The sequence below is a fragment of the Bemisia tabaci genome, chromosome 3 (genome assembly GCF_918797505.1).
Source record: "Bemisia tabaci chromosome 3, PGI_BMITA_v3".
Lineage (NCBI taxonomy): Eukaryota > Metazoa > Arthropoda > Insecta > Hemiptera > Aleyrodidae > Bemisia > Bemisia tabaci.
Window position 1 is genome coordinate 24,350,985 of NC_092795.1, and position 54,918 is coordinate 24,405,902.

At 39.6% G+C, this 54,918-nt stretch overlaps 3 protein-coding genes across 6 annotated transcripts; all 3 read left to right on the forward strand.

The window, feature by feature from the left end:
• Positions 1-4,239: 4,239 nt before the first annotated feature.
• Positions 4,240-28,159, forward strand: LOC109031102 (uncharacterized). Of its 4 annotated transcripts, none has more exons than XR_002008760.2 (7): positions 4,240-4,362; positions 16,503-16,699; positions 18,002-18,231; positions 19,236-19,678; positions 23,122-23,340; positions 25,129-25,238; positions 26,227-26,462. XR_002008760.2 is itself a non-coding variant. In XM_019042436.2 (6 exons), the coding sequence occupies exons 1-6, from the start codon at positions 4,348-4,350 to the stop codon at positions 26,481-26,483; spliced, it is 1,335 nt and encodes a 444-aa protein (XP_018897981.2). In that variant the 5' UTR covers positions 4,240-4,347; the 3' UTR covers positions 26,484-28,159. The 4 variants fall into 4 exon arrangements, 2 of the variants coding, with proteins under 2 accessions (XP_018897981.2, XP_018897982.2); XR_002008761.2 differs by having other exon boundaries at positions 23,122-23,314; XM_019042436.2 differs by lacking the exon at positions 25,129-25,238 and having other exon boundaries at positions 23,122-23,314; positions 26,227-28,159.
• A 2,380-nt stretch (positions 28,160-30,539) lies between these two features.
• On the forward strand, positions 30,540-42,528 carry LOC109031103 (uncharacterized). The gene is made up of 3 exons (XM_019042438.2): positions 30,540-30,803; positions 36,012-36,190; positions 39,685-42,528. The coding sequence occupies exons 1-3, from the start codon at positions 30,774-30,776 to the stop codon at positions 40,868-40,870; spliced, it is 1,395 nt and encodes a 464-aa protein (XP_018897983.2). The 5' UTR covers positions 30,540-30,773; the 3' UTR covers positions 40,871-42,528.
• Positions 42,529-47,270: 4,742 nt separating this feature from the next.
• On the forward strand, positions 47,271-49,308 carry LOC140224226 (uncharacterized). The gene has a single exon (XM_072298049.1). It carries the CDS (start codon positions 47,865-47,867, stop codon positions 48,990-48,992), a length of 1,128 nt encoding a protein of 375 aa, XP_072154150.1. The 5' UTR covers positions 47,271-47,864; the 3' UTR covers positions 48,993-49,308.
• The last annotated feature ends 5,610 nt before the right edge of the window (positions 49,309-54,918 follow it).

Consider the following 54,918-nt stretch of genomic DNA (forward strand, 5'->3'; position numbering starts at 1 on the left):
AAGAAGGTCTGTTATCTCACAGACTATCTCCGGACAAAGAGTTCAAATAATTTCAGCCGGTTCGCGCGTCCGATTTTATTGCAGATCTCCGGGTGGCTGACATTCATTTAAAGTATTCGAACCATCCTCTTGATGCCAATCGGTTGAGTGTAATTTTGTTGGTATTCAAGAGTCAGTTATTCACACCTGGTGTGAGATTTTGAAGTCGTACAGCGCATGTCTCCAGCATGTAAGCGTTGTCGTCTCAAGCTTCAAATATTTTAAGCCTGCTTCACACGGTCAAAATGAGGTCTTCGAAATAGGTAATCAGTGCAACTGTCCATGATCTAAGCACTGAGGCCAGTCAGAGCCTAAATCCCCTCGTCTCAACCATTTAGGTTCACCTGGATTCGAGATCGTCACCTGCCGGTGGCCGGAGGGTCGCGAGATTCTGCTTCGTAGTTGTTTGAATAAAACTATGACCAAGAATGAAAATATGGAGCGAGTCTACAGTACCGAGTTATTTGGCGGAGTATCCCGAGGTTCATTTTTCGTTCCATTAAATTGATGTCGGGGTGCTTCAATATGTCACTCTTTTCATAAAAGATGTACTGATGAATATATTACGCTCGAGGGTTCAGATTTCCATATGGACTTCATTTAGCAATATAAGGAGCCAATGTTTCTGGCTCATTAATAAAAACTCTCTTCTACATGGGGAAACTAATGGCACATACTTCGTTTCTAAAATGAGTCAGAAATAGTTGTTCCTTATTGCGAATTAAGGTCGCCATTTTAAACTCTATTTACTTCAACCCCCTTCCCCCTTTATTCCCTTGTCGGGTCGTGATCGGAAAAAAGTAAATTTGAAGACCGCCCCGCAATTAGATATCCAAGCAATTTGATTAAGTGTGGCAAAATTCACAGCGTTATTTTCCGTATCATGGCAGAGACAAGGAAATGTGAAGCGCCTTCAATTTTTCATATATGCAACCCAGGCATCCTAAGAGCACAAATAGTTGCATCCGAACATTATCATTACCGCTTCTCATTGACGCAATTGGTGTTACGGGCAGGGAAAGTGATATAAATATCGATTAATTACCATTGGTAGAATTGAGATAGGTTAAGGTTATTTCACTCTTATTTTCAGAGACGATATATTTTAGAATTCCGGAGTAAAAATTAATCAAGACATTGTTATCGACTGAGGCGAAAGTTTAGTTAGGAGACCAATGCCGTTTTTCGTGGAGTACCTGTATACGGGAGAGTATTGCTATATCAATCCTTTTGCTACAGAAAAAGTGTGCCGAACTCTGATTGTTCGGCTGTCATAGAGCCCCAACGTTGACCCAATGTTGACAAACCCCAACCCTTCCGAGCCTAGTTTGGCAGTTTGGCCCAATGTAAACAAACAAGATGGCGAAAAAGTTCTAGACGTGATTTTGGACGTGATAACTTTGGAGCTCCATGATAGCCTAAAATTGATGAACCGATCAGAGAGCGGCACAGAGTTGGCAATACTCTCCGTCTCCCGTATACAGGTACTCTAGTTTTTCACTTGATGATGGTCGATAGTGCAACATTATATGGGCAAAAGTTTAAATAAAATTCGCCTAATGGTGACGGGTGAATGTCAGAATGAGCAGTTGGGCACTGTGCCCGGCGAGTTTTCACCAATTTAGACCTGCAGCCTGATAGTCGAAATTCCTGTCGGCACGACAAGAATCGAAAATCGATACATTACGCGGCGCAGATAGGGCTATGTCTAGTCTTATCTTGCCGACATAGCCAGTTAAAGTTTTAACAACCGGGCTGCAGTTTCTCAATCCTGAGCGTTAACTTCTGAACGTTACTTTTAAATTTTAGAGAACATGGCGCTGCAGGTTCCCTAAAATAAAATGTCTCTGGTCGTGAGGCTAACCCAAGAGCCAAAGTGCATAATTCGTGAGCACATACTGCACGCGGCCAATTTAGCCACCAACCCGGTGTCTGACCGTCCAGCGTCCACGCCGACTCCACAGTTGGTTTGGCAGTGAATTTTGAATTTCTGCGCGTTTCCACAAAATAGGACGAACGGGTGCAGACGTCCGTCGTTCGGTCATGAATGAGGCCCGCCCGCCCGCCCGCGCCGCGGCGGCCGCCGCCGGGCCTGGATTTGTGTGTGACATGCTTGGCAAGAGAAAAATTGGACTAGACTCTTCGAGCGGAATAATAAAGACGCTGCCTCGATGCCATTTCAGCAGCCAAAACAGTATTTTTTATGGATTTGAATAGTCAGGGGGCACGCACGTATTCCCGTGTGCAAGTTTGTGAAGGCATATTGTGTCATACGTCATACTCTATTTGTTTTGATGTCTAGAGAAAGAAAATTGATGATGGCCATCTCAAATTTCATGCAAATCCCCTCAAATTCAAGATGGCGGCCAAAATGGCGGTTTTGGGGTGAAAAAAGTTGAAGTTTTTAAATATGCCGTGTCATTTCTTCTGAATGGGCTCAGTATCCACTGCGCGAGGGGACAACTCCCGCAGCTGATATTCCACTTCCACTGGGAATTGCTTTTGAAAATATATAATTAAAACTACAAAGAAAAAATAATAATAATAAAAAAAATATAAAAATTTTCATTTGGTTTGGTGAAGAACAGTATTCTTGATTTTTTATTCGGAAATTTGGCACCTGTGAACAACTCAGCAAAACAGCTGGCTGCAGCAAAGCTCTGCTAGCAAAAAATCAAATAAACTACAACACTGCCTATTCACCCAAGGTTATTCTTGTTCTAACGGTATTGAAGGCAAAATACTTTAGGGGGAGTCCCACTGTCAAAGTGAATGGACTAGCCAAAAATGATTTTCGGGGATCCAACATTTTCTGATCATGGGACATCATTTTCGTCAAGTGGAGATTGATGAGTAATTGGTTGAGTGACCGTTTGGGCAAACGATATTCAGGTTGAAGAACACTCACTCCGCAAGCTAATCATCGGGACCAAAAGAAGCATTGGAAAATATGGAAGTCTCTGCTCATTAGGAAAAAAAAGTAAATTCCAAAAACACCTCTTGCCTTAACCTTCCACATTATTTAAATGGTGGCCAGTGTAGGATTTTCGAAAACAATTGTAAAAAAAAAGTATTACAATTGCGGCGTGTTAAAATGCCTGCTCTGGAAATATTCTCAGGAAAAATTAACACGGTGACGTTTCTGCATGGAAACTGATAGGCAAAGGAAACTCATCGTTATTGCACAAATAGTTCTTCTTATAGAAAAAAAGTAGGTTTTTGATAATTTTTTTCTAGAATGGGAAATTGAAGAGAAATATATTTAAAAGCGAGACAAATGTGCCATCTTGTGACGTCATCAGGCGGCATTCCCAGTTTAAACGAATGTACAAGTATTTCAGCAGATTTGATCATTTGACCATATCTCCTCCAATAATTGTTCACTTTCAAACCAAGGATATTCTCGGGGTCAGCTCAGACAGTATTTTCCAATTAAATATGAAATTCATCAAATTTCAAACGCCAACAACTCCTCCATTGCATGTAGATAGTCCAATTCCTATTTAATGAAGAACAACTTACTCAGCCAAAAACACATAATAAAATAACAAATTAATTTAGGAAAAGGCTGCAAAAGGGGGACAAATCAAAAGAAAAACCCGGAAAGTTTCGAAGTAGTTACAATGTCATCATTAACCGGAAAAAAAATTATATAAAAGTGAGTCGTCGATTCGCTATTATTGCGAGACCGAGACACTATTTTTTCCTACTTAATATAACCCATAAAGTTTGCAAAAATGGCAACTTAAACGCAGAGTCTATAGCAGGAGTCTATAGCTATGCACTATACTGCCGTGCTAAGGAAAAACGCCGCACGAACCTTCAGACGTTGCCAAATATCCCCTGGCAAATCGCTAATTTTCAGGAAATTTTTTGAATACTTGTCTATACCAATTTCTCAGATAATTTTGTTTCTAATGTGATCTAAAACTTCTGAAAATTTCAAGGTAAAATATTCATAATTTTCCTCAAAAATAAACATTTTATCGAAGGAAATTCGGTAACGCTCGAAGGTTCATGCGGCGTTCTCCTAAGCACGGCAGTATAGCAGGATGGAGCAGACGCGAAGGGAGTAAGGGGACGTCTAAAAGGTGCGAAAATCCCCGGCCAATTTGACAGATTGGGGGGCTGAGGAACCAGGGGGCGGGTGGGGGGGATTCGCCACGGGTGAGGATATCTTGATAGCGATCGCCCGGGCCCCGCGAAGAGCGTATCGAGCGAATGTGATTTTTCCCCCTATAAGAGAATTGAGAGGGGGCCCGCGACCACATTGTCATCTCGATCCGCGATCCGTCAGCACTGTACAGCATGTTTCCGTTCCCGGTAAGTCCTTAACCCCTAATTTTTCGCCTCTCAGCATGATTACCGGTCCCAAGTGAACTTATTTATGCTAGAAGGAACTATGTGCATAGGGATTGCACGTAACATAGTTACTTTTAGCATAATTACGTCCAAGTAGAGTGCATTGTGATACGAGAAATGTGCAATTTTTTGGTAATTTATTTCACTTTGTTTCTAACATGTTTACTTTATTTCATGAGAATAACAGTAGTTTTTGTGACGCCTTCACCAATACTAAAAAGTTCAATTTTGTTCCAGTAAACTTAAAAAAAAAAAAAAAAAAAAAAAAAAAAAAAAAAAAAAAAAAAAAAAAAAAAAAAAAAACGTTGCTAATAGAAGGAATCCGCAAAGCACCTCAATTTTTACGTCAACACTATTTTGCGGTGACTTTCCAATGTGTCGCACGCAACGCTACTTGAAGTGCACCGACGGACAAGATATAAAGTTAAAAATTTAGCTACGTGTTTTTTATCAAAAATTCACAAAAGTAAATTACGGTCGGGAGATTCTTTAGAACTAATTTACTACAACTTTCGTTTGATTTGACGTCTACTTGTTTGAATTTTCTTTGACTGTTACGTTTATAAAATTATCTGGGCCGCTGGGAAAAATTGCAACACTGTGGACTTGAAATGTTTGCTGTAGTCATAAAATTATTACAACATGTGCTACTTAAGGTGGACTACTAGATGGGGTAAAACGATTAATACGTGTAAAAAATGGATGAGGAAATGTTTAAATCTCTTTTTCCTATTATAACTTATCTTAATTCGTTCCTCTTTGTTAACGCCGCTCTATATTTAGGGTCAAAAAAGTTTTTCTTGGAAGGGAAGGAGGGGATGAAGTTTCGAAGAGCATTAGAACTTATATTTTCTACAACAGTGCGTATTTTTTTAAGGTGGGTACTTCGAAAAAACGCAGTGATTAAATCCTAGCTCACTCTAATCAAAGGCAGAGGAGATAAAATTAGTCAGGCTCGGTCGGAAAAGGTCCGGTCAAAATTTTCAGAAAAACGAAGATAGTGGATTTCCTAACAACACGATTCAATTAACCCTATATTGTGACAAACTTGGGATTCATGACTCACATATCAGATTCGAACTCATTAGAAATCGGAAGAAAGAAAATCAGTAAAAGAATAAGTTGAAGAGGAAACAGAGGAGGGAAGAGAAGAAAAAGCAGGAGTGTAGGAAAGAAAAATGTAGAAGAGGGTTAGAAAAAGAGGACTTAGGTAAAAAGGAAGAAACAGAGGAGGAAGATGAGGAGGAATAGCAATAAGGGGAAAAGAAGGAAATAGAAGATTATGTGGGGAGGAGGAAAAAGATGAGGAATAGTAATAGGAAAAAGAAGAAGAGAAAAAGAAGGAAAAAGAGGAGGAGGAGAAGGAAAAATAAGAAAAAGAAGGAGAGAAAAAGAGTAAATGATGAAGGGGAAGAAGAAAAAGAGGAGGAGGAGAAGGTAAAAATAAGAACAACAAGGAGAGAAAAAGAGTAAATGATAAAGGGGAAGAAGAAGAAGAAAAGAGCCGGAAAAATACTAAGAGATTTCTCCCTCTATATCCCTATCTTCTCTTCCTTCCTTTTTCCTCTTTATTCTTCTTCCTTCTCCTGTTTTTTCCTATTCCCTTTCTTTTTCTTCCTTTTCTCATTTTCTTTACCTTCTTCTCTTTCTATCTCTGATTCGGGAGACGGAGCTTCAAGTGTAAAAGATCTGGATCGGTCAGGGTAGCGTTGAAGGAACTGATTTCATCGCCCTTTCTCGCATGGAAAAATTCCTCTACGCGGAGTAAACAGCGGAATATCAAATAGAATCAGCTTTTTTCGAGACTTTATCTACTCGCCAACTGAGAGTGACACATTTTCAACCGCTTTCTCGACTAGTCTTGGGCACCAGAATTTGCTCCATTTCTACGTCTCCAGCTTCAAAAAGTATTAGTTAAGATGCATTCCTTTAAATGGGCATGGTGACATTTTTACACTTGTTATGTTAACGATGAAGCACCATGTTGAACCGAGGTAGATGGCATCCGATTTGCACACTTCTATTCGGTCGACGCATCCAACATGCTTTTTACCGGTCGTGGTCGGTCTGGTGGCTAGGCGAATCAAATTTTTCAAATCATTCAATGATAATATTCTATCAACTGAATAATTTTTTCGCATTTTTATAATTGTATGCCTTTTATTTCGTCATAAAGGGGGTTTTTACGGTTATTCTATCCCTTTCTGAAAAGAATACCGCAAGTGTAATTTGAGCCTAGACGCTACGTCACGTCGTTGGAAATCTCAATTTATTTTGAGAAAAATTTCTCAAAACTACTGAACAAATTTTAATGCAAATTTCAGGGAGTAATGGGTAATGTGTTGATGAAGGAATATTTAGTTAAATTATCAAAAGATTTCCGTAATTTGTAACTATCCAAGAAATTGGTAAGTTTGAAGAAGTTTGACGACATGGTGCCGAGGCACAAACGGCGCTTTGTCATATTATTCTCCGAAAGGGGGCGATTTGAATATTTTTCCCTTACTAAATTAGCCTTTTTAGTTTAGCGTGCTTCTTGGTCGTGTATTTGGAAGGTTAAGGTACTTGCATGGAAGTCTCTTCTGTGGCCATTATTTTTATCTAATCCGTTTCATTTAAACATCTTTTCAAAAGCGGAAATCGAACTTTATTGCTTTGGAAGTTTAAAATGTTTAAAATGGAGCTCGTGTGCTAACTTAAATTTTCTGACCAAAATTAAACTAAAATCAATAATTGAAATGTGCATAACCTCGTCAAACAATATGTTTTCGGTCACACACATGTGCAGTACTTTGACTCCATGAAAGCAGACTATTGGGTATTGGGAGAAACCTGGCGCACGGGCCACCGAACTGCACTTTGCAGGTGAACGAGCCGGGGAACATATCACACAAAAGGATCGTGGCTCAGGTCATAACGAATCGAACGAATAAAGTTAAAAAAAAAAAAATCTTTGTCCTCTCAGAACAATGAATTGAGCTCGTGGCAGCTTCTTTGTCCGATGATTGCTCCGGGAAATATACTGCCGTGCTAAGGAAAAACGTCATATGACCCTCAAATGTCGCCAAATTTCTCCCAATAAAATATTTCTTTACAAGGAAAGTTATGAATATTTTGCCTAGATTTGCTCAAGTACTTTGCATTAAAGTGCAACTGAAACGCTATAAAACATTTGGGTTAGAGTACATAAGATGTTTCCAAACAAAATTCGAATTTTATGAAATGAAATTTGGCAACGTTCGAAGGCTAATATGGTGTTCTATACCTTAACACGGATGAATAAAAGAAGCTCGATAGCTCAAAGCGGCAGAGCCTGAGGGCTCATGTCTATTGGCAAATTTTAGAGGAGCGTTTTTTCATCTCGCAGTATCAACAGGTATCCGATGGTTCAACTGGAAGACCGGGTATCTTAATTGCGTTGTTTTATAATTTGCGCTCTTACCTTCTTTTTTTACGGACAAGACAGTACTTAAGAGAATATTTTTTAATTTTAGTACCCCTGCAATTTACTGCCTCTCAAAAACACCAGCTGCGTATAGAGGATTAAAGGACTTATACGCGTGCTTCGCAAATTACCTCTATTACTTCTATACCCAGCGTTAAAGTCTCTGGACATCTCCGGCGGGTCAATTGTTAAAACTTTGCTCTTTAAAGTTTATCGTTAAATGTTATGGTTCGGTTAAAAAATCGCCAGCTGAAGCTTTTTCCAGCTTCAAAAATGTCCGCGTTAACATCCGACAAAATTGTTTTTGGTGCCAAATTTTGTAAATGCTTAGTACATGCCTAAGCGGTGGCATGCTTAAATATTTATACTCGGGATGAGTCTTATGAACTTATTATTTGCAAGATTACTGCCTCTCAAAAACACTAGCTCCATAGAGGACTGAAGGACTTATACCCGTGCTTTGCAAATTACCTCTATTTTCCTACCCCTGCGTTAAAGTCTCTGAACATTTCCGGCGGGTAAATTGTTAAAACGTTGCTCTTTGAAGTTTATCGTTAAATGTTATAGTTCGGATAAAACATCGGCAGGTGAAAGTTTTTCTAGGTTCAAAAATGTCCGCGTTAACATCCGAAACATTGCTTTTGGTGCCAAATTTCGTAAATGCTTAGTGCATGCTTAAGCAGTGGCATGCTTGAATATTTATACTCGGGATGAGTCACGACATCACTTGAGTCTTTCTGAGGCTTCTAATTAGCCGGCGATGAAGTTTCAACTATCAACATCAGATATCACATTCCGGTGCAAAAAAGTTGATTAATTTGGCCCCAGGGTTGGAAGCTTAAAGTTCATACCGCTAAGACTAGATCATGGGCAATTTATCCCCTGGGCTAAAATGGGAGATCGCTGCGGTGGTTGGAACGGACCAGGTTATTTTCAGTCGAGACAATGATGCTACTGTGAGCGAGCTTTTGATAATTAATTAACTTCCGATCTGAATAGTAGAGTCTATACCCGGGTCTATATAAGTCGGTCTATATAAAACCTAACGTGTCCATTCCCTGATGAGCTGTGATATGCAAGTATTCTTGCGAGCCCCCGGGTTCCCAAAGGATTGGTACAGTAGATTTTAAAATACGTTGATTCATATGCCCTGCCTCGACAAGTCTTCGGGAATAATTGAACTGTGAATGAAGTTGTTGCAATTTCCTCGAGCATGCAGCATGAGCACTATCCGTGCAACGGTAGTTTTACCTTAACTGAGATTTAAGGTAACGTATCAGTTTCTACACGTAATTTTGGCCTGTAGTCTACGATTTTTGTACAAAAATATTTTACGAGTGGAAGAATTCAGGAGTTCGTATAAATATAGACTCTGCTCTTCTAAGGAATTCAACTTTTATCACGCAAAATTTTGGAGATATCAGGAGCAAAGGCATTCTTAACTTGCTTAAACGCTCTTTCGGAAACTAATTTAATAAATTCTGATACAATTTCAAAACAAAAAAATAAATCAAAAACTTTCATTGTCATTCTGATAAAATTATTCATAGATGGGACGTATCCGAAATGCAAATATAGAAAGACACAAAGATTCACCCATCAAACGAGTATAAAATTTCTCCCGCCACAGGAGTTGCGTATCTCAATACGCAAAATAGGAGAATAAATCTGCAAGGGTCGCCCGGTTAAACCTGCTAAAAATCGTTCCATTTAATTGGTCGTCAACATGAAAAATGACAAGTCTGATCAAACTCTCAGAGTGAGATACCCGCCGAATCAAGATCGTAAAACTTCGACTGTCTCCCCCATCTCCGAGCACAGTCAGATCGTGCGAAAACAATCATTTAATCCCAAATCACTCTCAGTGTGGCTCAGTAACTTCACCGGTGATCTGGCAAACCTGGCCTTCCGATTTTCCTCGCATCGTCGAGAGAACTTTGACCCCCGTCAAAAGTCGCCTCGGACAGCGGGAGAAAAGCACTTAAGCCACTTTTCGGAGCCCCCCCGAACCGAAAAATATGCTAATATATTGCAAAACCACCGCTTAATCCCGGTTCCCGACCACCGAAGTTAATAGCACCCTAAAACGGAACTAGTCCGAGTCGATGTCGAACTGCCGCATGCCGAACTGACTTGATCTTCGCGACATCTTCTCTCTCTCCCCGTATAGCCGCCGCTCATCCTCTTCGGCCTTGTCACCGATCTCGTCGAATTTCAGACTAAATTCCAGCTTCTTCTTTACTCGATTCACTTACTGCCGTGCTGAGTAAAAACGCTATATCCGAACATTGCCAAATTTCTTCTCAAAAAATACTTACTCGAGATGAGAGTTTTTTCACACTTTTTAGATCAAATTACGAAAAAAATCTTCTGAAAATCGGAAAAGAAATATTCAAAAATTGTCCGAAAAATTCGTGATTTGTCAAAGATTTGGAAATGGCTAATGGCTCATACGGTGTTTTTCATCAGAACGGCAGATTAGTGCCGAAGAGGAGCCAATAAAAAACGGGAGGGGGGGGGGGCGGCTGACACCGTTAGTGAACCATTTGACACCCCTCCCCCTGGTAAATTTCAAGACATAGGAATGAGACTTTTTTAGGAGTGGTTTTTAATCCTTTAGAGATTCTACAACCTTGAAATAGAATTGAGTTACAGGGTCAGTGCACACACATCCAACTTTCAGCCTTTAAAATTTGATTGAATGATGCAACAATAGCACGAAAATGAAAAATCCACCACAAAGATTCGAACCCGGGACCAATTGGATTGCATTTTGCAAAAAGGAACCACTAGCATTGTAATGTTGCTAAGATTGTGCAACTTCTTTTGTCTGGGAGGAAAACCCCGATTATCCATTAATAGTTTACTCGCTAAAAACTGTAAATTTAAGACAAAAATTACCATCTAAATTTCATAGTTTTTCACGATTTCCGCAATTTTTTTGCAAGAGATGAAGTTGCACAATCTTAGCATCATTGCAATGCTAGTGGTTCCTTTTTGCAAAATGCAATCCAATTAACCTAAAGTTGATCACAAACATTGATCAGAGGACCAAAGATCAACCTGGCTAGTAAATTGAAACTTTTCTATTGTAGAAGAGTGCGCTGTCCTCCTGTTTTCTCTCTCTCAAAAAAAAAAACTAAATTTAATACTACTACTACTAAGTCACTCTTACAGCGCTGCTTTGCGCTCTATGACACCCAACCGCCCGGTGATAGCAATCCCGCCAGAGCCCTAAATTAAAATTTAACCTAATTAGACCTAAATTTAATTAATTTCTTAAAAATTGATCATGACTGATCAATCAAGCTGATATAATCAACGGAAATAATCAAACTGAGAGCAATGAAAGAGATGGATGGTCGAACTACCAAACTTTGTGTCTCGGTTTGGGCTAGACGTACTACACCTGCCACATTTTCCTTTTCTTTTTAGGGATAACCAATAATCATCATTATTGGCTAATATTTTTCAGGATTTTTCCTTGACATTATATGAATCTTCTTTGAGAATATCACGCAACAATGTTCATTAATATTTTTTAAAATAAAATAGAGAAAAAACGGAAATTTTGGAACATCGTAATTGAGAGCTATGAGGTCGTCCACCGCACCGCCAGGATAGATTCCCCATAAATAGAACCGAACGTCATTTTGGCGCTACTCTGATTGGCATCGATGGGAGCATCCGCGCGCGGCTTCCGTTGAGTTTCATGACGTGCCATTAAACGAGTCCATTAGAGCGTTTGGTAATAGATTGGTTCCCTTAATGTTTGAGGGATTAAAAAGTAAACTGTGAGTGGGAAAATTTGTCGAGCCTTTCCCGAGGAGAGTTCATTGCATTCGCTGAGTTCAATCGACGCGATGACGCTGCGATGACGTATGACGAGGAGAACCAGACGAAGACGCGTGGCTAATACTTTTCGCAGAAGAATAGACAAACAAAAGCTCCGGCCGACGCTATACGTGATCGACTCCCTATCACATTTTACTTGTCAGACTCCTCTCGTAGTTGTCAGATTGAAACAACAATGCGGTTACATAATTTCTTGAGTTTTGTGTAGGATACTGTTTAGGGCGAGGGGGGCGTATGAATGGTCGTCCTTCAATCAACTCTTCTTCTTATTATAAAACTCTGTGCGATATTTATTTTGATTTGTCGATAATTCCTGATAATTCCTAAAGATTCGAACCACCCAAAGGCACATAAATATCGATTTTTGTTTTTTGTTTTTCCTACTTCAAATAGTCCACGAGGACTAATCCTTGCGCTTTAGTCCCGTCCACCCTCCATCCCTACAATTAGTCCCAGGCAACCAAACTTATATGCTTGTATTCACTTACATTTTGATTCGAAAGACTTATTGGACAAAGTATTATAAAAAGATCGATTTTCACAAAGCTATACAAATAGATCCTTGTAAGGGATTATAGTAATTTGTCATATTAAAGAAAATACGAAGAATAATGTTCTTGACAAACTTATATACCCACCTACTTTAAAATTTACATAATCGTGATATTTTTTCTTTGGTAATTTACATTTTTTGCTGAGGCAAATTATTGTAGGTAATTCCTTGAAAAGATCGATAGATTCGCAATATAATAAAAACAGTAGGATTTTGATCAAGGCTTGTGAAAATTGTCCTTTTTATGTCAAAGGTGTTATGGAGCCTTTCTAAAGCAAGAAGCTGTTGAATATATAACTATGAATATAGCCCTAAGTGATCCAGGGATGAGCACTGCAACTATGCCGCGCTGCTACGCAACTTGTGTCTTTTTAAGACGCAATAATTATCATATAATCAAAGATAATCAGCGTTAAAGTCTCCGGACTTTTTTCAGCGGGATGATTCTTAAAACATCATATGACCTTGATCGATAATTATTATCACTGCTAATAGAAGGATTCAACAAACAAGAACCTCTTATCAAAGACACCGGCTGTGTAGATGTCTATGGGTCCTATTGCAAAAAACCATTTTTTTGCAAAGTATCTCTTTTCTCTATCCTTGCGTTAAAGTCTCCAGAGTTTTTCCAGCGGGATGCTTTTTAAAACGTCATTGAATTAGTGGCGAGGCGTACATCGCGGATTATCAATTGATCTGCCATTTAAACATATGGAAAAAGATCGAGAAACAGGGTGTTTGCAACGAACACCTTAAGAATCGATTCTTTACCACAGCTTCAAATGGGGACATATCGGTAATCGATAATTTACGCCTCGCCACTGATTGAATGTGATTGATAAACATAATTGCTAATATAGGGATTCAACAAACAAGAACCTCTTATCAAAGACACCGGCTGTGCAGATGTCTATGGGACCTAAACCAATTTTTTGAAAAGTATCTTTTTTTTCTATCCTTGCGTTAAAGTCTCCAGAGTTTTTTCAGCGGGATGCTTTTTAAAACGTCATTGAATTAGTGGCGAGGCGTACATCGCGAAATATCAATTGATCTGTCATTTATACCTATGGGAAAGGATCGACAAATAGGGTGTTTGCAACGAACACTTCAAGAATCGATTCTTTACCACAGTTTCAAATGGGAAAACATCGATAATCGATCATTCACGCCTCGCCACTGATTGAATGTGATTGATAAACATCATTGCTAATATAGGGATTCAACAAACAAGAACCTCTTATCAAAGACACCGGCTGTGTAGATGTCTATGGGACCTACACCAATTTTTTGCAAAGTATCTCTTTTCTCTATCCTTGCGTTAAAGTCTCCAGAGTTTTTCCAGCGGGGTGCTTTTTAAAACGTCATTGAATTAGTGGCGAGGCGTACATCGCGGAATATCAATTGATCTGTCATTTATACCTATGGGAAAGGATCGACAAATAGGGTGTTTGCAACGAACACTTCAAGAATCGATTCTTTACCACAGTTTCAAATGGGAAAACATCGATAATCGATCATTCACGCCTCACCACTGATTGAATGTGATTGATAAATATCATTGCAAATATAGGGATTCAACAAACAAGACAAGATCGCTTGACGACAATCCAAAAATCCGGGCGCAGGTCAGTCGGTGATTGATTGCGATTAGAAAGAGAAGCAGCAAGTCGAAGTCGCGAGGCTATTTAAACTAGTGCCATTTTCAACCAATTAAATAAATCATGGATACTTCTAAAATTTATTCTCGTGCGCGTTCACATCGACAATCTTTAGCGGAAAGTCACCAACAAGCTGAGCTATCGGCTTGAATATGAATTTCTATTTAGACCGACTCCTTTGATGCCTCCTTGACAAGTCAAAAAACAATCTTGTGGATTTCAGCAAACGCTTTTAGTTCGCTGACCCTATCAATAGACATGAACGTGGCAAATACAGCTCCATAAAGCTTTAGTCAGTTAAAAATTTGAAACATAATATAAAAGTGCATTCCTACCGCTGCGGTGCTATGTTAGAACGCCATATGAGCCTTCAAACGTTCCAAAATTTCTTTCAATAAAATACGAATTTTCAAGGTTTGTGAGTATTTTTCTTCGAATTTTTCAGAGAATTTAATATGTAATCGGAGCTGAGTCAACTGAACAAATCAAAGAAAATATTCATTAAAATCCTCAAAAGTGAACATTTTATTGAAAAAACTTTGACAAATCACGAATTTTCATGTGGCTTTGTTCCTCAGCACGTGATTGAAATCAATTTAACAAAGCTCTGTATTCATTTAACGTGCAGTCATTTCATCTACGTATCTAGTATTTAACTCGGTTAGAAAAAGGTCATCTGATTCTACGAGTCTCGTCTTAGGATGTTTTTTTCACATAGTAGACCCAAAAATTGTGTGGTATTTTAATGAAAGTCTCTCAGCAAAAGCTATCCCTATCCTCATGGAGATTTAACAGACATTCACGTGGCAACTTTAGCGGGTATATTGTTTTCTCGATCCCTACATGCAGTTATAATTTAAACATCACGCACACGACTTCTGAACATTAAATTAATCAAAATGATGGTAAAAGCCCATTTCCATATTGCCAGATTTTACGGAAATTATTTTTGGCGGATTAAAATTGTGCTGCTGGGATATTTGGACGGCTTATAACAAGATGGAAAGCAACTTTTTCTAGCGATTCTGATTTCTAGGCACACTTAGGTGTTTTTGTAAATAAATCACTTATTTGGCAGCAACTCTTTCAGTGAGCATCTCCCAACCCATAAAACTATCTAAACTTTATTCAGAACAGCTTGAACATACATTAGCGGCTCTCAAATAAAAGATGAAAAACGAACTACACGCTGAGGAAGGATAAAGTACCTCGGCCAAAATGAACAAAATAAAGCGCTTAATATGAGTCATCAATTCGTGCTCACTCTCAACAAAACTCTTCCGAAAGCAGTGTTAAGCTGATTCGAACACTCCACTCATTGACCTTTTACAATGTAGTCACGTTACAATGAAAATGGAAATTCGTTAATCTCAATGAAGAGGTCAATGATACGACTCAAATTGGCAACCATAGCCATGAGTCGGTAAATTGTGAATATCGCTCATCGGCTCCACATGGGAGGCACTGAACCTTTTGTCTCTGGTCTCATAAGCTATCACCACATTCGCCTTTGCTTATTATGGTAGTCTAATGACTATGCTTTCGATTGAATTAAATGTTACCGATCTCTCTGATCACTCTCGATGCACGAAGTTATCATTCCACTAGGGATTTTTTTACAGGCTCTCTTGATCTGCATATTTTTTCATATATTCGTTGCTTTAAAATCGAAAATTTATCGAGTCAATTTCTGTTATTTTGATGGAGCTTTATACGCCTGCAAACCCTTTTTTACTTAAATTTTCGAATTAAAACTCTCTCGTCCGACATTGAGGGCTAGACATGGACTTTTTAACATTGAAATCCGTTTCAGTCAAATCAACATAAAATTCGTACTCTTCTGTAAAACTGATCAAAAACACGAGTAATTGTTTATCCGAAACGAATGAATTGAGTTTGAACAAGGAGTAAAAAATAAGTTGTGCGTCATTTTCAGCGCAAACAAAGACTTTTCATTTACCTGCCGAAAAATCAAAGCCCGCACATTTTTGGATTTCAAGAAACGGATCCAACGCTTATAAGAAATTGATTCAAAGCTCATTTTGTACACTTTAAGTTGTGGAGGGAAAAAACCCTCAAACTTCTTCTTTCTGTGGTAAGCACCTAACTCAGTGCGACTTGGTTTATATTTTTAAAGTAAGTCCAAATAGTGTATGTTGTATAATATGTGAACGACTAAACTGTGGCTTTCTTTTCTGGAACAATTTCTAAGCGAACCTCCCCTATGCCCCACACGATTGGGTGAAAAAGAGTGGTGCTTAAAATGCAGTGGCGTGGCGTGAATTGCGATGTATCGATTGTTATGCCGTTTAAACCTATGGTAAAAAATCGATTATTTATGTGTTCGCTGCGAACACCCTGTTTATCGATCATTTTCCATAGTTTTAAATGGCATATTAATCGATATATCGCAATTCACGCCACGCCACTGCTAGAATGCAATACCTCTGTATCGTCATGTGGTTAGCAAGCACAAGCACGAGAACTGAAACCACCTATGGGGGGGGGGGGAGGTGTGATTTTGTGATTGAGTGAACCTTCCCTTTGATTTGAATTGATTGTAGTTTGATAATTTTGTGATTGTCGACAGATTGTGTTGTTGTGTTTTGGCGCGGTGGCGCTCGCCGCCGAAAGATCGCCGGAGGCGCATGGACGTCAAGTTGTGTTGACGCAGCTCATCCTGCCGAACGGACAGTACCCGGGCCCGGCCAAAGTCATCGAAGCAGCCGCCCCTCTGCCTGCAAGACAAGTCTCGTACACCATCCCCCAGCTTAAACCTAATTACGTGTAAGTAAACTAGACCTGAATGCGAAAATACAAAACCTACGTGGAAAAATTGAGGGAATCGGCTTGTTGCAAACTTTTGCTAGAACAAAAATGAGAATTGTTACTCGTAGTAAGGGTCTTGAAAATGAAGATGAGCGCATCGGCAAAGTCTGAAATGCACTTCTTACTTCACAATTTGCATAATAAATCTGCGTTTTTTCGAGCTTCTCGCATCAAAAACGATAACACAGCACAGGTGAACATTTCGTTAGAGGAGTATAATTCCATCCAACCCCTGTTCACAAGGAAACTACGCAATATTCAACATAGCCGACGCCAATCCGCCAAAATTACAAGTGACGGGACGATGACTCTAACCACCTGATAACAATCTGCGTGTTTACATTCACATTTTTCTCGCGTTGATAGACATCCGCCTTGCTGCTCTCCTCAACTTGCGCGCGGAAGCGTCGACCATGTTGAGCAAGGATTGAATGGAACGACTGCGACTAGTGCGACTCCTCTGACGAAATGTTCACATGTGCTGTAGTATATCCTTTTGGAAGCGGGAAGCTTAAAAAAACGCAAATTTCTTACGCAGATTGCAAAGTTAGGAGTGCATTTCAGAGTTTGCCGATGCGCTAATCGTGATTTTTGAGACATTATCTGTAAAGAACAACTTTTATTTTTGCTCTAGCAAAAGTTTGCAACAGGTCCATTAAGAACTGATGATCGATGACACAGAGTTGGAGGAGGCCATAGTGAAGGCATTCATCGGGCCAAAAAAAGACGTTTTTGTGGTATGACTTTTTTTTCCAAAAACGCTTCCCCATGATCCCCTATTATCCTCTGTTGATCCCCATCATCTCGAAAACAATGAGTTATAGCGAAAAAACGCAAGATACATTTATTCAATATTTTTCAACGCTAAATCTGGTGGTACCGTCAACAATCAATTTTTATCGCTAAAAATATTAATTTTGGCCACTTCTAGGTTTGATACCCCCCCTGAACCTCCCCTCAAAATGAGTTTTCCCCTTTCATGAAGGTCAAAAATGAAAAGGGCGTTAAAAATTACTCCTAATCACCGAGTTGCATCAATATTGGTTGATAAACATCGTCACAGTGTTAAAAAGACGATTTTTTCCCCTCAACCTCGGGGGGCCGTGCGCGGTCCCCAGGGAAAGCGTTTTTAACCCAAAAATCGATTCCCTCAATATTCGCACTTAATCCTGGGACCCCCTGTAGGATTTGACCATTAATGTACAATTCTGCAACTGGTGAGAGAGATCCACATTGACGTTTTGAATTGCTTGATTGCAGTGACGGGTTCCAATACTACCCGGTTTTCCCGGGTCAGGCACCTGTGCCTTATGGTGCAAGTCCCTTCGTCTACTACCAGCCTGGCGCTCCCTATCCGGCCTACGTTCGAGACGAACAGGGAAGTGGAGGAGGTGGATGGAGTAACTTTTTCAGTAATTGGCAAAATTATATCCCCAGCAGCATATATCCCCAAGGTGGCCAAAGTGGCCAAAGCGAAGAACAACAAAGTGGTAAACGCAATTAATATCGCTTGCCTATCGAATAATTTGATTGAATTTTGCGAGTAGAAACTATTATTTCTGGCTCATCCAGAATAGCACCTATCTGCATATCGACGGTGAAACTACCAAACCACGTATCTCGGTTTGCGACGTCGCAGACTTCCTGTCATACTTTATTTTTTAAATGAAAAACTACTTAACGTCTAGTCTTGAAAATTTCTGTGATTTTTCCTCTTCGTGCGGAGAAAATTATGTGAAAATTTCAAGGAATGATATTGATTTGGTCTACTTCAAAAAAATAAAATGCGAGCGTAGATTTTTAAACACCGCAAACGAGATACGTGGTTTGGTAGTTTCACCGTCGATATGGAGTCTGCTGGCACACATGTGTTATTTCTAGGATGAGCTGTGAATAGCAGCTACTCATTGTAAAAAGTGCAGCTAGGTTTCCTTAGCGTGATATAATGTTCGTAATAATAGCAGCGTAACAGCGCAATATTCCTCACGTGTAAATAATCAGTTCCTTTCGTTATAATTGAGTACGTTTTTAATCATGAGTTTTTCTTTACTGGTAAATTGCATCTCTGGTCTTTGGTAAACTAATGAGAGTAGATAATATCAACTTGCAAAAAATATTAGGTTCTTCATGCACCATTGCAATTTGTTGAAATTCTTTACAGATTCACCGGTGTTAATGTGAAAAATTGTGCTGGAATTGCGAAGTTGCAAGGTATCGCTTATATTTAATTCTTTTTTTATAACGAGAGAGAAATTTTCTTGAAAATGTTTGTAAAATTTCTTCACCTAATATTTAAAAATAATTTAATAAATTATAATTCTAGGGAGATATTTTGCGTGTTTTTTTTAAAAATATAAAAAATTATAATTGAAAATTTTTAAATGTTACCAAAGAGTTACGAATTTTTCGACTTCAGTGACCGTTTTGAATTCGATACACTATTTTGACACGTTATCTGCACCAGATACGATTATGTTATGCCGAAATTTTTCAGAGGAAAATGGAGAGGAAGACAAGCAGAAGCCCCAGAAAGTGCAACAGCAAATCCAGCAACAGCAGCTCCAGCAACAACAATTCCAGCAACAACAAGAGCAACTCCAACAGCAACAGATCCAACAAGTTCAGCAGCAGATCAAGCTTCAACAAGAACAGCTCCAACAGCAGCAGCCTTCCCAGGTGTTCTACAACCAGCAACCGGCGCCTGAGAGCGTAGGCAACCAGAAGGACGGAGCTCCTGCCGGTTTGCAGAACCCGGCAGCGACCGCCCAGTTCCCCCAGTTCCTGTACGGCGCTCAGCCCCAGTTTTTCGGGCCGTACCCGTCGCAGAACCGCGTGAGCCAGGACCCTGACAAACTGACCGCGGCCTCTCACGGCGCTGTCTCCAACTACTTGTTCCTTAAAAATCAGCAACAACCCGCATTCCAGCACACGCAACAGGTACGTTATACCCCGGAATGCCGAGGGATTTGAGGTCGAGGAATCAGTTCATGACGAAACCTCAAGTACCCAATAAGTCAAATTTTCCTCAGAGGTACTTTTATACTGAACGAACAAAGTATGAGACGAACATCGGTAAATCCGAGTCATGGTAAAGAGCCATGCACAAAAAGGGCCAAAAATGGGCCACTTTGTGCATGGCTCTTTCAACAATCCTGCTTACTTTGTGTTGCATTATTTTAAGCGCATTTAAGCAAGAGCAACTTTAATGTTAAACATGTCAGGTATTTTGATCAGGTGATTTTTGTTTGAAGAAAGAGGCGATTTTTCATTTTCATTTTATTTAATTTTTCCAATAATAAATCGACGGTGGAACTCCCACACTAAGTGTCTCGTTTGCGGTGTGAAATTTCGACTGATGTTGATATGAGATAAAATGTAAATATATTTTTCCTCACGAGGAAAAATATATTTTTAATACTGAAAAAGTCAACACTGAGATATTTGCACCACTGTAAAAAGGAGTGATTCATAAGAATATTTACGAAGAGGCCGCTGTCGTATGACGGCTTGAAATGCAAGAATTTCACAGCTCCTTACTCCCTTCAGGAACGCTGATTCATTTATGGGAAACCTCAGTTGCATGCATCTAACAATATTATTCTACTTTTTTCCAAACTTTCCCTTCTTCATTTTATTCGAATTTGTTTACTTATTTTTATTTTAATTTTTTTAAAAAATGTAACACGTAGTTATGCTTCCATTTTAGTTTTGTGGATGAGTCCTGTTCGATGACTTTTGTTTCGATCATTTTCGTCGATTTTTAAAATGCCGAGGATAATATGTCGGTTTCATTGCCCGTTAAGACAAAAGATAAGTTCTTTTTGTTATGAGTGCTGAGTGCATCTAGTTCCGTCATTGAATACATTGCACTTTTTACGTGAAAATTATTTTATATTGCCTACTTCAAGTGCACGTTGAAACGTGTAGTGCTTTCTGACAGTGGTTAAAAAAAAAACTTACTTACCCATTTGCGCATCCCTGTCCCTCCTCTGATGGCTGTTTTACAAGTTTCGGAAGAAATTGCCCAGACAGAGATCCTGTTTTAAATTAAGAAGACCCGGGATACATGTTGACAAAACCAAGGAAGCAGATTTCCTGGATAAGCTGGTTATCCTGCTTTTATAGCGTAGAATCAATTCCATCAACGGCAGGAGAATCTCCAGACTGGAAAAAGAAGGCAATTTAAATGCACCATTTCGTCAGAAATAAACGCGGGTATACCGCACAAGTTCAGAGAATAAGTGATGTTTGTCAAAAAGTGGTTTGATAATTTATAGCCCAAATGACTTCAGTGTAAGAGGGCAATGTCTCGCAAATCCTATTTACATGTGATCGGATGTATCAGCCCGTCTCATTTAGTGAGAAATCAATATTTAGAATAAATTGCAATTTCTTGTGACGAATGGTGTAGTTATGAAAATTGGTTGGCTCAGCGGTTCGGGAAAAAATGTTTTGAATATTCAATGCCTGCTCGACAGTCGTGAGAATTTTACATGTATTATTAGGCTACATGGTATCATAGAAAACCTAACATTCCATCAAAATTCATTTTCTTGACGATGAAGGAACACTTCATTACATTACCTATATGTATACACGCTAAGTGAATTATAATTTCTGATCAACAAGTTAACATAGCCGTCAGGTGCAGGGCCGGATTTAAGGGGTGGCCACATGGGCCGCGGCCCATGGCGGCAAATTTAGGGAGCGGCAAATTTTGTAATTTTGTTAAATGTAGCTATAAAGAAAAATCGGATTCAGGGAGAAAAAAAAAATAGAAACGAGAAAAGATGACAAAATCTCTCATTTCCCGAGAGTATATCTCTAATTTTGTCGTCTTTCTGTGATACAATAGACAGCACCTTTAATTAGTCGAGTTAAGACTAAGAGAGAAACCGAACACGGAATTTGGCCTGGAACGGCGCGGCGCAGATACATGCCGATGGTGACGAGATCTTGAGATGAAATGGAGAAACCCTCGGCGCGGCGGTCGGCATGTAACACATATTAGCGCCTTCAAGACTGCATGAATACTTCACGCCTTGCGTCAAAGACAGTGCGGTCGCTGCGGTCAGCAGCAGGCGCCGTGAAACGCATAGCGCCTACAAGACTGCATGAATACTTCACGCATTGCACAATTGCACAGTACGGTCAGCGCGGCGCGGCGCAGCGGCGGAAGTTAAACTTATTAAACCACATTTATGTTTGTTCTTTCATAATTTTTTCGTTCATTTCATATAAATGGAAGGCCTTGTCCATTAGAGATAGGTTTCCGAAAGGCAAAAGTTCAATCTTTTACTTACCTACATTGACACGAAGCGATGATCAATGTCTCGGAGGTACTTAGAGAGAGTATTTTCGCCTACAACGTTCTCCAATTTCCATTGTTGCCATGCTTCAAATTTTTCGAGTTACACTTCCTCAAATTTCAAAAATTACGGTGTGCCGAATAGTACCATTGTACAAAAAACCACGATATGACGACGAACAAATGTGCTCTTTCATGAAGGCTATTTTCATTTAAATCTTCCGTCACATTCATACGGCGCAATGATACAACTATTTGAACTCTCCGGAATGCGTGAGGTATCACGCCGCATTTGAAGGCGTTTTCAAAACAGCCAAGTTCCGATACCGGAATTATCGTTTTGCATAGTTCATATTCTTTTGTTATATTCCGTACCACTCGTTTATTTTTAATCCTCGTAGAAAAACCACCCATTTGTAAATACAATTCTAGCTGAAGCGCACTTCAGCTATGCATTCACCACTGCAAAAATTTCAGAGGAAATCGACAAGCCCAGCGTGCATGGAGGCTATCTCCATTATAAATCTTCCGTCACATTCTTACGGCGCAATGATACAACTATTTGAACTCTCCGGAATGCGTGAGGTATCACGCCGCATTTGAAGGCGTTTTCAAAACAGCCAAGTTCCGTTATCGGAATAATCGTTTTGCATAGTTCATATTCTTTTGTTTCCATTTCTAACCACTTGTTTAATTATAATCCTCCTATAAAAACCACCCATTTGCTAAATACAATTCTAGCTGAAGCGCACTTAAGCGCATTCATGACCGCAAAAATGTTAACGGAAATCGACAAGCCCAGCGTGCATGGAGGCTATCTCCATTTAAATCTTCCGTCACATTCTTACGGCGCAATGATACAACTATTTGAACTCTCCGGAATGCGTGAGGTATCACGCCGCATTTGAAGGCGTTTTCAAAACAGCCAAGTTCCGTTATCGGAATAATCGTTTTGCATTGTTCATATGACTCGGTGACCTTTTTTGAGCATTTAATTATTTACATTTATTTATTTTTTTCATTTATTTATTGAAAAAATTATTGATGACGTGACGTGTGCTTTCTGTTATAGCGGTACGAGAGTCCGGCGGCAGAGCCCGCGCCACTGGCGGCCGGCGGTCGCGGGCGACCCGCAGCCGCGGCGGCCCCGGGGAAGAGACTCGAGCTGGAGAGATATTCGGCCGACGCCAAGAACCAAAGATCTCCTCTTTACGCCCAGCACGTCTCAGCGTTGCAGGTTTCCGCCGACCCCGCCTCTATCCAAGGTCCCTCCAACGTCTAAAAATCCACAGTAATTTTTCTTTTATCTATATCAGGAATTCTTCTCTCTCTCCCATCCGAGGATGCATTCTAATCCCCCCCCTCGCTTTTTTTCGCTTTTTCTCCTCTCTAAGCCCCCTTTCGAACGGTTTTCCGCCCGCACTGTTGAATTATGAGCGTGGGGCTGCCGTGTTGCCCTGCCGAAAAAAAAGTTGGTGAAATAAATGTGGGTTGTCGGTAGTCGAATCTTTCAGTTAGAGAATGACCCAAATCGTAAAATTTCAAAAATGTCTTATACTGCAGAGAGATTACTTTTTCTTTTAGGGTCAGTCGCATGTTATAGGGACTTTTTATTATCTTTTTATTAGAGCGTCTTATAAAAACCTGCACCTTAAAAACTGGTGCATTTCGATAACTACAGCAACGATGCAAGTCCAAAAATGTTAACGATTCGTTTTATTGCAGCGAATTGAATTTTCAAGTAAGACACACAACTCTATGGTCTATTACTGTATTTCTTCAGGGGAAAAAACAAACGGTAAAAGTTTAGTATCGTATACATAGGAACAACATGGCGGATTTTGGTCATTTTGAAAAAAGCCTACCTTTGGACTCACGTGAATTTCAAAAAAAAAAATCAACTTTTTTGCTAGAAACGATACAATTACCAGAAAAATTGGCAATCACAACCATGTTGTCTTCAGTACCTATCACTGGGAACGGTCATATTTGTATCGACTTTTTTTTTTGTGTGTACAGGGTGATATATGCACACCGGTCATCTAGCTTCGTCTTCTCAGTAGACAAACATATTTTCAATAAAGATATTCGGAAAGTAGAGAGTTTAAATTGCAATATAAATATTGAAAACAGATTTACCTCTAAAATTAATCACATGAACAGAGTATTATATGAGACTGCAATTTGAAGTTCGTCTAGTAATGGAGCCACGCGAAGACAGGTGTGCCATAAAAAGTACGAATCGGAAATAAGATTCTCAGATTATAAACACTTTTTCCTAACACCTCCGAAGTACTGATAAATTCTATTTAACTCCGCAACACCTCCTCTTATACCGTTGATCTCTCTTTAAAACGAACTTCTCCGCGGTTTGAGGTCAAATTCTACTGTTAGTTTCACATCGTATGCTTCCTGTTCTTTGAATTCTTTTTAGAGGATGCATGCATTGATATGGCACTTTTTATGCCACGCAGTTTGGTCCTGGGGAAAAATATTGCATGTTTTTTCTTCTACACTTACAATATTCTTGTCCAACAATTAACTATACCTCCATGTTTCTCGGATGACTTGATTTTGCTCTCATCTTAAGGTCAGAAAAGTACCTAAATATAAAACGATTACCTGCTTCTTCGATAAATATCGATGGTATCATGTTTTCTCGTGCAATAGTGCACTGTTACATAAAATTACAATTCCCCTAAGTTTATTTATACATCATTGTTAGAATGTTCTCTCCACAAAGCACGTTTTTAAAATAACTTTTTGTGAATTTAAAGTGCTTAAATCTACACACTTTCTTAAAACTTACTTTGCAGATAAATTTCTGTCGCTGGGTGATGTTGAATTAATCGAATCAAATCTTACTAAGATTTTGCTTTCGATGCTGATTTCTCCATTTTGATTGGATAGATAGAAAATAGTGAATTTCACTCTGACTCAATTCTTACCATATAAACATCACGTCAATCACTCTTATATTGAATTCCCATTTAGAAATTAGGCATTTTACTGATTTGACCATAAAAACTATGGTCGGTCCATCACGCTTCGCTAATTCAAGGCTATATAAATTTTACAGATCGTTATTAAAGCAATTTCTCCCGAAACATCTCCTCGAACCCCCAAAGTCAAAAGCTGAGATACGAGACCTATGATATGATATCGGATCGCGAATTTTAATATTGTGAGGTAAGCTTTAAAATAAAATCGCGAACTTATCTATCATTACACGTTTCTGACCGAAAAAAGCATTGTGTCAAAGTTTGATTTCTCATACTGAATCTTATTATTGTTGTTATTGAGTGGAAGATGCTTGCGCATGGAAGCAAAATATACCATTTAATGGAGCAATAAGATCGACGGACTAAAATTAAAGTAAAGCCATTAAGGTGGACTGACTTTAAAAAGAAATACCTGCATAAACAGTTCTCAATATGTATGTCATTGAGCGCGAAGAGTTTAACGCAGCATAGAAAAAGTAACTACGTTTAAAATTTAAAAAAAAGGCAGCAATTTCTTTATCGGCGCCACCAATGATAAAACTAGATATTTTCGGTCAGTTACCATTTAAGCCAAGTCAATTCAGAGGAAGGAATCATGCACACCGTTGGTCCTGTACGTACGGGTTTCACGGGCGATTCACGTGGGTTTCGCGGGAGTTTCGCGGTGGTTTCACAGGCGTTTCACGTGGGTTTTGCGGGGGTTTCGCGTAGGTTTCACGTGGGTTTTAAGTGGGTTTCACGTGAGTTTCACGTGGGTTTTACGTGGGTTTCACGAGGGTTTTACGGGGGTTTCGCTGAATCAATAAAATATGGTCAAATACCGTGGCGAGTATTATGAGAGCAAGCCCGTAGCAATCTAAAACAAATCACATTCGGTTATCAAAATTTCTTTCATAACAACATTGTTCTCGCTTTGAAAGGTACAGCCAAGTACAACTTTTTAAATTTTTACCATTTTTATACTGTTTTATCCAACCGAAGAAGGCTGAGTTTTTGGCGGAAACGTTATGGTAGCATTTTGTGAAAATCAGCCTTGTTGCCCGCTGTAAAATTTATTTTATTCTTGTATATCTTGTCACGGGCCTTGGAGCATCAATCAGATCTCATTCCCTTTTAAATGTTACCCCGTAGAAGAGCAAATTTAATCAAGGGCCGTCTTTCGTTTTGTTCGGCAGGTCATCTGATCGCTCAAGCGTCACCTGAAGCTCTGGCCGCCGCGGGGCAAGGAGGCATGGCAGGCGCAGGCCCCACCGGGCAGGCCATCGTAGGGGACAGGGGGCTCGCCCTCTCGGCGCCCAAAAGCACGGCCATCGCCGGTCACCCCGACATCGAGGTCGTCATCACCGGGGACAAGAAACCCGGCTCCAAACCCAAGAAGCCCGTCGCCAAATACTCGAAGAGCAAAGGCTACCACATCGACTACTCGTCTTGAGATCTCCATTCCACCACCGACTAAATTTCACAAACGGGGAGAAGGACCTTTGGATTATATCCGTTCCCTTCCCACTGTTTTACCATGACTGTTCCTTACCGTGATCGACGAACTTCCTTGACAAAATATTGGCATCTGTTCGGCCGGCTAAGGGAAAACGCCGTATGAACCATCAAACGTTGCCAGACTTCTATTCAAAAAACACGATTTTCCTGGTAAACTCAATAATATTTTTCTTCAAATTTTTCATATAATGTTTGCAATTTTACCGGAAGTTCTTGAAAATTTAAAGGAAGAATATTCAAAACCTACCTCAAACATAAACATTTTATCAAAGGAAATTTGGAAATTCTCGAATGTTCATACGGCGTTCTTCCTTAGCACGGCAGCGTTGGTCATTATTACGCGAACAATTATAATGATGTACATGCTAAGGTGAAGTTTGTAAAATAATTTATGTCTTAGTTGAATTAATAGCTATCACGTGAGAGTAAACGTCACTTCTCGTTAAAACTTTGAAGATGACTCAAAATTAAATTTTCTAGCGTAAAATTTACCATAATTTTCCTTGTCAGTTCTTACTCGTTTAGGGATGGTTTTCTGTCTATTCCGAATAATTTAAGCCAGTCAGCTTTAATGCTTGCTGATCCTAAAAATTATGTGCCATTTTATTTTTTACGCTAAGTAGGATTGGAGCATTAAAATGCTCGGAGATTTCTTTGGTATCCAAATACGACGTTGAACGCATCGTATGATCATCACAAACATTTGCTTGATCTCGTTCTATTTTGTATTATGTTCGAGTCACATTCCTCAATTCTTTATTGTATCTACACGATTTTGATTGAAACATATTTTGAAAATAATTTAAAAATTATGAGTTTGGCTGTTATATAATGAGTCTCAGTTTGAAACATTAATTTTCAATTTGAAAATGAAAATTTAAAGTCGAGTCTTTGATGTTGGGTTCATCATGGATCCTAGCTCTATTTAAAATCAGTGGGTCGCCACTTTCCGTCCATACATTGTATTGGTCCAAAATGGGTTTTTCAAATTCAAGTCATTTTTATTTAATTTAGAGGGGCTGTTCAAAAAATCTGAATAAGTTCATAATTCGTGCCACTATTGTGTAGTAACAAGGACGGCTCAGTGTGAATCTTGTATTGTGTACTTGGGACTGTAAGATAGGTTTCTTATATTTTTTTTGTTTCGTTTTGCTACGTTTATGGTCCATTTCTCTTGACTAGACTTCGATTCGATATTGGTAAACTTTCCTTGCAGTGCTTAAGTTTTAAATCTTAGTAACAGATTGAATTGAAAGTAATGTGGATGAATAAACGTTTAGGAAAAATCAATACGCAAAAATTGCAAAATACGTGTCTCACTTTCCCATCATCCCTCTCTGTTCAAAAATGCCAGTTGTATTTGTCACACAATCTCTACATCCTGCTATTTATGAAGAAACTGTCACTGTAAGTACATTGAAATTCCTTCTTCAGACGACAGCATAAGTATGCTTTATTGCAATCATTTCACATGACTCAAGATGGAAGCTATCTGAATGACAAATTGTGTGCATGAATCATTTTCAAATCGCAGACGGGTTGATCTTTAATAGCAGACGATAAGAATTATAATTCTTCTTTTGGATTCTAGTTACTATTGTCATACTTTTTGGAAGTCATGATGTCAAGAAGAAGTGAAGAATTCATTAGAACCCAATATTTTTCTCAGAAATGCTTCTCACCAAAAATATTGATAAAATTCTAGAAACTAAATGTGGCTTGATGTTATTGCTTTTTCAATAGAGAGGAGGTCTCTTCTCTAGTATTAACGCATAAGGAATATTTTTATCCAATAATAACGAGACGATTGTTGGTAGTTGTAAAGCGATTATGAGTTATAAGATAAATATTTTTTCTTGACACAAGCGAAAAATAAGAAAAACATTGAATGTCAGTGTGGATGGTAGGTACGCAATGAGTTTTACTAAAATAATGACGTGTAAAAGAGCAGAAAATTGAGAAAACTCAGGCATCAGTTCAAAAATGCCCCTTCAAAAACTAGGGACGGCCAAAAACATACAGTTAAGCACACAAAAGTTTGAGCTGACCGGTCACCTATCAATAAACTATCAAGCTGGCATTACACTGTAATTAATTAGATGTGAATCATACTCGCTACTGATTAAAGAAGCCTTTCCCTTCTTTTATTTTTTCCTGTTTAAAGCCACCCCACAGGTTTCATGAGTTTTACCGATTAATTTTGGAATAACTCAGCTTGGTCTTAAGATTATATTCACGGCTTAATTCAACATTTAGCTTTCAATTTAATATGTGTGATAAACTTCAGAAATGCTCAGAAAATTACAAAGATCGATGTTGATGGGTGATTTTCCTTCACAGGAACAAAATGTTCTTACAAAAAGTGCATCATCGCAAATACCTAAGATACGCATATGATTGTATTTTTTCAAGTTTGAAGGTCCTCATTTTCCAACGCAAAGCAAATATTCGCACTCGATCTTAGGTGCATTCGTGCGAATCTATTGCTCCATCGGCAAAACGAAGTGACTATACTTGTGTATCTCAATGTTATAAAAACATTTTCATAGCGAAGCGTTGACAATGTAATGTTGAAGCGAAGCTTTTTGAATGCGAGAGTTTTCCCACGCTGGATCTTAAAAAATGACACCGTGTAATGCAAACAAACGAAAAGAAAACATTGCAATTGAACAGCAACATATGGAGAAAAAGGCACTGTCGCCAAATTATTTCGAGTTATACCTGGCTTGATAATTTTAAGTTATTGGAGCTTTATTTCGGGTATTGCATCGTATGGCGCTCATTATGATAGGGGAAAGAGATGTAGTCGGCGCAAGCACATTCTGAAGATATTTTTAGAGCGATTGTCCGCAAAACTGGGATATCCAGAGATTATTTTTTGAGGATTCTGGAATGAAATTCTATACGAACAATTACCTTAAATGATCCATTGTATTGCATTATTCTTACGAGATTAACGCGTCGCGAAGTTTCTGTTCGTGATCTAAAACGCAAAGCTCATTTCGCCCTACTAGGCAGAGTCCCCTCTCGCTCATTCTTACGTTAAATAAATATATTTAGAAACCCTGCGCTGGTATCGTGGACTAAAAGGCATTTTCGGAAATCATCGTTCAAATTCGCTTCATGCTAGCTGATGATCAAAGCGTTGAGGGATATTTTTGGCAAACTTGACCTAATTTCTTAAAAATCACGTCACAAAATGCTGCTCACCTCAATATTCATCGATCGTCATGAAACGAAAAGTAGCGCTGACCTCTGAACTTAATTTTAACTTCACCCGATTATATTTTTTTAGATTGTAGTGCGGAGTCCCTAAAAGATACTGTCTCTTGGGACGAGAATTACGTAGAGCGCAAGTCTGCAAATTAAGTTAGGTGTACTAAACCAATTGATCCGCACTAATGGGCCATAAGTGGCGAATCTGAGCGTTGACTTCCGACTTTAACTTTCACCCTGTAGGATAGATAGTAGTCTAGTATCTAGAAGATTATTTTTTTGATTTCAAACAAAAGGCTTTTGTCGTTCGTCGTGTGTAAAGTGCGATAAAAGTCCGTTCTGCTCCTACCTAGAGTACCTGTATACGGTAGAGTATTGCCATCTCTGTGCTGCTCTCTGATTGGTTCATCAGTTGTGGAGCTCTAAAATTCGTCCTATGTAAACAAACCCGACCCAGACAAACACGTATTATCGGCTCAGAAATGAATGATAATCTCACTCAAATCTTAATTTTCGGCAAAAATATCCACCAAAGTTCGATCATTTTGTGATCAAATATCTATCACATCCAAAACCACGTCTAGAGCTTTGTAGAACTTTGTCGCCATTGTGTTTGCTTACATTGAGCCAAAGTAGGAGCGGAGGGGCTAGGGGGTTTGTTTACATTGGTCCAACTTCGGAGCTCCATGATAGTCGACCAATCAGAGAGCGGCACACTTTTTCTGTAGTAAAAGGATTGAGATGGCAATACTCTCCTGTATACAGGTGCTCTACTCCTACCGACAACGACGCTGCCGTAATGTGGTAGAACCACGTAAGTGCGATGAGGATTCCCACGCATATCCGCCGTTTTGGGCATGCGAGGCGCGCCGACTGAAGTTCAAGGTCGCGGGGCCAAGTTGCGCTTGTAGCTTTTTCTGGCGGATCCGATTTTGTAGTGGGACTTGGAGGGGCCGCCACGAGCCCAGCGCCAGGCGCATCGCGGCGCTTCATTCCCGTGCGTGGCCTCATGGATTACTCGACAATACTCATTTTCCTGGTAAGAATTTCCTACCTTTATTTTTCAGTCCTTTCGGAATTCGAACACTGCGCCACCTCGTGATCGGGACCCGAATTTTCGTTTTAGACGCGCTCGCGATTTAATCCGTCGACACTCGTTCGGTGCGTGACGGGGGCCCGGAATTCCATCATGAAAACCGCTTTTTCAAAGGGGGGGGGGGGGGCTCCTCTGATTCAGTGATTTGTGTGTCCAGGTTCTTAGTGATTCTAATCCCTGAAATTTCCGTGATTTTTCCGAAAGTCTGGGCCAAAATTTTTTGAAAGAAATTTGAGATTTTCTCCCAGTCCGTCGGTTCTCGGACGGAGGATTGCGACTCCATTCCGAGCTTCCAAAAATAACTGAAATAATTTTGAAACTAACATAAATTTCGCAACTTAGATATTTAGTTACGCTCTTTTGCCTGAGAAATGGCGACTTTCTTCTAGTTTCTCTGGATAAATGCTTCTCTTGAGTTTGAGGCAAATTTTCCAATTTTTTCACAAACGGACCTGCGGATCATTGTTGAATCGTTATCGAATGACCTTGATCGATATATAGCATTGTGAAGATAGGGAGTTATCGATCAAAGGCATTCGATAACGAATCAACAATCGACCAGCTGTTGATGTTTAAATCTAACAACACCGGAAACTCAAATTCAACAGGAGAAGAAAACAGCGGCTACCGAATGAAAAAAGTATTGAATGAACATTGAAAGGGTCCTTTCCAAAAGTGTGCGGAATTATGCTTCGTTTGCGATGAAGTGATGAGCGATTTCAATTTTGGAAAAAAAATTGGTGCATCCTGTGGAAAAAAAAGTGCTGACATCAGTGCCAGCGAGGCGGTGTGATAATTGTGTTTCAACAAGGATGTTGAGTTTTTTCAACTCCCGGGCAAGTCAAAAGTGCAAAAAATGAGTTGTGTTTCTCAAAGGGAGCCAAAAACCACCAGCCGTTGCTAGCTGCATTTTTTCTCATAAAACAATGGTTGTGACGATCCTCTTGAAAATTTGCTCTATATGACGCGGAGAAAGTTATCTGACATTTTTAAGACAAGACAGAGTTTTTTAAAACAGAGTCCGATGAAATTTGGCAACAAGTGACGTCACTTGGTTCTCTTTCGAGAAACATTGCACGTTTATTATTTCTTAAAAAGGTGTAATTTAGAACGTGCCTTTATAGATCGCAATCCTGAATTAAATAATTGTCCGCAATTCAGTTGGAATTTTTACTTTTCCGCGTTCATTGACCCCTGGCCATAAGAAACAATTGCACGCTGCGATCAAATTGAATCTGCATATCCAAAACCGGTTCTGAATATTGTCAGTTTTTTTCATTAATTTTTTAGGACTTCGCCAAATTAATGGTGTCGTTATCGTTCAATGCTACCCGAGAGAATATTTCCGGTGATGAATGGATTAGGTGCTCTCTTGGAATAATTTACTGTTTGGCTTTTTGGATTCGCGACCCAAATAATGAGTATGTATCTAAGATAAATTGACCACGGCAGATTTTTGTTGTTGCCAAAACTTCTTGATTTTGTGGTTAAAGAAATTTTGGTTAATATTTAAGATTTCAATTCTCTGTGTTTTCATGCTTGGAGGTACACTGGAAAAAAAAAAACACATTGGATCTAGAGTCCAGACTCTTGAAAACATTGACAAGAAAAAATACTCTTGATTCAATCGGATTTTTGCTTGAATCAAAAGGAAATCCGCTCAAATTAAGAGGCTTGGTTCTTGAGTTAAGCTTAGATCTGATTGAATCAAGAGTATTTTTTCTTGTCGATGTTTTTAAGAGTCTGGACTCTAGATCCAATGTGTTTTTTTTTTTTTTTTTTTTTTTTTTTTTTTCAGTGTAGTCACGGGAAGTGGATGCAAAGTTACCAGAGGGGTAAGTTTTGGCTCTTAAAATAAGGAAAGGCTTCCTCTGTAATTGTGCATGCATACGGTGTGTTTTCTAAAACAGGGCAGTCGCACATTACAAGAAGACAGGCAGATAATACTCGGTCATCAATTCGGTTTTAGACGCATTCAACCACGGAATACGAGCACATAGTTGAGAGTCTTTACAGAGGAAATCTCGTTGCGTACCAATATGAATAATGAAAAGTTGATTGTAGTGTAAATGCATTACCTACACGAGAGATATTGTAAATCAGTCATTCATTCGATGCTTTCGAGGTGATGAAACTGAAAGTTTACTATGTCAAGCAGCTCTTTTTCAAAAAGAATCAACAGTGTTTATTTTGTGTTTACATTCCAAACGTGACAGTCCCAAAATTTTGCCAACGGAATCAAAAAAGCTAACTCTTGAGCATAGAGTTGCTGAAGACTCACGATCAACATGTGAAGAAAAGTCTAAAAATTACTGATTCTAGATTTGCGAGAGAGGTTTCTAAATTTTCTAGTTTCCTTGAATACGAGTGACGAAGTAAAATCTTTTACTTCAAACAGGTGAGTCACCTCAAGTGATGAGACGCAATGGCGAGGCGTGAATGATCGGTTATCGATATTTCCCCATTTGAAGCTACGGTAAATAATCGATTATGAAGGTGTTCGTTGCAAACACCCTGCATATCGATCCTTTTCCATAGGTTTAAATGGCAGATCAATTGATATCCCGTAAAGCACGCCACGCCATTGGAGACGCCCTCACGGATTCCAAAATGGTCACAATCACAGAATGTAGCCTCTTGAATGGGAACCCACTCAAGTCCCACTTTTCCGACACAATTTGGAAAAAAAATTATGAAGAGGGAAGGGATTTTATTCGTTATTATCTCTACAGATAAGTGTTCTTACCTATCAATCCTCGCACATTGATTCTCTTGGTTTTTAGAATTTTCTTCTTTTTTTTCTACACCTGCGTTTAAGTCTCCAACTCCAAGCCAGAGTCTAGTATAAGTAAGACGAAGAAACGACCCTTAGTCTGCAAGAACCCTGAAATGAGTAATGAATATTAAGGCAGGAAGAAGTAGTATACAAACGCGGTCTGGATTTTTCAGTTCAAAAGAATTGTATATTTCGAGAAAAAACCACGTAAAATTAAATCGGTTCTGATAAAAGGGCAAATTCCATTTTTGTTTGTTTTTTTTTTTAATTTTTTTTTCTTTTGAGGAGGAAAGCTTCTAAATTGACTTTACAGGTTAAAATGAGTGATACAATTATGAAAACAGACTTTCAGCCTATCTTTTTTGCTTGAGAATGTCTCAGTTAACCTTCGTTTTCTAGAAATGGGGTGTAAGTCCAAAATTGCTTAGATAATTCCCCATTTTCCTAAAAAGACAGTTCCCATCGAAAAATATGTACCCATCCTCTGAATACTTAAACAAATGTTAGTCACCCTGGATGACGAGAAAAAAAAGTATTTTCGATCCCCCTTCTGTAAAATTTGGTTTTCCGGGCTTACGCTCTTCGACCAGAGCTAATTTTCTTTTTAATCTGTTATTTTTAGGATGTGAAATTGACAATTTATCACGCAACTGTATACTCTTCACTGGCACAAAAAAAAAAAACAAAAACAAAAAAACAAAAAAAAGGGAGTCCTCCGTCGAACTCTCCAAATATGATTTTTTCGACGCACCGCTACACAAAAATTGCTCTGCTGAGATTTGCTTCCATACACTTACGGCTCATTTTCTCATGGGCGGTCAAACATTAAATAATTAAATCTCTTATTCACTGAACCTTCAAAAAATCGAATCGCCTTGTCCCCACTAAACTAAATTTTACCTACATAAAGATGACGTGACCATAGTCACGTGATCCAAGGTCGAGGTCGGGTCCGGATGCATGCCAATGACCCGTGGTCGATGGCTCAGTCAGTCAACTCGATGATGCAACCCACGGTGAAAACACCGAACGCATTAACTTTTTCAGCAGTGATTTAACATCATTGAGGAGAGCTCCAGCCTGGCATCACGCTCAGAATGCGGCAACATGAGTTTTGAGAATATCGTCACCTTCCAGGCAAAGTATCACAAGCGCCATGCGACGTTTAAAAATTTCCGCCGCCATTTTATTTTTTTACAGAGAAATTTTTCAACGAAGCTGTCCGAAAATTTCACTGAATTTTCTTTGTGCTGCCGATAAAATTTAGTGAAATTTCCAAACAGATTCAACCAACAATTTCTCAGTAAAGAAATAAAATGGCGGCGGAAATTTTTAAACGTCGCATGGCGCTTGTGATACTTTGCCTGGAAGGTGACGATATCCGGAGAGATTCAGGGATGACGTAACTAAACGTGTTCTCTATTCGAATGGATGTAGCTTCCATAGAATTGGATCTTAACTATGACATAGCTTCTCTTAAAATGGACTGATTAAAGTAAAGAATCACTTTTGAGGACCATTCGATGGTCAATTGATCAATCAGTAATTTCTAGCTTTCTGACATTTTCTCTCATTGAAAAAGTAAGTTGATGTAAGTCAAAGGAGGAAACTTTTGGGATGCCCCGAAATTTTAGGTGGACCTCTCTGAAAAAAGGAAAAATCCCTGATAGAAGTGATGCGGGATTTTTGGATTACTATGCTGCTGATTCGTCACTTTATGAATTTTAAAAGACACTTTTTGAGGCTAATTTTAGGAGAATCTCGATGGTAATGTAGCATTGCGTCCATGATATTGGACCCCATGCTTATTTATACATATAATGCTTGGCTGCTCATCACGTCCAAGATCTTGGACTCGATGCTCACTTTAATGAGGAATAATTGTTCCGAAAAATCAAAGTGAGCATAGCTTCCAAATTTGTGGGATGCAGATATTCTCTGACATAAGATGATCACTGGGTCCAAAAATTTAGCAAGACAATTTTTGTGAAATGAAGACGAAAAAACTGTGCATTGTTAGGTTTGGTTAATTTAGGCAAGTTAGCTGCGGTTAGATTAGATAAGAAAATTTGGCAATTTCCTGTGGACATTAAAACTGAGGGAGGTCTCCGTGATATTGGACTTCATGCTCAAGCGAAGAAGTGAAAATTTAGCGATGAGCATGGAGTCCAAGATCTTGGACGCGATGCTACATGCTCAAACCAATGGACTAACTTTCAAACCTCTATGTTTTATATTAAGGAACATATCAGTGAAAGCTTCTAGAGTTTCCGCATCGCATTCGACCGCTTTTATTGACTCGCTCTTCCGCGTGCCGTAGGTCTGCAGCGCACTCTATTAAAAGCTCTGTTTCGTTTTGTGTGTTTGTGGAGCAGGTAGCCGGGCTACTGGTGCAAGTGTCATCGGCGCCGGCTGCGGACTCGGCGGAGGCGGGCCTCGAGGAGGAGTACAGCGACGTCGCCGACGCCGAAAACGACGCCGCTTCCGACCCGGAGTCTGAGGGCAGCGACGGAGCTGGAGCCGATGGGCGTGAGGGACGCATCTTGGGGCCAAGGTAAGACATTGCACTTGCATCCTGGCACTACCGACCGCCAACGCCACGCGACCGCCGCCGCACCACACCGCGGTGAGATGCCCGAATCTCGCCATCTTCCGCATGGGCCCTGAACCCGATCAATCACCCCTCTGTTGCCACGTTGGCGCCCATCTAACGGCGAACAGTGGATCAAGTCAATGGAGATGCATTGGGGGAAAAAAAAAAAAAAAAAAAAAAACCACACATTGGATCTAGAGTCCAGACTCTTAAAAACATCGACAAGAAAAAAATACTATTGATTCAATCATATTTAAGCTTGAATCAAGAACCAAGCCTCTTAATTTGAGCGGATTTTCTTTTGATTTAAGCTTAAATCTGATTGAATCAAGAGTTCTTTTTCTTGCCAATGTTTTCAAGAGTCTGGACTCTAGAGCCAATGTGTTTTTTTTCCCAGTGTGTTGCATGTGTGAGGAATTTGCGATTTGACTGTTCATTCTTGTGTAAAAGTTCGCGAGAAACACGACAGTGCCGCTGGTTTTCTCTAAAATCAGCTCCCAAGCTCAAAAAAAGCTCTCAAGTTGAGGCCAAAATGGAGGGGATATCGGATATCCCACCCTACCCTGAGAGTCCACCTCTTCATCAAGACAAACTCTCCATGCGAAGATAGGGAGCAAATACGTTGGCACGGTTGCCGTGTTTTCAGTTCTAGAGCCCCCAAATAAAGTGGCAGCCCTGTCAATGTATTCGTTCCCTATCTTGCATGGAGTCGAGTTTGTCTTGATGTAGAGGTGGACACTCAGGATAGCGTGGGATATCCCCTCCATTTTGGCCTCAACTTGAGAGCTTTTTTTGAGCTTGGGAATTGATTTCAGAGAAAACCAGTTGCAGCATCGTGTTTCTCGCTAACTTTTACATAAAAATCAATGGTAAAATCGCAAATTCCTCACACATGCAACGTCTCCATTGACTCGATCCACTGTTCGCCGTTAGATTATGGGCGGTTCTGAGGCCTCTGGGTGCATTAGGATTCGAAGAGGTCAAAAACCATACACCATTCTCCTTCAGATGAGGAATCAAAATAGCTCCCCCCCCCCCCCAAATGAAGTGTTATTTCTAATCAATTTTTTCGGCCTAAACTTACCTACTTGATTCAGATACGGTCTCGCACTGATATTTGGAAAGAAAAAGGTATACTCACTGTTTTGATCAATGTCATAAGCCACCAAAACAATTTCAACTTTTTAAAATCTTGAGAGTTGCGACGTACACAATAGCAACGGCGCCATCGAGCTTCTCAGGAAACATCACCTGGAAGTGGTTGGCTGAAGTCCGGCTTTCCCTATTTTTAGGACAAAGTGTATCGACGATGTTCTCACATTGTTTAACACTCCCTTGAAATGGAATTTTTCTTCGCGTCCATTAATTTTTCGCGATAAAAACGTAGAACTTAATGCAAATCCCTCCCTAATAAGAATAGATCGACCGGGACAGCATTATTGATCCAAAACTATTTAACCGCACACGGCGGCGTGGCACGATATTGATCATAACCCCCGGATGCAACTATTCGTGTTCTCTGGATGTCCTCATTGCATAAGCGATAAATTGAAGGCGTTTTGACTTTTTTCCCTCGCGTATAGCGTCGATACGCTCTCACAGGTGCAACTAGGTTAGGTATTTTGTCAGTAAGATACGTACAAACAAACGTTCTAGAGTCACAAAATGTCCATTTCCTCCTAAAATATGAAATATTATGTTAGAAGTGTCCTCACCGCGAAGTGAGCTTAACATTATATATACGGAGAAAAAAATGAGCTCTTTTAAGACATGTTTCCGCATGAAAGTGTCACACAGAACACGCTGAACGTATAAAAACTCCAAAATCTAATCATAATAGAAAAAGTAACGTTTTTCATTTACAGTAAAATGAGATCATTCGAACATCCCACTCACGAAAGAACCTAAGTTACGTCGGGTCAAATCGAACATTGAATACATTTAAGATTGGTTAGGTATCCATTCTGCCAAAAAATCAGTGCGATGTTTGACAAAAATGTTTCTTTCGTCTGAATTGCAAAACTTCTGAGCCGCTCCGGATAAAATCAGATACAGGGCTTTAGTTCAGTGCTGTGCTGTAAAGCATGATTATTTCTTGATTTTACCTTTCCTGTTTCACATACGAGAAAAATAAAAAAAAGCATAGACCTATCGATACATTTTGTGAGTTGTTAGTCTTCTAATCGTGCAAATTGTTCACCTGTCCTTTGAGATGAATGTTTCAAATTTCTCGTTAATTTCACAGCTTCATGAAACCTCATGAAATATTTCCGAAGTTTCTTACGCTTCATACCACACACCGAACACCTCTGAGGTATAACACGATTCAGAAAAATATTTGAGCGTTTGTAACATGCTACCTCCGTTTTTCCTGATGCATCTTCGTAACGTTCTTATCTACATCTCCGCCGTTATTTACGTTACGCTTGAGAGGTAAACCCATTAAAATTATATGCAAGTGGTTAGATTTGACAACGGAGGCATCATTTTTAATGACACTCATGCGTGGGTTCTTGATAAGTAACATATTTGCGGGCGGTGACTTCTGCAAACCGTTAGACAGCTTTCAAAAGTGTGTCAGTCATGTCAAGTTTGAGTCAGAAGGAGATCTCCGGAGCGCAAAAGCGAAAATGCTCACCTTAATCCACTCGCACGCAGTAAATACCATTTCCTGGCAAATTATAAGACTAGAGAATGGACAATTTAATCTGCAGTGTTCAGAAGGTATCAAATTGAATTATGCTTGTGTTTGTGCTCTGCTAAAGAAATAGCGAAAGAAAATATAAGTCACAGAATCAAGGTCCAAAGTACCCGAAGTATAAAAATGTTTGAAATATGCATTGTCTGACAAACGTTGTTTCGTTCATGAGAAACTCAATGAGGATGGGACAAAAGAAGAAACCAAAGTACGAAACAGATGGCATCAAATTCTTCATGCGGATAGGTGCTTTTATTGATGATCTAGAAACAGCAGTTACTAATGCAAAAGGTAGTCTAACTGAGCGGCTGGTGAGCGCGATGTTATTGATGACGCCTGAGTGCAGGCATGCGTGCTCAATAGATACCCATGTTGCATACTTCAAAAATGAAGGCGTTTTAAATTTTTACCTTCCTATGGAAGTGACGGTTTACTTTTAACTGATTCGACTACGCGGTATTGAAAAAAAAAAAAAAAACACATTGGATCTAGAGTTCAGACTCTTGAAAACATCGAAAAGAAAAAATACTCCAAGAAATAAAAATATTCAATCGGATTTTTGCTTAAATCAAGAACCAAGCCTCTTAATTTGAGCGAATTTCCTTTTGATTTAAGCAAAAATCTGATTGAATGGAGAGTATTTTTTCTTGTCGATGTTTTCAAGAGCCTGGACTCTAAATCCAATGTGTTTTTCTTTCCAGTGTGAATTACTCATAAACCCGAAAAGCTTATAGATACTTTGCTTTCCGTTTTCCAGGTTGATCAGCCACGTGCAGGCTGAGAACAACCTATCACCCCAGCCCCACGCGGTCGGCAACAAATTCTCCCAGCCCCGCCCCGCATCCGGCGACGTCCTGCCCAGCGTGCCCATCATCCTTCCTCCGGCCCAAGACCCGGTCAACGTCTACCCCGTCCAGTACCCAGGCGTCCAGCCGGTCGTCGCCCACCTGGACAAAAACGCCGGGGCCCCCGTGAGTGGCATCGTCGCCGGCTACCCGCTCGTCGTCCACATCCCCGAGACGAACCAGCCGATCGCCATCTACCGCGGCCAGTTCCCGGCCTTCATCGAGCGCATCGTCCAGCGCATCCAGAACCGCTACTCCGTCTACAACCCGCCCGAGTACTTCGAGAACCGCCCGCTCCCCGACGCCGAGCTCCAGCCCCCCGAACCGCCCCTCTGCGTCCAGGCGGCCGACACCGAGGGGCGCAACGAGACGCAGGAGGGCTACGCCTACGCCCCGCCCTGCCCCACCTCCACCACGCCCACGACGACCACCCCTGAACCCCCGACCACCGGCTACGTCTACGAGGATCCCAAACTCCCCGAAGACAACACCAACATAACCGTCTTCAACGGCACCATCATCCTTATCAATTGCACGGACCTCCATGATCTCACTTCGACGAGCACCGAGATTTACGTCACACCCCCTAAGGCGACGTCGAGCCCGCCTCCACCCCCACCGTCCATCTACCTCCCACCATCCACGGAACCATCCCCGTTTTACCTGCCTCCCGAAACAACCACTACAACCACCACGACTACCACTACTTCGGCACCCCCCGAGACTCAAAAACCATCAACCCCAGGCCCGGCATACCTGCCTCCTGAGACGCCGAAACCCTCCACACTTCTTCCTCCAACCTATCTGCCTCCTGAGAGCCCTAAGCCCCCCACGTACATCCCGCCAGACCCGGCCCCGATTTACCTGCCCCCTGAACACCCCGCCCCGTCGTATCCGCCCCCCAAAACGACGACGGAGAGTTCTGTAGCGTACGTCATCCATACTGAGAAAGAGCCGGTATCGTATCCTGCGCCCCATGTTAATATCAATATCAATGGCTACCAGCAGGCGAATCAGCTTCAACCTCTGTTCCCGTTTCCTCTGAGGTTGATCCAGTTTAAGAAAATGCTCTTGGCGAAGATACTGCATTTGAATTGAGCGGCCGTTACGATATCCCTATTAAAATATTGTATCATGATTGATTGACGAGCAACTGCTTTTCAACACTTCATTTTTAATTTTCGATTTTTCATTTCTCCCCGAGTAAACACTAAACGGCGGTGGAATATCTCGTACACTGGAAAAAAAAACACATTGGATCTAGAGTCCAGACTCTTGAAAACATTGACAAGAAAAAATACTCTTGATTCAATCAGAATTTTGCTTAGGAAAATCAAAAGGAAATCCGCTCAAATTAAGAGGCTTGGTTCTTGATTTAAGCAAAAATCCGATTGAATCGAGAGTATTTTTTCCCTTCGATGTTTTTAAGAGTCTGGACTCTAGATCCAATGTGTTTTTTTTCCCAGTGTAGTGTGATTTTTATACTGAAAAGAAACTGCAATTTAAGGGAGTTGTTATGTTTACTCGTATGGAGTATGTAGGTTCGTACCTCTGGTAAGCAAAAAGTGCGTCCCATAATCGGGGTACATAGAAAATGCAGATATTGGAAGGCAACTGGGCGCGCCTTTATTGTGACAGGTCATGTAGAAAAATGCGGCATTTTGGACATGCTACATTTTCTTTCACGATTTATTTAAGTTCTCTTTTCGACCCTTCTCCGTTGATTAAATCTTTGTCGATGGAGCCCAGTTGTGCAAAGATAAAAATTTGAACAGACTTTGCCCTCGTTCGATTTTTGATTACATATACGAACCGCAAAAGACTAATACAGTTCATTATGTCTGTATTGATAAAAAGTAATTATTTGCAGAGGAGAATTTCGTGCCATTATGATTGTATTAAATCAACAGCACAAATATTCAGACTCAATTGAGTTTCGCCTTGATTTCTCCTGCATATTCATTCAGAAAAGATTTAAGATTTTGAATCATTATGAGACTGATTTACTTATCATGACAATAAAGTGTTTCTAACATTAAGTAATTGTACTGAGTTGTTGTAAACTTACATGAAAATGAATTGTAGAATTTGTACAAAATAGATTTGTAAGTAATTGTAAGGCTAATACTAAACACTGCCAGTTACACACATGATATTATGCCTGCAGTGTGATTGTTGAAATTTTGTGTTTGTTGACCAGATCAGCCAAGATTAGGGAGAATGGAATTATGTGATTGGTCGATTTTGTGAGTTGTTCTATACAGTGTGCCAGTGAAGGGCGTAATCAACGAAAAGATAAAGGCACCTCTTAAGTTGTCAAATCCACTCGACATGGGCACGACAAAGGGGATGCTTCACAAAACCGCCTGATTACATAACTCCGTTCTCCTTATAATCTTGTCTTATCCGATCGAAGTACATTAAATTTCAAATATCAGGCTGTCATTTGAAAATGCCTACAAATAAGCGTAGGGATTTATTTTTATCTACTACCCAAAGAAAAATGTGAGAAAATTAGTTATGACCACAAGAAGCACCTCTTCGCTGCTAGATGCTTTTGTTACACTAAAAACGCATAGTTCCACTAAAAACTTTTAAAGTTCTGAAAAATAAGTAGGTATAATACTTTTTCTTTGAACATTGTATGCGAAATTATTTTCAATCATTACTTGAAGCAATAAACATGCAGTTTTACGGTCCTTTAATAATTCTTTGTTTCATCAAATGTCAAGTAAATAAAAATTCATTCCTTTTGACTTGTATTTATGTTTTATTGTCGGAGTAGTTTGCATATTTCGTGTATATAACTTTATCGTATATCGTATATATAACTTTTATAGGACGCGTCAATGAAAAGAAAATTCGTATAAATAAGAGAGCGTCAACAAGGTTTATTTTTGAAATTTACAAGGTGAAGCTGTGATTGACAGCACCACAGCTCGAAATATGGAAGGCCTCGAATTTACAAAATATTAAATAACTTTAACCGCTAAGAAGGAAAGCCCTTTCAGCGTTTGAAAAAGTTACACACAGTTTACCTTAAAATTACAGGCAAAAATATATTAAAATGACAATACTTTAACTTATGACTATTCTGCCGTGCTAAAGAAGAACGCCGTATGAACATTCGAGAGTTGTCAAATTGCCCCGGATAAAACATGTATTTTTGAGATGTTTATGCATATTTTTCCTTGAAATTTACAGTCAATTTAGATAAAATTGCGAACAAAGTTGTCTGCAAAAACTAAAGAAAAAAAATTCACGATTTTCCTATTAAATTAGGATTTTATTGCAGGAAATGTGGCAACTTCTGAGGTTCATACGGCGTTCTTCCTTAGCAAGGCAGTAGTATAAAACAGCGTATCAAATCTAAAGCTAACAAACATATTTCGACGGTGCAAGTCGGCAATCACATAACTCGGTTTGTGACGTCGCAGACTTCCAATCATACTATATTTTTTAAACAGAAAATTACTCAACGGCAATTATTTAAAGCTGCCGTGATTTTTCTTCTCTAAGCGAAGAAAATTCTGCAAAAATTTCAAGGAATGGTGTCAATTTGTTCTCCTTTCAAAAAATATCAAAGACGCAGAAATTTTCAGACACCGCAAACGAGAATTGTGATTGCGGACTGACGCCGTCGATTTAGGTGTTGGCACACCTGAATTGCCCTGAGGCTTTACTTCGGTATTAAAAATATATAAAGAGGAACCTATCCATTTATGAGATGGGTCGTATTTTAGGATTGAAATATGGAAGCTGAGAGGGGTTAATTTTCTGGCCAAGAGCCACCATGCACTGATGACTCGGCGGTTTCAGAATATGCCTTAGCTGAAGATCAGAAAGAAGGTTTGGTATTTGGTGTCTATAACATTAATTAGCGGTCATAAACAATTCCATACGTCTTTTGTCAAAACTTCGCTAGTACAGGTCCTATTTCTAGGTTTGAACTTTGCAACGTTACATTCTTTGAAGACTAAAATCTGACGCTCACATAAAACCCCTTCAAATAATTTAGATACCGAAGTGTATACACTATGTGCCAACACAGTGAGCGAGACCAAGAACAATCACTCGAGTGCATGTCACAGTTGCTTTTCACAAGGTATCATACGGTCATCGAGTATTTCTTAAAGACTACTGAAAAAACTAATTTTTATGCTTCTCAAATAGAAGCTACTTTTGAAGAAACAGATGCTGCTGAAATTGACCAATTTTTTGGAATGGATTTTCTAATAGGGGGCATCAGAAACCCAGGGTTGAATTATATTAAACCTAAGAATTAGAATTTGGAAGGACGGAACCAACAGCTGCCGAAAATGCAATCGAAATTGTAAAAAAAGTAAGCAAAATATGGGAGAAAGCGTCGATTCCCAAGTCTCACCGTGAGTTAAAGTGCAGTGACTAACTCCACAAATACTTAAAATCAGAACTTCATCGTCTTGAAAAAAAATGCGCGTAAGCCTATTAGAGGACCTGCGGGTCGATTGTTGAATCGTTATCGAATGACCCTGATCGATATACAGCATTGTGAAGATAGGGAGTTATCGATGAGAATCATTCTGATTCAAGACCGACCGTATTTCATTCACTCGATGAGTGATTAAGAAATTCGGGCTTGTGTTTCATGATCTGAGCCGACTGGGGGTGGCGGATAATTGATAGCCTGAGCAAGGTTAAAAAAGCCGACTTGTGTGTTGATTGAGCCGGCCGCGGGCATGCAGCGCATCAGACCCAGGCGCTCTAGTTTCCCCTTGAGGACACCGCATCAAGAACAGCCTATAGGCGTATAGGTCGTTATAACGCACATCTGCTTTTCGGAACCTACGTACTCTGGTGGAAGATCAGATTGCAGTGGAAGAGGAAGATGCAGGTAATGCATGGGTTAAAAACTTCAAGGTATTTTTGGCCGAGTCAAGAAAACAAGAGACAGAATCCACGAAACCGCCAAAAAAAAGCGCATCGACGTTGCTGCTGGAAAAAGCATCTCAGTGAAGGCTCTTACAGGTGAAGAGTCAGAATCTGAGGATGCTGATGAAGTCGAGGACGATTCAGAAGAAGACGATACCTCAGGAGACGAAGAAGAAGGAAGCTGTAGCGAGGAAGAGACTTCCAGCGAAACAGCTGACGAGAGTGAAAATGACGCAAACACCTGCAACTTAGACCCACCCATAGAATTTTCTAAACTTAAAAAGTCAGATTTTGTATTAGTTGAATTAATTTATGATAAGGGGACCAAAAAAGAACACGCAAAAAAGTTTGTCGCCCAAGTCATTGAAATAAAACGTGGTAGCCATGTTAATCTAAATTTCTTAAGGAGGTCTGCAAAAGCGAGCAATATTTTTACTTTTCCAAATATCAAGGATGAAGGTTTTGTAGAAAATCATCAAATTAAAAGGATTTTAACTCCCATTTTTGAGAAAAGAGGGCGCTTTGCTTTCTCTGTCGAAGATAAAACAGAGTAATTGCCTCATTTGCCGTCCAGTGTCAAATTAGAATTAAGTCATTTTTTTCGGTGTTGTTCACCGAGGTTATAATTTTTTCTCCACCTACTTTTGTTAACATTGGTTACCTACTAGTAAGTAAGTAATTTTCTTTGTTCCATTTTCAAGTACCTATAACCAATTAGTAAGTAAGTTTCACTTTAAAAGTTCCTTTCAAATTCAAAGGAAAATACCTAGAATTTTTCTAGGTGTTTTACTTTGAATTTAAAACTTATGAAGTTTTGCCATTAGTACTATTTTTCTACTTTTTCTAACTTTGCATTTTTTGACTGCTCATAAAGTGACACGAGAGACTGTTTATTTTAGGTAATTAAGTGTTTGGTCTTGGACCCATGTTCATTAGAATTTTTGATGGAGGTACTCCTATTTTTCCACTTTTTCTATGTTTGAGTTAATTTTTTTTGACATATTTTCTCGAAATATTCTTTAATAAATGTTAATTTTTGTATTACATTTTTTTAAAACTTAAAATAGTGTTCCATGTTAAGTTTTGTAATTCTAAGTTGAAATCTCAATGTAAATCAATCGGTGTTTCAAGTTAGGGACCCCCAGCACCTAACTTTGAACACCAGGTTTTCTTTAAAAAAAAAATGGGGCCGAAGGCTCCAAAAAATTTTGGAAAGTATATCATCAGGCTCTCTAGAGCCACACCGGAAATTTAGAACAGTTTCAAGTCTTAAAGGTTAAAAGTGTGCTGAAGTACAACATTGGAAAGTTCAAAAGTGTTCCAAGTTAGGTGACTTGACTATCTTCGTTACCCCGATCTTCTTCTTCCCCATCAACTAAAGTATGAGTTCCGTGTTCGCTCACCATTTGCGCACCGAGCTCCGCGCTGCTGTCGACTTGGGTATCAGCCCAAACGAAACAGTGATCAGGTCGTTTGATCCCGAGCAGGAACTTGTCGGGGTACAAGAGGATGTCCTTCGTCTTTCAGAAGAAATTTCGAATTTTGAAGTCAGCCTCCTTTTCCAATCATGAGAGAGATATTATCGCTCAGTTAGAACACAACATTTCTCGACTGAACAACTTAAACTGTTTGTCTTTATCTGGCGACATTGGTGACAGATTTCAGGGTCAACTGCAATCAACCCGGGAGATTTTATTTGCGTTCAACTACAAAATTGAAGAGCTAAGCACAGCAGCTGTTCCTGCGGCTTGGACTTTAGTTTCATCTGTTGCCTCTTCGGTTATCACTTCTATTGTCTTGTCAGCCCCCAATATTTCGATTTTCACCAGCTCTTTCTTTATACCCATGCAAGCGGAGGGGGTGGCTGCTGTCATGGTTAGGGAGGATGAATTTTCCTTGGAGGGAGAGTCTGTTTCCTCCGTTTTTATTTCGATTTTCACCAGCTCTTTATACCCATGCAAGCGGAGGGGGTGGCTGCTGACATGGTTAGGGAGGATGAATTTTCCTTGGAGGTAGAGGGTTCCAATAAATGCGAATTAATTGCTTCAGCTTGAATGGCTGGTCCCAAATCCCTAGTGTGGAAGATTACAGTTGGTCGAGCGGTACTTGACATTTTTTTTTCTAAAAACAATGAGGAAAAGAAAAGAAAGCCACTAAGTTCCGTGAAGATCAACACAAAAAAATAAAAAATAAAAAAAATAAAATAAAACTTAAGAGTACTTGAATTCTTTTTTTCTAAAAATAAGAGAGAGAAAAAAAGCCACTAAGTCCCGTGAAGATCAATTCTAGAAAAAAAATAAAATAAAACTTGAAAGCACATGAATTCACGTTTCACAAGAATTTAAAAGCAAGAAAATTATTTTTTCGCAAATGACAAGAGATAATCCCACATAGCAAAGAATCTTATGTCAGTGCTGTCAAAGCTTGATAAATGTTGATGTAATATTACTAATATTAATGTTATATCACGTAAATCTTGTCAAATAAAAGGTTTATCTCGTCAATGTTTATATAACATTGACATTCATTGGAATCAGCGGATATGAATATATCAGTGTTGAGATAATGCTGATGATGCCAAGATGCAGCATTGCTGCAGCACTGACGGTGGCAGCATCGCTGTCGCGGATTTGAATTTCGCGCGCTACTTCTAAAACGAGTGCGCGCGCTGCTAGCGGTTCGTTAGAGAAGCAGGAACGTTCGACCGATCCTGCTCATCCGCGTCAAGGCGGATAAAGAATGGTGGTCGCATTTCGTACCCTCTGGACGTCACACGGTATCGGGTACATCGGGTACATGGGCTGGCCGAGGCCGGGGGGGCCGACTCAACCTCGGATTGCACGGCAAAACCCGTGCCCTCCTGACGTCACAACGCATCAAGATGGCAGCCAAAATCGAAATGCGACCACCATTCTTTATCCGCCTTGCATCCGCGTCCGCCATCTTGTGAAGTTGTGAATTACCGGCTTGATCTTTGATTCTTGAATTGTTCTTGAGGTGAGTAAAGTGATTCGTGAATTTGATAATTTGAACTCAGTTAAATTTTATTTTCATCATTACCGTACCGTGTCGTCGTTGTTTTCGTGGTTGTGGCCTGCTATGTGAATTTAGTGCTCATGGACTGCCGTTGAGAGCACTCGGAGGCACGAGATAAACACGAGGCACGTGTAAGTAAACGATCATGTCTCAATCACAAAAACTGTTTTCTAGCCTCCATCCCAAGTCGAGGCATAGACGAGTGACACAACGCCTGCGGTTAATTTCTGGACGTAGTAGCTCTTCTGATCAGCCCAGCCTTGAACAACCGTGTCCATCTGCACCTGTTGCTACTACTGCACCTGTTGTTCAACCGCTTCCTAGCTTTAATGATAGTCTTAATAGTAGTTCTTGTTCCTCTTTTGAGAGTGAACTCCCTCCCGTTGATGCTGGACCAAGTGTTGCTGCTCCAGCTTCGATTGATCCCGATGAAAGTCATGAGTTGGATGACGGACTTCACTCATCGGAGCTTTTAGAGTTAGTGGATGAACCGCCAGGTTCTGATCTCTCTGATTACAGTGATGATGAAAATGCTATCGATCTGTCAGATCCAGTTGAGACTCTGTCAGATCAGCTAAGACAATGGGCAGCCCGGTTTTACATTACTCAAATTGCTGTGAGTGCCCTCCTGTGCATTTTAAGAGCCTACGAGTGTTTTAGTAGTTTACCCAAAGATGCAAGAACTTTTTTCCGCACCCCATCATCCGTTAAAGATAAATTTCAGGAGGTGAAACCAGGCCAATATTATCATTTCAGTCTGAAAGAAGGCATCATTCGGATGCTAGAGAATGTTTTGGTCCAAGGGTTAGAAGGCATAGAGCTGTTGATAGGTATTGATGGGATACCTCTTTTTCGCAGCAGTTCCACAGAAGTATGGCCCATATTAGCTTCTATCATTAGTATTCCTAGCATAGTGGACAATGTATTTCCAATGGACATTTTTTCGGGCCATAAAAAGCCTTTAGACTGTGCGGAATTCCTCGCTGAATTTGTCAAGGAAGCTAAATTTCTCGTCACTAATGGTATCGATATCAATGGTCACCACTTAAAAGTTACTATCCGAGGTTTTTCTTGTGATGCCCCTGCTAAAGCATTCATCCTCAATACCAAAGGTCATTCAGGATATTTTTCCTGCACACGGTGCACTCAAGAAGGAGAGCACATAAAAAACAGAGTGGCTTTTCTTAAAACATCAGGATTAATTCCCAGAACGCACAAAGGTTTTTTATTGTACCAAGATATGATGAATTCCATCACGGCCCTACACCTTTGACAAATATTCCCGGTATACAGTTCTGTAGATCATTTGTATTAGACTATATGCATCTTGTTTGCCTGGGGGTAACGCAAACACTATTCTACATTTGGTTATTCGGAAAACCTGAGTCTCTGGTCCAAATTTTTCTGTTGCCTCAGAGGTAAAATTGCATAGGAGCTACAGAGACACTGAGATTTTTTTTTCACTTTTTGCTTACTGGCTGCTTAAATTGTCTAATTTTTGTATTGACCACACAGCTTTCATTTTCATGTAAAGTGTAGACATGCTAAAGTTTTCATCACTGACGATTTATGACTCGGATAAACAGTCTGTATCCTTGCACGGATGAAGCTGCCATATTTACAAAAGGTTGAGTTGTATGATGGCTGCTTACATAATTATCTAGACTCCCTTTGTTTTCAGTATGCAACTAATTTTTAAAATTTATCTCTTATTTTAGGCTTGATCGAGCAGCCAAGAAACTCAACAATCCTGGTATGATGAACAATCCTGGTATTGATGTAACTAGCCAAGTCACTGATGACCTTCAAGAACCTGTTGTTTCGTTAGAAGATATAGGACCAGAGGAAAATCTAGATGAAAATATCTAACCGATTATGATGACTACCATCTACTGAAAATATCCACCACTATCCATACTAATGTCTGCTGATATTGTTGTTTTATCAAAGAGTTAAATAATGCTGTTTAGCTCCTTACATAAGTATATGAATATTTGAACGTACTTACGAATATCTACACAGTACATACGTAATATTTATACGCACATACGTAATATTTATATATGTATTTTTATTCCTTGAGCCTATTGTTTTTGTGATTTCTCTTTAGGTAATTGTTTTACCTTAATATTATTTAGTTTTCTTCTGTCATCGTGGAATAATAATTTTGCTTTTTTACGGGCGAATACATTAGTAAATTGTAATCCTGCTTTGCAGCGGCCAAATTTGACTGAGTTTTCAGCTTCTTCCTTTTTGTATTTTATTGAAGAAATTCAAGAGAGAGATGAGTTAGATGAAAATATTTACACAATTTCGATTTCTATCATCTACGAATAATATTCACTGTAGTATCCATAATAATGTCTTCTGGCATTTGTTGTTTTTTCAAAGAGGTGAATGGTTTTGTTTAGCTCCTTATATATTTATATGAATTTTTACACGTGCATACTTGTACACTTTTATTCCTTGAGCCTACTGTTTTTGTGAGTTCTCTTTGGGTAATTTTTTTTACCTTCATGTTACTTAGTTTTCCTTTGTCATTGAGGAGTAATAATTTTTATTTTTCGCGGGCCAATACATTAATAATTGTAACTTTGTTTAGCAGCCGCCAATTTTTGACTGAGTTTTCAGCTTTTTCCTTTTTGTACTTTATTTTGAGTTGCATTTTACAATACACAAGATGTTATTGTAAATCCTTTGACTTAATTTTTCTTATTTTCCGGTCAAGTTTGTTGACAACAGAAAATTAGTTTACACCTAGAACCATAATTACACTGAGCTTAGCAAATAGCAGCCAATATTTGAAGAAAATAAATCAATAAATTAATGTAAATGTAGTTTTCAGCATAACTCCTAATATTTTATCTGATTGAAAATTAATTGTAGAGATGCAACATTTAATTATTAAAAGTAATGGTTAAAAGTATGTTTCACTGTGAGTCCTCTGGAGGAATGAAACATGAGCCCTCTTTTTCTTAGTTTTATGCAGACAGGCATTTGTTCATTTTTGTTAAACTTAGTGTAATTATGAACAGAGATATTTAGCTTTATTAGTTTTGTTTTGATTATCGTTTCTCCCAGAGAGAGGCGAGCGTTAAATCTGACAGGGCAAAAGAAACTTTTTATTATTGATTGCTTGAGTCTGGAAACACAAAACTGCCATTTAAGTACAGCATTTCAAAATTTCCGCTATCATTCTATTTTTAAAGGACAATGTATTACAATTTTTCTAGTAATTTGCAGATGTATCTTATCCAATGTTTTGTAGAGACTATGCAGTAACCTTGATATTGTCCAGTTAGTTATGGATTTGTAAATTGCTTGGGTACAAAGATACATTTATTCGCATCGCAGTGTGCTTCAAAATTTCCTCTCATATTTCCAGTTAGAATGGAAAGCAACAAATTTTTATTTGCAATTTCGCAATGCCAGTTTTTTACTGACATCTGAGCTGGTATTGTGAAGTGGCAATGAGGAATTCATTGCTTTTCCTTCAAAACTGGAAGTAAGAGCTGAAATTTTGAAACACTGCATGTCGTCACCTTCCAGGCAAAGTATCACAAGCGCCATGCGACGTTTAAAAATTTCCGCCGCCATTATATTTTTTTACAGAGAAATTGTTCAATGAAGCTGTCCGAAAATTTCACCGAATTTTCTTTGTGCTGCCGATAAAATTTAGTGAAATTTTCTAACAGATTCAACCAACAATTTCTCTATAAAAATAAAATGGCGGCGGAAATTTTTAAACGTCGCATGGCACTTGTGATACTTTGCCTGGAAGGTGACGATGTGTTTTCGCACACAAGCCATCTACGTATCCATGTCTGACAGGACATTATCAGGGTTGCTGCAATACTGCATCAATATTAGGAAGAAAATAATAGGATTGCATACTCATTGTCAGTGTCAAGATAAAATGAACCATCACCAAGATCACCTTGTCATAACCTTGATTTCGGTATGAAATCAACCTTTACATCAATATTGTGACAATATTCTGACAGCATAACGGGAGTAACATGAAAGTACTGACATAATACTGATATAATATCACATCAAGATATATCAACATTATATCCATATTAACACCCTTGACGTGTCAATATGAATATAATATTACATCAATATTCCTTGCTATGTGGGAGAAACTAGATATTCGGGAAGCACAGTAAGGATAATTTTGCGATCAACCCGGGAGATTTTATTTGCGTTCAACTACAAAATTGAAGAGCTAAGCACAGCAGCTGTTCCTGCGGCTTGGACTTTAGTTTCATCTGTTGCCTCTTCGGTTATCACTTCTATTGTCTCGTCAGCCCCTCCTGTTTCCTTCGTTGGCTGCCCTGGACCCGGTTCCTCACAAACTGTGACTTGCAGCCCATCAACCCCTATCTCATTGATGGCAATACCTGCAACCAGTGCAGCTCCATCGTTCAGTTTTCCCCAACTCCGTCCTAGGGCTGCTTCATTAACAGCATCTTTTAGGCCTCGGAGCTCATCTACCTTCTCCTTTGCTCCACCTAAATTTACTCCACCGCCGCCTATTTCTTCAAATACTGGTGTCGCCTATTGCTTCGCAGGCTATCCAGGCACCAGTAGGAACTCAAGCCTTCGGCTCTCGATTTCAAGCCTCAGGCGCATATGCTCAGTCGAACTCCGCCCAAGTTTCAGGTTTGCTGCCAGTTTAGACTGCACAATTGTTTCCCCCTGTTGCTCCAACCCAACAGTTACCAAATTGTCTTTTTATCTCTTTTACCAGCTTGCCTCCGCAGGTATCTTCTAATCTCATCCATTCTACTTCAGCAGCAGTCTGCGCCGTCTGCGCCCTTGTTTTCACCTGTGATACCCCATCAACCTCCTGCACATTCTGCGCCTTTGTTTTCATCTATGGCACCTCGGCAACCTCCTGCACATTCAACGCCCTTGTTCGCTTCGATGCCACTTGTGGACTGCGCCCCGGTTGCCTCTTATCCTCGTAATTTCTCGGAGAATCCTCTCTACCAAGCTGACCCTCCAGCGAGCTGGAATCTTCCCAGCAGAATGCAGTCAACATGGACCCGCAATTCTAAAGTTTATGGTAAAATGAGAAATCCCATGGATAATCTTTTGAAAACCTTAAATGAAACAGATGGTCTGCTTCCGAGAAATTAGTGGAATTTTTGTCTCAGGTTCTTCAAATTCAAGACAAAACAGGCTGTAAGGATTCTGATCTATTAGAGGGAATACTCGCTTACACGAGTCCACCCTTATCCCAATGTATCACTCTACCCTCTCTTCAAATGGTTCCTTTGATCACTTTCATCAATTAGCCCTAGGCCTTCTACCTCCGTTTGTTGGGCGCCACCCTACACAGGGCGCCTCCCTTGTGTTGGGAGGAAACCCAGATAGCACACAATGTGCTATGAATATTCTGACAATATGTGAAATCGCAGAACATTACCAGAATATTCTTAGCATATTCGGAGAATATGCAAAAAGATTGTTTATTATCAGAATGTTCTCAGATTATTCTAAGTTTTTTCCTCCTTCTTCTATATCAAGTAGTCAACAACTATAATAAGTATACTCATGGTTCAGATTAGTTCAGATCAGCAGCCTCCTAAAAGTCCTTCGCGGCGCGCAACCGAAAAGAGCGACTGCCTCAACGAAAGCCGCGCGTGACGTCATTGGAGTTATAGGTTATGAAATTATGATGTTCGTCTTGTTACGGTCTTGTCGTTTCCGTCCTTTCGATTTCAGAAATTCAGACCAGCCTCTAGTAGATACTTACCCGGTGTACCTCGCTACCTAGTGCAAGCGCGTCGTGCTTTGCCAGATTAAATTTGCAATTAACTTATTTTTTGAAGTGTTCTTAGTGACAAGTGATAGTACGCAACGCCGTCGGAGAAAGCTCCGCTTCATCAGTAAAGAAAAGACACTAATAGTATTAAGCCTAATGCACTCTTACCTAACCTAACCTAACCAGACTTCCCAAGAAGTACGGATGAACTACATCCCATGCCGTCGACCTCTCTCGTAAAGTCCTTCTGCTTCATCCTAATTGTCATCCTCCGTTCTTTCTCAAATTCTCATGGTCATACCTGCTCCGCACGCTGTCACCAAAGTGCACCCTCCATTTCAGGAACGTCTCTTTCAGGTTAGCATGTACAGCAATTTTTATTTATTTCACAATGTATACAGGAAGAATTTCTGACAGAAGCTACATGTAGTGTACCTTTGTTAGGAGGTAGCCCGTAAATATCACTCAGCATGGCAGAGAAGAGGCAGGTTCCCCGGAAACCATTTTCTGAAGCAAGTAGGAGCACTAAGTATCGAAGATTGGCTGAAGCAGAATGTTCTCACGCTGAAGAGTCCTCCTCCTCCTCCTCCTCCTCCCTCAATATATCGCAAGACAGTCTGGAGGCTGCCGGTAGATCCTCTTTACCGGAAGTTGATGTTGATTCCACCGATAATATAATTCCATTATCAGACCTTTCTCAGATCAGTGAAAATGTTCAGGGGGAGGAAGTTGATGATGGTAATGGTGGAGATTCCACATTTCACTCAGATTATGACTCCGATTCTTGTTTCAGCCTCTTGGATGCAGATTCTGATATAAATAATGAGTCATTTGATTCTAGGAGTGAGTAAGAGGATTCATTTGAGGAAGATCCTGAAGATATGCCTAAACACTCCTTATAAGATAACCTACGCAGTTGGGGTGTCAAATTTCGAATTTCGAAGGTTGCTACCTCCGCGTTTCTTCGAATTCTCAGAACTTCTGATCCAACAGATCTATGTGCTTTGCCGCTTGATGGTAGGACCCTGATGAAAACCCCACGCTCTGTGAATGTTAAAAGTTGGAAAAAGCAAAGGGCGAATACTATCATTTTGGTGTAGAAGAAGGTATTCAAACTGCACTAGCTCGCTCAAGGGAAAAGTTTACTAAAGTGATAATGGTTGTAGGCATTAACGGTTTACCTCATATGGTCTTTAATTTTTTTTCTTCTTTTTTAAAGTCACTGTTTGTACCAGAATTTCCGATAAAATTGGAAAATACTTAACTTGTAAGTCCTTAAGATCTGAACTTTGGTGGCCAGTTCACAAGAAGTGTATTTTAGTTTATTTTCTGTAGGAAATACACTGTTTTGACATCAGGTTCTTCACGATTAAATAATTTGTTCTTCTTCAATCTTATTTTCAAAAATTAGCTCCCCATTAAG

What these genes read in the sequence shown, in the direction of transcription:
- LOC109031102 (XM_019042436.2), top strand. An exon ending in CAGCTTAAACCTAATTACGT is followed by an intron (nt 16,700 to 18,001) that starts GTAAGTAAACTA and finishes GCTTGATTGCAG; the next exon opens with TGACGGGTTCCAATACTACC. An exon ending in AAGCGAAGAACAACAAAGTG is followed by an intron (nt 18,232 to 19,235) that starts GTAAACGCAATT and finishes GAAATTTTTCAG; the next exon opens with AGGAAAATGGAGAGGAAGAC.
- LOC140224226 (XM_072298049.1), top strand. Translation starts at nt 47,865, where the DNA reads ATGTCTCAATCACAAAAACTGTTTTCTAGCCTCCATCCCAAGTCGAGG.
- LOC109031103 (XM_019042438.2), top strand. Translation starts at nt 30,774, where the DNA reads ATGGATTACTCGACAATACTCATTTTCCTG. An exon ending in CGACAATACTCATTTTCCTG is followed by an intron (nt 30,804 to 36,011) that starts GTAAGAATTTCC and finishes TTTGTGGAGCAG; the next exon opens with GTAGCCGGGCTACTGGTGCA. An exon ending in GGACGCATCTTGGGGCCAAG is followed by an intron (nt 36,191 to 39,684) that starts GTAAGACATTGC and finishes TCCGTTTTCCAG; the next exon opens with GTTGATCAGCCACGTGCAGG.